General features: G+C 42.7%; 1 protein-coding gene across 1 annotated transcript; it reads left to right on the forward strand.

The window, feature by feature from the left end:
- Nucleotides 1–20,756: 20,756 nt before the first annotated feature.
- BAALC (BAALC binder of MAP3K1 and KLF4) lies at nt 20,757–42,610 on the forward strand. The gene is made up of 3 exons (XM_086465899.1): nt 20,757–20,922; nt 39,272–39,441; nt 42,506–42,610. The coding sequence occupies exons 1-3, from the start codon at nt 20,757–20,759 to the stop codon at nt 42,608–42,610; spliced, it is 441 nt and encodes a 146-aa protein (XP_086322025.1).
- The last annotated feature ends 25,500 nt before the right edge of the window (nt 42,611–68,110 follow it).

Genomic DNA, 68,110 nt, shown 5'->3' on the forward strand with positions numbered 1-68,110 from the left:
TCTTCGCCATAAACAGTTATTGAGAAGATGGGAGTAACCTGGGATGCTAACAAGCTAGGCTGATCTGGGATTTTCAGGTAATTCCTTGTCCTTTTCAGTCAGTTGAAGCTTGGGACTACTTTATGGCTTTGAATACTGTACTGTTAGATGCTCACTTTTTTTTTTGGCAGCATCCTTTCTACCATAGCAGGAATATGACAGTTTATCCTTTTAATATGTATGGAGAGAGGTTGTTTATTCCAGCTGAAATCAGGATAGAAGTCTATGAAAAAAATATTTGCTGTGTGAAATTATATTTTCTTATATTCTTTGTAGGTAAAAGGAGAAAGGGTGAGATCAAGTGGTTGGTTGTACTCATGCTCCCATGCTCTCTCTCACTTCTTACAGAAGATAACAGCTGCTCTCTGTGTTGACCAGGTGGTTAAAGTGTGTGAGCCAAGTGGAAAGGGTTTTCCCCTTCATCACCCAGTGCTGCCCCTTCCACTGGGCTTTCGTTATTACTACATACAAAGATATCTGTCTTGGTTCCAAGCCTGCTGTAACTGAGATAAACTGCTGAAGGGTAAAGAGGGTTTTGTTTGGTCCACTGGAAGCATTTAATCCTGCTTCTGTGATCACAGAAGCAATCAGGCTAAACTGTTGTCTCTGTTCATCTTAGTTCTCCTTTGATTTTGTTTTTCAAAGCCTTCCTACAAACAAGTGCAGCATGAAGGCTCAGGATTCCAGTAAGTACTGTACACACTGCTTTGCTGTATACTTGTCCCTGTTCAAGGTACCTAGTGCCTGCTAAATCAGCACTAGGCTCTTCTCAAATGGAAGCAAGAGGCAGCTGAACAGTAGAATGACACCATCACCCAAGGTGAGGGAAGCAGTCAATACGCTGAAGGACAGGTTTGCCGCTCGGAGGGATGCAGGTGTGCTGGAGGAAGGGGCTGACAGGCACCTCAAGAACTTCAGCAAAGGGAATTGCAAAGTCCAGTGCTTGGGGAGGGATAACCCTTATGCACCAGTACAGGCTGGGGGCTGACTAGCCAGGAAGCAGCTTTGCAGAAGAGGACCTGGGACTGCTTGTGGAAAACAAGTTGCACTTGTGGCAAAGGCCAACTGTCTCCTGGGGCGGTGTTAGTAAGAGGGTAGTCATCTTCCCCACTATTTGGCACTTGTGAGGTCATGTCTGGGCTCTGTAGTACACGAAATGGAGTACCACAGTGGGAGGAGTCCAGTGGGGGCTACGGAAGCTTGTCAGGGGCCTGGAGCATGTGACACCATGACATACAGGGAGAATCGTGTCCCTTCGTATGAGGGAAGGGGTGGAGAGAAAGATGTTACTGGTATTTACAACTACCAGCGCAGAGGATACAGAGAAGATGGAGCCTTCTGATGTGCCTGAGCCCATTTCAGAGGTACGTGGTAATAAGATAAGAGTCAGATGACCCAAGTTTGAATATGGGAAATTCTCGTTAGAGGCTGTAGTGGGCTGACCTTGCCTGGCTGACAGAAACCTGCTCAGTGAGATGGGGGAGAAAACAAGGTGAAAAAGATCATGAGTTGAGATAAAGTCAGGGAGATTGCTTGCCAATTACTGTCACGGGCAATACAGACTTAACTTGGGAAGATTTTGTTTATTGCCAATTAAAACAGAATTGGATGGTGAGAAGCAGACAAAAAATAAAACGCCTTATCCCCCTTCTTTTTTTCTGAGGCTCAACTTCACTCCTTTATTCCCAACCTCCTTCATTCTGCCCAGTAGCACAGAGGGATTGGGAATATGGGGGGTTACAGTCAGTTCACAACCGCTCATCTCTGCTTCACCTTCCTCCTCACGCTTTTTGCCTGCTCCAGCATGGCTCCTTCTACAGGCTGCAGTCCTTTCAGGATAAACCTAGTCTAGCGTGGGTCCTCTATGGGCTGCATTTCTTTCAGGATGTGTCTACTGGATCTGATTTGGGTCATCCTGAAGCTACAGTGTGGATATCTGCTCCAGCATGGGCTTCTCCATGGGCTGCAGGGCTGTACCTGCTCCACTGTGGCCCACTGTATGGGCTGCAGGGAAATATCTGTGGTGCATTTCTGTTGTGATGCAACTAGACTGGGGTTGTCTGTGGCTGAGCAGACTCAGAATTGCTGCTCACAAGGAAGAGAAGATTATTGAGTATTAAATGTTAGTGACCAGCTTGGAATAGCTGATGTCTGATACCATTGGGCTTTCCTAGTGGTGAAGAGAGATACAAGGAGTGGTAGTTAGTCTGTGTTAAATTTGATTTATAGGGAAAGGCTAGAACCAAAGCCTTATCTTTCTACAGTTTATGATATTCCTGTGGTTCTTAAAAGATTTCTGGCAGATGGAGCAGGGTTTCTGAACTGTGTAGAAATGGAAAATTTTCATTCTGTTCCTGAGAATCATGCCAGGTGATTAAGATAGAAAGCTATTTGTGGAAGAAATGAAGAACGTAGTCTACTCACTCTGGAACGTAAGGAGTATGGGAATTTTATTTTTATTATAATAAGTAATAACAGATGATTTATGTCCTAGTAGGAAAAGCAAGCATAACTGGATTGTCACAATTTATGTGTCTGTAGGCAAAATCAGAGAAGGGGAGATAGCTGCTGCACAGCAGAAGTATCTAAAATAGCAGTGTACTAATGTTATGGTAATCTAACATAGATCTTGAAATGCTGATGGATACCATTTGAAAACTGACAAATGAAACTTAGTAATGAAATGGTGTGAGAAAGTAATACCTGCTGTGAGTTCCAGGATCACCAGGACTGGGGAGAAGGAGAGGAGAACTAGGCAGAAGAAGAGGAAAGGTGGTAGCGAGGAGCTTGTAGAAAGGTCAGTTAAGTAGATGCAGAAAAGAGCTAGTAGCTCTCACTAATGAGCAGGGAAGGGGTATGGGGGAGTGTCCCCACAGCTGAGGACAAAGGGGGAGAGGATTTCAGTGAACTTAAGGAAACTGAACGACAAACAAACTTGTTGGAAGAAAACAAACATCACTATCTTGAAGAAGGGCAAGATGAGGACCTGGAAAGGTACTGTCTGGTCAGCCTCACTTTGATCCCCTGGAAGATGATGGAGCAAACTTCAAAGTATGAAGGACAGGAAGGTGATTAAGGGTAGTCAGTGTGGATTTGTGCCTTACCAACCTGATAGCCTTCTACAATGGGATGAGAGGATAGCAGTGGATGTTGTTTATCTTGACTTCAGCGAGGCCCTTGACGCTGTCTCCTATAGCACCACCACTGACAAGCTGATGGAGTACAGACTAGGTAAGTGGACAGTGAGATGGACTGAAAACCAGGTGAACCTACGGGCTCAAAAGCTTGTAATCAGTGGCATGAAGTCCACCCAGAGGCCAGTCACTAGTGGTGTAGCCCAGGGGTCAATACTGGGGCTGACTGCCTGGGAAGCAGTTTTGCAGCACAAGGACCTGGAGCTCCTTTTGGAAAAGAAGTTGAGCACGAGGCAGCGATGTGCCCTTGCAGGAGAGAAGGCCAACAGTGTGCCTTAGGAAAAGCATTGCCAATGGGTTGAGGAGGGTGATTAGTCCCCTCAACTCAGCGCTGGTGAGACCGCATCACAGAATGACAGTAGTTGAGGCTGGCAGGCACCGCTGAAGATCATCTAGGCCACCCCTGCCCTGTTTAAGCAAGGTCAGCTAGAACAGATTGTACAGGACTGTGTCCAGTATGGTGTTGAAAACCTCCAGGACTGGAGACCACAACCTCTCTGGGCAATCTTCTCCAGTGTTCAAACACCTGTGCAGTAAAACTGCTTTCTTATGTTTGGACAGAATATGCTGTGCCTCAGTTTGTGTCCATTGGACACTACTGAGAAGAGTCAGGCTCCCTCTTCTGTACACCCTCCCCTCAGTTATTCATAAACATTGATAAGATGATCTGGAGACTTATTTTCTTGGGCAGAGGGTGGTGAGTGCTCCTGCAGTATTCAAACATGTGCTTCTGGGCATTCTTTTAAACCTCTGTATGAGTTTAATTTTCATAAAGATATTGATGATTTTGAAAGCTTTCTGGAAGATAAAGGCATCTATGTTCTGCTGAACTATTAGATATAGAAAAACATTGCATGCAGTGGCTGATTCCTGAGCAGAAGCCTTTAAAAAGGTAACTTCTTCCCAGATACCCTTGTACATGAGTGTGGGGTTTTTGGCAAAATTCCTACCACAGAAGGGATTGTTTGAATTCTGCTCCATCGCTTACGTCAACAAATGTAGTGTTTGTCTTCTGCTCAGCTGGGACTGGATTCTTAGGGTGAAAGACTCTAATGTTTGCCAGCAGCTTAGTATTTGTCTCCAGGCAGAGAGTGTATAGTTTATCTTGTACTGACTTAAATATCTTTAAGAGCACAATACATGAGATGAGTCATAAGCAACTGTCATCACCCTTCACTTTGTGGGGATGGGACCCCACCTGGGATCTTTCAATGTTGCTTGGGTATAAACAAATTAACTCCATCACTTTCTGTACTATGGCATTAACTGCAAGAATCATGGATAGAGTAAATCGTAAATACTTCATTTTACAATGGTCTGGGGGTTTGTGTATCACCAAGAAGCTCGCATTTTGTAGCATCAGGGGAAATACAAATGAAATATTTTAATTCCTGCAACTTCATTGAATTGGATGTGATTTTCCTGAGGTTCATGTGATCCCGTAAGTTATTGCAATGTTATATTGCCCTGAGACCTTGGGGCTAGATGGTGGTGCTGGTGGGACCCGGGAAACTGCAGCTGTGTGGGCACTTTCGGAGAGCCCTGCATTGGGCAGAGCCAACGGGAAGACTAGGGGAAGTGAAGTTAAGCAAGAGGAGATGCTGGGGAGCCAGCTTTGAATAGACAACTGCACTTTTACCTTAAAGAGTTACAAAAAGAAGCATGAGCGTGCACAATGTCGTAGGGCTATTCGCTATTTATTTCGCTCAGTATTGCTCTTTGAAAAATGTGGTGGTTTCAGCTTTTGTCCTATGTAGGCTCATTAAGAACCTCTCCTGTCTTACAGTAAGTGCGTGTGTGCTCTAACGAATTGTTTCAATTGAACAGACTTCAGCAATGAAATCTTTATTTTTCACCTCTAGAGAGCGATCCCGAGCTACTTTCAAAAAGCTGCCAGCGTAAACCTCTCACAAAGCCTTTGCTGAACGACTTGGGTTTGAACTGAAATGGTTGATCTTTTAATGATTTCATCTGTGATTGCATAGCACCAAGGAAATTTTTATTATTGTTCATAATTATTATGCTTTGCTTCCCCATACTCCCTAGAGATCCATATGGTGCCGCACCCCAATTCAACTGCTCACTGAAGAGAAAAGATTGACATGTGCTAACAGCAGAACAGAATTCTGGTGGACTCAGAATTGCTGCTTAAAATTGTATATGTCTAATTTCAGGTACGTTATGGGATTTCAATATTTTAAAAGTGGATTCTTTGACTACACTGTTTGCTATTTCTGTTGATTTTACCAAATCAAGGTAAAATGAAGGGATTATTAGGGATCACGTGCTTTTTCAAAGCAAAAGTCTTCAACTTCAAACCTTCTGTACTATCTCCTTTTGCAATATACAACCCTGCTTCATGCCCATGGCAACACAGGGGAAAGATAGTGATCCTGCAGCTGAAGGCTGTAAAACATTGTCACAGGCCTCTTAATCTTTTTCTTTTTTTGAGGTAGAGATCTGAATTTTTTGATGTGTGAAAATATTCCTGTGGTTTGTGAGCTTATCAAGTTTTCCTTCCACAACAAACTTAAAATCTAAGTTAAATATTCAGAATGTAAAGTCTTGATAACTTCTAATACAGCCTGGCAGAGGCTTGCCTTTTGTTTCCATACCCTTCAGGAGAAATCCATGGTCTCTGGGGGCAGAGGCACTGCGGACATCATTACACAATTACTTTCTTCTTTCATACATCTGTTTTGCAGTTCTCTACCTTATGTCAGTAGCAGTGTCAGTGCAAGGCAGATCTGCCGACTGGTCCAGCTGAAACCCACCTGTTTTCCCATGTACTGCTTGCCTGCTTCGGCTAACAGAAAACAGAAAAAACGTTTTCAACTTAACTTCACCTGTAAACATGATGGAGAAAGCAACCATAAGAACAAACGTTGATCTGGGATACACAGAACAATCTCACTCAGGAAGGACCCGCTTTCCACACCAGAGCAGCCAAGGGCAATGGCTTAGCCTTGCTTGCTCCCCCGTCTTGTCCTGCTCTGTCATGTTACGTTGGTTCTGTCACTCTGTTGTGGGTCATTGCGTGCTCCCTACTGAATCTCTTAGTTCTTTGTCCTTCTGCTACTCTGACTTTCCCATCTTCCTCTTGCTCTTTTATACTCTTCCACTTCTCCCTTCCCTTTTTCCTCTTGGTTTTATAAACTGCCACTGTACCAGAGGCTGCAGGTTTGAATGGTTTTGTGTTGCTAAGCAATATTCTTCCTCTCTTCTCAGCAGCCTGGTTTTCGCAAAAGTATTCAGTATCTGCAATCCCCACTTGGTTGCCCTAAATTCAGATGCATCCTTGTCTTTATATCCCATGCCTAAACAACAGCCTAACTTGCCAAATTCACCCATGTTTATAGACATCAGTAAAAATACTTCTTGGACAATAATACTGCTTTGGAATTCGTTATATTTTACAATGTACTTGGTGACTTTGTCATTACAAGAGACTTGTAATCTTCTCATAAGGGTTTATCCAACCCAGACCAGGTGCTGGAGCACATGACTTGTGGCCCATCATGCTGCAGCAGTCATCAATGCTCCAAAGCGTTGTAAGACAAAGAGTATGCTGACCAATTATTTGATCAATCTACTCATTATGCTCCACTGATAAGTGTCTGGAAAAATTAAATTATATATGTATTTTTCAGCTACCAGTAGTACAGCAAATGTTTGAAGAGGCAAGATGAAAAGACAAAGTTTTCATCAGCTACTGAAGCCAATCTGTCCCCAAAATCCCAGTTGTCCCTTCTAAAACTGTGGATCAGAGCTACCTCTATCAGTGTTTTCACAGCTCAGTTCAAGGTTAAGGTTCAGTAAACAGGTGCCAGAAAAGAACATGAAAACACGCATGATGAGCTTAGATGAATGCAATAGGAAACACACAGCAAATGCAACCACCAAGAGGTTCATCACAAAGTGACGGGGCTGTGCTGCTGCTGGGGGAGAGATGTTAGTACCAATATGGCACCACAGACTTTACCAGCCTGTCATTTATATACTGGGCATCGAGACTACTTAGAAGTTCTCAGCACGCTAGAGACACTGTCAGGCTTAAATTTAAATTTACCTTTTCAGACCATGACAAGTAATCTTTGCGGAGAGAAATGTCGGTGATGCAGAGCCCTGCCCTGTAGGAACTCCTTACTGTCATTTGCTCTAAACTAACAAATATTTTTGGCTGCTTTCTAGCCCCCAGCAGATAGTTTCCCATTAAAAATGAATGAATGTTGAACCAGTGGGATGTGGTTACTCTGTTACTGCTCTTACTTGCATACAGACTGCACTGTGCTGACTGGTGTGAAATGGTGGGGTCTGCCTTAATATGCCATCATAATACTTGCAGAGTTTAGTTCCACATGTGAAAAGGATTAGTTCTGACACCGTCCCTATACAGTACATGGCTGTACTAGTATTCCCAACAACAAAACTATTATTTCAGCAGAATATTGTACAGCTGATCCATGTATTTGTACTTACAGAGAAACTGTAAAATTAGATTTTAATTCTTGATGGCAACAAAATCTGAAATTAACAGTGATGAACAATTTTGTGCTAAATAGTAAATCACTCACATTTTTACCCATGGTACATAACTGTGAAGAATATTACTTAACAAAATTTTACTTCAGCAGAATGAAATAGAAATAGGAATTTCTTCTGTATTGGTGTAAGAGGAATTCTGCATTTAAACTGTCCAAAATTATTAGTTGCTAAAAATGTGTGATGCACTTGTAGTGGCAAATGTTTAACAAGAATTTAGAAAAGTGCTTGTAAGTGTGTATCTATGAGCATCTCTGTTACCAGGTGCAGGTGCTTTTGATCTAATTTTCACTCTAGTTTGGACCTGGACTTCTCAGCTTGTGGAAACACTGGGACTTAGACAAGCTTCTTTCCTCAGCTTTAGCAGAGGAAGTTCTGACTGACTCTTTTTGCAAAGTGGATACATCGGCAATTCCTTGTCTGAAGATATGAGGTGGTCCAAAGGCAATATAAATGATGCCTTATCTTTTCAGATGAACAAAAGAAGAACCAAACCTTTCAGAATCTGTCTCTGAGATGACAGCAGTAAAGCCATATTGAAACACCTGCACAGCTAGTCTGCTTGGGTGTATTTTTTATACAGGCTGAGCAGCCAGTTACCGCCATCGTGCTCAACAGTATGACTGCTGTAGTAGTCACTATTTCAACAATTTCAAACCCATTACTCTGTTTTTGAGTGGGACCAAACTCTGTGGAAAATTTACAATTAAAGTATTTAGGAAGATCTAGCCCAGCTGATACTGGAATGGATTATGGTACATGTCATACAGTTTAGAATAATTTTATAATTTTTTCTAGTGGAAAAATATTAAGACAATTGTTTAGGTAAAAATAACCACATTCCTGAAAAAAAAAAGCTTTAAATTCCTAAAAACAGCTTTAGATTAATACTTCAGCTGAGCTTTAAGTAATACCTTTTCGTAAGACAGTTAGAAAACGATTCTCTTGTGTTTAGGTGAAAAAAGCTGTTGTAATTAAAAGTACTTTTCTCATATAAATATACAAGCACCTCAACCCTTAGAGCTTCAAAAGTGAAAAAGCTAAAATGAATGGGTTAAATACCATCTCCATTTAAGTCAATGACAGTCTTGCCACCTGTTTCTGTCAGGCTAGGCTCAAAATGCTGAATCAAACCTAAAATTTTCCTGCTGCTCTGCTGGAGCACAATTCAGGTTCCTCATTCAGGCCTTTGTGTCTCTCATTGGCTCTCATGCAACCGACCCCAAGGAATTAAATAGTTGACCCTGAACAATAATAAAAAATCCGTTTATATTTAAAGTAACGATATAGGAACGTTGTTCCTTCAGTTAGTTCATTTGTTTTGTTTGTTGGGTTTTTTTTTTTTAATTAGGAAATAGTTCAGAAAACCACAACAAGAAAACCCCCACAACTCTGAAATTTGAGTTTTAGAAGAAGATAATTGTGAATTTCACAACAACCTTTAGAAGCAGGTCAGCTACTTTACAGTACTAACTATATGCTTTTTTCCATGTAATTACTAACACCTTGCCATATCTTATGTAAATTTTTGCAAATGATAATATCTCAAAAAATAAATTTTGAAGTATCCAACCTTTTTGCACAACGCAGCAAAGGATTTGGGATGCTTTAGCATCTCCTGCAAAAGAATGGAAGGAGCAGAGTGCAGACAGAAGCTTAACTAAGCAAGATGAGGTGTGAGGTTCAGCTCTGGACAGCAAAAATGATGTTGTCTGCATGTAAGCTGGATGTCTAAGCTCTCACTATAGACAACTTGAGATATAGCTTGTTACAGCTGTGTAAACAGAGATGTCCAGTGCCATTTCGCACACAATAAGGCAGCTCAGACTCCCTGCTAGAATTATAGAATCATAGAATTGTTTAGGTTGGAAAAGACCTTTAAGATCATTGAGTCCAGCCATAGGACAGGTGAGACAATGGGAGTCCCGTACCATTCTGGATCCTACCTGGATCCCTGGGTGCTTTGCTTATCTATTGGACTTGACCCCCCTCTGGCTGGGCAGCTGAAATGCTCTCCAAGCTATTTCTTAGATCCCTGTGGACTGTAATGGGCCATAGATCGGGTTAGATGTCTTCATCTCTAACTGAATCCCAAGGGCTTCGTTTCCATACTACGAAGTCTTCAGCCCCCCGTCTCAAGCTGCAGTTCTTACACAGAGCTCTCTGCGAGTCACCGTTCTGCAGTGCTACACTGGGCTGCTTCAAGATTTCTCTTTTTGCTGTTGCTTTTTAACTGTTCTTGAAGGTATTTAAATTTGTGGGTTTTCTCCATATTCTGATAATGAATCACACGCACAGCGTGAAACAAAGGTGCTACCGTCCTGTTGCGTGTGAACCCAGCCGAATGCCGAATGCACTGGTATCATATCAGCGACACAGCCGTGGTCAGCGACAGCAGATTCGGGCTCATGACTTTGTCTCAACCATTAGGAATGCAAAGAACAAGCAACAACCACCGCCCCCCTAACTGTTGGTCTACCGCCCTCTGAGGCCAGTTGACTCGGGCTGCTCTGCTTGCAGAGATGTAGTACGATGAACCCGCGGCGCCCAGTAAGGGCTCCCAGGTGCAGAGTGAAACTGTGCATAAATAATCTGTGAGCTGAAGTGATGTCGTGGATAGACTTAATGGCCAAGCCAGGCAATGCCCTCCAGCAGTGCTTTGGTCTGCAGCACAGCTCCTTCTGGAAACAGCAGCTGAGTAAATCAAAAATTCAGCGAATGTTCTTGGTGTGAATGAGTGGACTTTCCCTGCATTAGGTGATATCTGGAGAAGACCAATTTTTCGCTAAAATAACCGTTTGATCTCTGTCTCCTTGCTGCACTCAGAGTAACCTCATGATTATAGCCGAGGTACATTTCCTGTAAGTATACTGAGATGATAGCTCTTGTTCTCTGGCCTCTCTTCTTTACCCCATCTTTCTCTTTCCTCAAGACAGGTGAAGAATCATACTGATTTTATCTGAAATTAGGCTTCTCCCATTCTCTGATTTGCAGTGGCATTAGTGATAACAGGGTTGTAGCCAGGCCACGGTTACAGAAGGCTATGTGGCTGACCAACACGAAGTGCTCATACCATCGTGTTTAAAAATAGGTCTTGAAGCCTTTACAATTGTGACTAATGCTGTGGTCATGCATGAATTCCTCCTTCCTTTCCTGGATCATTTCTCACAAGTGAACACAGTATTTACACACAGTGATATCAGCACACATCTTGCACAAACCTCTGACTCTTCCTGAAAAATGGGAAAAGAAAAATGTTCCTTTAGCAGGGACAGAATTGACTTTACTAACCTCCTCTCACAGCTGTATTGATTTATTTTGAGCAGGACTCCTCATGTACTTGCATGAGGTTCTTCACTGTCACCAGAGCTCAATTTCCCCTCTCCCTCACCTTGAGGTCTGGGTCTGATCAGACTCTACAAATCTCTTATGTTTCTCCTCACGCACTAGGCTAGGACTAGAGAAGATCATAATTATTTTATCTTAATCTACAGTCCTTGATGCCCTCTCAAGGGAAGACTCTAGTGTGGTGAGTTTGTCTCATGAACCAAGACAGACGACTAGCAGGAGACACAAAGTGGAAGGCAGCTAGCAAATTCTTGTGTCATGGCGGGACAATTTCTTCCCAGGCAGCTATCTGACGGTTTTGTACATAGATGATACAAACTGCTTACCTTTTAAAACCAAGTAGCAACAGGAGATAGGGATAATTCTTAGGAGAAGGTGATTTTCAGAGCTGTCCAGCTTTCATATAACACTTATGTTGTATTCAATCACAACTATAAATTTCTTTTGAAGGCTGCAGAATGAATGTGTTTAAGCCCAACAGGACAGTTATGTGTAGCAAAACTCACAGAATTTCAACAAGTAACTTCCGCAGCTGCCTTGACATGGCTTGCTGAGCTAGCATTTATTTGCTGCAAAACCATGTAATCTTCAACAGCTAAATATCATACATAAATGATTGCAGTGCTATCCTCTCTGTTTAAAAATGAAAATAAAAGTTTGTCTCCTTTTTGGGTCTTCCATGTTAGCATCAGTTTTCAGCCATTTGAGATCAGCTGTATTCTGGCGAACTGACTTCTTCCCGTGTTGATATCAGATGGGATTTGCCAGGTTAAAATACCAAAAAGTTGATAGGAAGAAAACCTAAAAGTAAAACCATAGTGTTTAAAAATAGCAGATTTTTATTCGGTGTGTAGCTCCTCTGCTTTGTGCTTTTGAAGGAGAACAGCAGTATCACAGTACTCTAAGCTGCACTTATCAAAAATGTCTTACAGTGAAATCTGGTAACTGTTTAAGTTGAAATTTTGGTGCTGTGTGTAAAAAAGCAGAAACTTCAGCTCAGCATTCAACATCACCACAACAATCATTGTTTTCAAACTCAGGGCAATTCATCACTCTAATGAATAAAGCTAGTTATATTGAAATGGGTTTTCATAACCTAACCAATACCTAATGATGAAGCTCTTGAACTAAGGACAATAAAATGGAATAAAAATAATAATAATATGGTCAAGAAAAAAATGATCTGTTGAATGGAATTCAGCTGGGGCTGGCACACAGCCTTCCAGCTGATGAGAAGCTCCTGCGCAGTCTTATTTTTTTGGTTAGTTGTAATTTCAAACTGTTGTTTAAAGAGGAAATGAAGTAAGGCATGCAGTCAGAGTGAGAACTATCTTTCACCTGCAAACAATTCCTAGGGAAAGGTAAATCCTTGAGATTTCTAAAAAGATGTGTTGTTCTATGTGGAACTGGAAGCCTGAAAAGTTACTGAAGAAGATAAAGAAAAACTTTCTGGCACGAACTTAGATACATGCAAAGGAAAATGATGCATGGAGATTGTCTAATAAAGAGCTGCGGAAGATACTGGAGGAACCAGATATTTATCAGCTATCACATTTCAGTATGCATGGCCTGGATTATAGAGCAGGCGAGTGAAGCTTCTTCCAGAGGGGTTTTGTTTAGGTTCGGGCCTTCAGACTGAGCCAGACCCGAGAGCTCCATCAGTGATGGTGAAAACTGATGAAGGCAAATTTAAACACAGCTGGGGATCCCTGGGGTCCCTGGAGCAGGACAGACGGCTCCAGTTCAGCAGTCGCTGTGGAGGGCAATGCTCCCTCGGCTCCACGTGCTCGTGCCTCCTCGAGGGCAGCTGGGCTCCTTTGCAGGATAGGTCTTCCTCTGGACAGACCATTTTGTTTCCATACACTATGTCCTAGTTTGTGTACCAGCACAGCATCCCATACAACGTGTGTATATCCTCTTTGGCAGCAACCCAAGGCTGGAATATTCTCTTTTTGCAGGTTTGAGAAATGAGGAACAGAGCTAAACCTCCAAATTTCCAGACGTGTTCAGATTTGTAAATCCACCCAATCTCGATTTAATTTAAGCCCAAATATTCAAATACACTTAAATGTCATCTACTGACATTTAGACAAAAAGTACGGCAGAGCACAGAATTGTTGAATTAACGACTTAATAGAATTCCTCGAATAAATAAGAATGCAATTAATTATTTAATATCATTAACAGGTCATAGTGCTTCCACAATACTGAGACAGCACATTACCACTGGAGAATAACTAGCTATTCTAAAAGAGATTATCTTCATTTTCCTCTCTCGAATTGACTGACTTCCCACTGCAGTTTGTTTGACTAAGGTGTTAAGAGCAGTAGCAAATTTAAACTGATGCAAATTAATCTGTCTTAAGTTAAGCAGCCCTTGAGTCATCATCGTTTACAGACTGGCACATCATGGCAAGCAGAGATCAGTGCTACCTTATGTTAATTCACAGATGAGTCAACTCTTTAAGATACAAATGAATGGACCTGCTCTTCATAGAGGCAAAAAATCTTTCTTCTGAAGAAGAAAACCTCAATCACAGGAAAAGGGCTCGCTCACTCAATGGAGAGGGAAGGTGCAGCCCTTGCAACACCGCATTTCTGCCCCGTCCGTAAGTGAGAGACTATCGCTTCTGGCAAACAGCTGAACCGGCCAGGTGCAGCCGCCAGCCCTGCTCTGCGTCCGAGCGGAGAGCGTGTAGCCGTGTTGTCGTCATCCAGAGAAGGAGTGGAAGGAAGAAATAAATAATCTGCTGAGCTGGGAATGGATAACGGAGATATGTTTTGAAACTGATGTAAATCCTGTTCCGTGACGTGCTGGTGAGTCACTAGGGTGGGTGGAAGTGATTTTGCATAATAACGGTATCATCTGCTTTCTCCTCTTGCACTGACACACAACAGCAAACACAGGCACTGTGCAGCAGCCGGTGAGTCAGATGCTGTGTACCAACCTGAAAGGGTTGAAACCTCAAAATATTTACAGTTACACTTCACATCTCAGTGTAAAAAGGCATTGGGAGTGGGCATTGGGGTGGTGTACTGCTATTTCAGTTTCCCCTGGGACTGACCACATCAAACCGAGGAGTTAAACTTTGGAGGAGTTTCAGGAAGAAGCTGCTCTGGACTCCACAGTGTTTAGACAGAATAAAAGAGGGCATAAGCAGGAGGACAGGCTCTTTCAAAATTAACGTTTATAAAGAGTGAGGTTGAATTCAGAACAATTGTACTGAGGTAAGTTTTCAATTTCATTTTTCAAAAAGCTTGGCAGAAGCACTGGAGCTCAAAGGAAGACTCATGCATCAGGAAAGGGTTGTGCTGAAGCTTAGAAATAGCCAAAAGTGCTTATTGAATGGAGATGATATTTATTTCTCATTTTAAAACATTTTAATTATTAAATGACAAAACATGATTTAGTAATTCAGCATGATTGCTCCTAATTGAACTCTTACCTAACACATCGGTAACACAAAAGTACTCAAACCCTGACAGTTTCCCTCTCCTTATTTTCTGTCCTTTTGGCACCATAGGGAATGGAAACAAAGCCTAAGAAGAGAAGAGAGCAAAATACTGTATTTTGTCAGCTTTATAGTTGTTGAACGGACCCTGTATGTATAGAATTAGCAATTCCTCAACATACAGAGCTTTCCTAATGCAGCACATGACCAATGGAGTGCCTGTCTGCTTCCTTTTTAATTGTATTTAGATTTCCCTGCGTTGTTGCTTTAGGCTGGTAGAGCATCTAGACTATAACAAAACAAATTAATTACCTATAAACAATTAAAACATAGCCGTACCTAGTAATACCCGCAGAGAGAAGAATGCATCTGAAGGAAAAAGTCAAAGCTAGTTTAATTAAGATTTAGCTGTTAGGGCCATAAAATTTCAGACTCACTCTGCCAGGAACATCTTAAGTGACAAATGTTTACCCAGTACAATACTTAGTTACATGAAATACCGATTTTATAACTAGGTTTTAAGATTTACCTTCTTAATTAGGGACAAAGTGTAGTCTTGGAACAGAGTACAAGGTAAGCAGATTTTATGTGGAGGAGCTCTACAGAGACTCAGGTAAATGAGAATAAATCCATCACTGCACTGTGCTGCTACTCAGTTTGCAGTTTGAGGTTTCCAGCAACTTTATGGCTGGTGCCAATGCCAGCTTCTGCAAGGCAGCAGCGGCTGATCTGCACCTTTTCAGTGATAAACTCAATAGCTCTTTCCGCTGGGGAGTGCCACCCACAAATTCCCCGTGTGAACAATTTTGAGCCTCTCTCTGTATCCTTGCAGCACTTACACTTAATATCCTTGCTGGATGTTACAGTTGCTCTGCTCTACTCAGGCTCCTTAGCCAATAGATATTTAACGACTCTCAAATAATGCCTGTCACACAGTTGACTTTTTTTTTTTTCCCCAGAAAAGAATTTTATTTCACCAGCTGCCAGTTTATTTGGACAGGTCTGGGACACACAAAAGAACTGGAGGGTGACCTTTTACCTTCTTTAAGAAGGAGGAGATCTCAGCTTGGCTGACACAGCCTAGCACCGCTTTGCAGGACGTGTTCCAGCGGGTGGTTATTGCACCCTTCAAACACTCCGGAGAAGGGAAGGGTTATTTGGAACAACCAGCAGCTCTCAATGTTACAAAGTAATATGGCTGAACCTCCTTTATTGCCCCGATTTTCATACCTCCTCCTCTCTTGATCCCTTCAAACTATCCAAATTCACAGGAAAGTATTTGAGAAGATATTTTCCCCGAGGGCAAATATGCCTAACCATTAGCAAGCATGCTGTACCTGTAGCATCCCACCTTCCTGAAAAACCCAGTATCCACCATCACCCAACGCCACATCTCTGCCTTTGTTGAGTGGCTGCAATCCACTTTCCATCCTTGACTGCGAATAGCATGACACTGTATTCTGAGTGCAGCAAAAGTACCGACCCTCACTTTGCAAATGAAGCAAATATTCTGGTGTAACTTTAAAATGTTCGAACTCCCAACGTTTTAGAAGTGAGGTGGAGGCAAACCTAAGATTTTGTCTTTCCATGTACCGATATCGAAGATTTCTTTGCACACAGCACACTGAAAAAGCACGATGGACCCTGCACAAACATGCACATCTGGCCCAGTTTTCAGTCATAAAGCATCAGTAAGACGCCACGCAGAGAGGACGCTTTGATGCCTGCTATGTAATAGTTTTCCATTACTTGCTGGGAAAACAAATACGACTGTTCTGATCCTAAACCTCCTCTTTATGCAAAACTTACGGTGGGTTCACTAGGAAACATTCACTTGAGATGCAGGGAAGGAGACTGGACATTGAGAAGGACAGGTCAGAATCAAAGTCCAGCTGTGGTTCAAAGGCAAGGCTGAGAAATCTGAGTGTAACAGGTTTGTGTGTGCGTGGCAAGGTTTTGGTAGCAGGGGAGGGGAGGGTTACAAGGGTGGCTTCTGTACGAAGTTGCTAGAAGTTTCCCCTATGTCGGATATAGCCAATGCCAGCCGGTTTTAAGACGGACCCGCCGCTGGCCAAGGCCGAGCCCATCAGCGACAGCGTTTTTCACCTCTGTGATAACGTGTTTAAGAGAGTGAAAAAGTTGTTGGGCAGCAGTAATTGCAGCGAGTGAGAGGAGTGAGAATATGTGAGAGAAACATCCCGCAGACACCAAGGTCAGTGAAGAAGGAGGGGGAGGAGATGCTCCAGGCGCCGGAGCAGCGATTCCCCTGCGGCCTGTGGTGAAGACCATGGTGAGGCAGGCTGTCCCCCTGCAGCCCATGGGCGGTGGAGCAGATGACTGCCTACACCCCGTGGAGGGCCCCCACGCCGGAGTAGGTGGATACCTGAAGGAAGCTGTGACCCCGTGGGAAGCCTGCACCGGAGCAGGCTCCTGGCAGGACCTGTGGCCCGTGGAGAGAGAGAAGCCCATGCTGGAGCAGGTTTGCTGCCAGAGACCCCGTGAGGGGGGTTCACGTTGGAGCAGTTGGTTCCTGAAGGATGCACCCCATGAAGGAGACCCACATTGGAGCAGTTCGTGAAGAAATCAACCTGTGGGAAGACTCACGCTGGAGAAGTCATGGAGGACTTTCTCCCGTGAAGGGGACACCCCATTGGAGCAGGGGAAGAGTGTGAGTCCTCCCCCTGAGGAGGAAGGAGCGGCAGGAACAACAGAGTGATGAATTGACCACAATCCCCATTCCCTGTTCCCACCCTGCGCCATTCGGGTGGGGAGGAGGGAGAGAAACCGGGAACAAAGTTAAGCCCAGAAAATAAGGGAGGGGTGGGGGGAAGGTGTTTTAAGGTTTGGTTTTATTTCTCATTACTCCTCTCTGAGTTAATTGGCAATAAATTACATTTTTCTGAAGTCGAGTCTGTTTTGCCTGTGACAGCAAACGCTGAGTGATCTCCCTGTCGTTATCTCAATCCCTCAAGCCTGTTATATTTTTTTTTCCTCTCCCCTGTCCAGTTGAGGAGGGTGAGTGACAGAGTGGCTTTGGTGGGCACCTGGCATCTAACCAGGGTCAACTCACCTCACTGGGAAGCTTAACTGATCGCAAAATTTTCATGATAGTACCTCAATATGGGAAATTTCTGTGCTGCCAGGGCGCAATTATTCACAATTAGGAATCTGGGAAACTATTCTTTTGGGGGGTTTAATCCAGTTTAAAACTAAATTGGCAGACTCAGATGGGGGAATTCAAAGCCTCGCTCTCTGACTATGTGGGTGTTGGGATTTGAGGTTCTGTTTCAGAGCCAACTTCAAACATGAAAAAGATGTGGTGGAAGAGTTAATCAAGTTCTTCCTATTTATGAGCTGTTTGGAGACATCCTACCAAACCATCAGCTTAGCTAATATTGAATATCACCTATACATTTTCAGGAAGTTGTGAATACTAAATTGGAAACTTTCTTGTTTGAATGGCCATGTAAGATAAATGAATGCTATTGTTTCCTTGTTGAAAGAAATCCATTATTAATGCAGAGCAATGTGGAAATTGTACGGTATAGAGCTGAAAATTGTTTGAGAGAAATATATGAGCAATCAAGCCAAGAAAATTATATTTTTCAAGTACTCGCAACAGTAAAGATGAATGCTTTATCATTCATTTGATGTAAATACCTGCTGTCAGGATGAAAGCTGACTCAAACATACAGTGTGAAAGCTTCAGAGACAACTTTGCTTCCAGGCATATTGCAAGCCTGGAGTGATGATGTCAAATGTATATAACACAGCTAATTAATTTTATTTCTCCTCAGCTACAGAAAATACCTGACTAGAAAGAACAAGTTTTAAATAGAAACTCCTCTCTTCCTCCAGCGATGCCCTTGAACCACAAGGGCCCTAGCTAAAAGTGAGTAAACTGACCTCCTGTCTGCTTCCTGGTGTGAAGCGAACAGGTTTATGAGAAAAGCTGGGGCCTAAAACCAGATTTAACTGGTGTACTTGCCAAATACCATCTAATAGAATGAGCGGAGACACCACCCAAAAAGCTGAAGACATCTTTTGCTTAAAACTCCTATTGCTGCTTCTGCACTTAACGCTGAAAGCAAATATGAAAGCTAACACACAGCTAGTGATGGTCATTGGGGTGCAAAACAATTATTGTGACCCAGTAATTTGGAGGGGAAAATTAATAATAGGTTCGACAATTCCCTATGGATTTTATGGGGAAAAGTATAAAACCAAATTATGTCAATCCCATTTCAGAAAAATTACAAATGTAAAATCCCCACGAGTCCCTTCCCTTGCTCATCCCCTGCCCACCCTGTCCTTTTACCTCCTACTCCTGTTTCTGGAGCATGGAAGAGCCATAGAAACCAGCATGCACAGAGCAGACGTTACTGACTGCGTGAGGAGGAAAAGCATCGCTGCATCACGTGCACCAGGCAGCACAAAACCAGAACAGCTAAAATACAGTCCAAGCTCCACTGATAGGATCTCTGGGAGACCATCCTTTTGCTGATGCGTTATGGAGAGAGATCACATTTTATTGTCTTGATCATCTCCTGGCATGAGGGTAACAGCACGACGAACTAAATGAGACCCAAAGAATTGCATTCTTGATCTTATTCCTGCTAGGCTACACCACCTCAGGTGACGAAGTAAAGGAAGAAAAACAGTTAAGTTTCTCCCCCCAAGATTTCTGCAGATTTCAGTTCTCCATTCACACTTGACATCAGTGTCTTCCTGCTCTACATCGATCGCTCCACGTGGCTTCACCAGGATTAGCTCCCATCTGATCACACCGCCAATGGAGATGGACTCAGGCCAAGGATTCATCTGCTTCTGAGTATTTTTGGTGTTTCTGAGGGGAGATCTCAGTAGGAAAATAAGGTTGTTCTGAGTCAGTGTTTGTCCGGGAAGCTGCTTAGAAATAACCCAACAGTCTTCAGGAAGGTTAATGGGTAAAGTAACCCAGGCAGCACTCTCTGACCTGAACCACTTCAGAAACACAAGTGTGGGACCTACCGGCTGGGATGCAAAGCTGAGGCCTGTTGGATCCTCTTAAAGGTCTTCTACCAGTCTTTAGGAACAAGAGCTTTTAGCTCCAGAGAGTTTGTGCTTCTACTTGCAACTCTAATAACACAGGACAGTGTGAGCTTCTCCAGATTTCACTGGATGCATCCTCTTTTAGCCAACAGCCGTGCTGTGTAATGGCAGAAGCGCAGTAGACATGACTACTGTATTGCTCTGTAAGTTGTCTTAGAGGAAGGAGTCACACCTGCAGCTCTACTACAAAATGATTACAGGAGAGAAACATTTATTTGAGATAAGGTCTTCCTCTCGTGATGTGATCCCACGGTGTTCATGGGGCTTGCTCCAACTGTGACAGGGGCCTCAAGAAGCAGCTATTGCAATACAAACCACAATCACCACCAACATGACTCAAAGCAGTGTCAAATCTCTGTATCTGTCATAAATTATAGCATAAATTGTGGTCTGTTTTGCAGTAATCTCATGTTCTTGATTGCTTCCCAAAACGCGTATCCAGGAGGGAAGAGTGAGTTTCCCTGGAGTCGGGCCCTCAGTGTTGCATCTCCAGTTCCCAGTTACACAGCAGCAGGTCAGCGAACGCCGAAGGTGGGAGCGAGGCTCTCCCGGATAAACCAAGGAAGGGGCAATGGCTTTACGGCACGGAGCGCAAGGTCCAGTCAGGGTACACAAACGGGGTGCAAAACCAGGCCAGGAGGACTGCTGTGCGATGCCAGCCATGGCAGGCTGGCCTGTATGGCTGTCTGTATAAATCCTGCAGGGATAAATCCCTACGGGAGGGAAGAGGGGAAAGCCTGCCCGCCCCAGGCGGCTGCCTGCCCCCGGGCTCTGCCCCCGCCCCCGGGCAGCGGGGATGGGGAGAGACCGGGGAGGGGCTGGGAGGCGGTGGGGTGCGGGAGAGGGAAGAAGCGGGGCGGGGGGTGTGTGTGTGTGTGTGTGTGTGTAACGGGAGGAGAAGGGGAGGGGACAGCCGGGAGGGGGGGCTAGAGGAGATCATAAATTCGGGGAACGGGGGGAGACGGGCGAGCGGAGCCGGGGAGAGCCGGGAGAGCGGGGATGGGGCTGCGGCTGCGGGCGGGAGCGGGAGCCGTGCCCGGCGGCGCGGTGCTGCCCGGGCGGCGGCGGCGGCGGTGAGCGGGACGCCGCCATGGGCTGCGGGGGCAGCAGGGCCGACGCGATCGAGCCCCGCTACTACGAGAGCTGGACGCGGGAGACCGAGTCCACCTGGCTGACCAACACCGACTCCGAGAGCCCGCCGCAGGAGGGCGGCAGCGCCGAGGCCGCGGGCCGGGAGCAGGGACCCCCGCGCCCCGGTGAGTGCGGGCGGGCGGCCGGGCGGGGGCAGGCTGTGGCACGCGCGCGCGCGCGTCTGTATGTAGTGCGTATATAGCGCGTATATAGCGCGTATATAGCGCGTATATAGTGCGTGTGGGTGTGCGCGTGGGTGTGCGTGTGGGTGTGCGTAGCCCCCTGTCTGTCCGCTTTACCAGCTTTTCGGAGAGCGTCTCTCTCTCTGCCCCCGCCACGAAGTGCCGCCGCCGAAGCGCGGTGGGTCCGGCCGGGCATCGCCGGCCGCGCTCCGGGCTCCTCTCTGGAGGAGCGCGTTCGGTCTCCGGAGGTGCTCGGTTCTGAGAGACAGCATTTGTAGCCGTCGACTGTGATGTAACCTCGCCAAAAGGGAAGAGAACTTGGTCTGTGAGGCTCTTGCTGTGGAATGCACGGGTTTTTTTTTTTTGTGAAACAAGTCATTTAGGTCATAGGTTTAAAATAAGGAACAGGTAATGATGATATGCCAGCCTCCTTCCACACTACTTCAAATTAGGATGATCAGAAGGCGGGGCTGCACAGGAGCTGACCTACAGGTTTGGATTTCCCAGTTCTTGTCGGTGTGGTACAGGACAGAGCTGGGAAAAGGAATGAGGAGTTCTGATCTGATGTGGGGTTTAAAATGTTTTCAGAATTATTATGTATTGCAGCGGTATCTAGAAATCTCAGTCTAGGTCCAGAAATTCAGCGTGCTAGATGTACAAACACAGCATGAAAATGCTCGCTGAGCCAGGTAGATTGTAATTTGCATACAAAGCAGTAAATGCCTGTATGCAGCTTCAGAGAAAAAGAAGTAGCTTTGCAGACTTTCATAGTGAGCTACAAAGCACCAGGAAGAAATCATGAAAGTGCGGGAGTGAAAATTCACAAAGGTGGGCATCGCAGGCCAACTAGAGTAGGGACATGATGACTCTGTGCTCACCGAAATACAATGGGGAGGGAGAAGTCTTAAAGGGTCTATGTTGTACTCCTGAAGGCTAAGAAGAGACTTCGTAGTAATCACATGTGAAATCATGAGAACTTGAAGGTGAGTTGGTGTATGAAATGCTGTATTAAATAAGATTATATAAGGAATTTAAAGAGGTCCAAGATGATACTAGCTGGTAAGCTTGAAGGACAGGTGACAGTCTTGTCTCCAGTAATAAAGGCTAAATACAGCAAGTGTTACCTCTGTACCCACACTTAGCATTACCTTAGCTGTGTTTGCTTTGAGTTGATGCCTAAACGTCATAAACAGAAGCCAGTCCAAGATTTGATATTGAATAGGAGGTGATAAAGAATATTTCTTCCTACAAGCACACGATAATATGTGTTTACAGATGAGAATATTAGAGATAAGAAGAGGACAAGCACTGAAATCCCATAGAGACTGGTTAGTGTAGGAGAAATGCTTTACAAGAAAACCTTGCAGATGAGATTAGAGAGGACAGACTAGTAGGAACAAAGGAAGGACTAGTAGGTCTTCAGGAAGAGTGTGATTCACCCTTCAGCACAACCGTGGTGGCGGCAGCTTAAGAAGCCTGGGGAACATGCACTGGTCCTGACGACTGCCTTGAAAGTCATCAAGTGCTTAATTGAGAGCTATGTAGGGTAAGGCTTGAGATAGGAAACGAAAGGAATAAGGAGGGGTACTCCAGGGACTAGAAACAGCACGTTCAGTGAATTTACAGCTGAATGGGAGAGGAAGCAGCAATTGGAGGGGCAGATGAGGTCAAGTATGGGTTTAAGACATGAGGAGAAAAACATGCCTTTATTGTGAGAACTGAAAACTGCCTAAGAGTGTGGGACAAAAGGGAAGAGTAAGATGGGGTAAGAGCAGGATGGGGGAGATGAGACATGACATTGGTGTAAGTGGAGGTAGGAAATTTCTGTAACAGACATAGAAAGGGAGGAGGCAGCCGGGGAAGTGGGGTACAAGCCAAAGGTAGCTTGGGGAAAAGAAGATGAAGTTGTTCTTTGTAATTTTTGCTTGGAATAAATTGGTGAAATGCTGTGAAGAGAGAGAAGTGGAGGCAGGATGAAGGAAGGATTTCAGGAAAAAGCTAAAAGCAGTAAAAGGTGGCTGTGATTGTCAACATGTTTTGATGAAGTGGAAAAATTACCACCAGACACTGGACATGAAAATGAAAAGAGGGGTAATTCATTCAAGGATGAAAGAATGTATGGTATACAGGGTCAGCAAGCATATCAATGGGGAAAGGGTTAGTAACTACCATATATTTTTTCTTACTAATCTCATCCCACCCTAAAATTTCATTATATCCTTCTCTTTTTGTCAGGCAGCATATTTAGCTCTCTGTGTCTGCTCTCATAGGAACTATATGTATTTGTGTCACCAAATGTTTGTATCTTTACTAAAGCATTTTGAAAGCTAAAATATTAAGTTAAAAAGGAAGTTCATGGTTTGTTTTTTTATTTTAATTTTCCCTTTTCCTTTCTTCCTCTTTCAGCTGGTCCTTTCTTACAATATTTGTTCACTTCCCTACTTGATTTTTCACGTCCATTTTAGTAAAGTGACTTGCAGTCTCCCTGTTTTTTACAGGAAGACATATAAGACAATATCCATTGTTATAATATAGCTAAAACAAGACAGACAACTTTTCCTAGGTTCACAACAAGTCACTAACAGCTGTGAATACAGGTGGTAGCAACTTGTTGTGGTACACTGCTGAGGCTTTGACAATGATGAACAGTGTAAATTGATAGGGATGAAGAGGGGTAGAAAAGTAATAAATAAATTAATGAAGTGCTGCAGGTGGTGAAATTGAAAGACATCTTTTAGAAGATAAGCGTACGTACTGTTCATAGGGTGAATGGCTTCCATGAGTGAGCAGAAAAGGAAAGACTCCCGGTGAGCCCATACAACAGAGCAGTTTCTCTTAAGAACGTCCCTTGCTATGTGAGCGAAGAACCTCTCACAGGATTCTGCTACTGCATAGGCTATAGCTGGGGAAAATAATAGACTACACTTCTGCTTAGTAACCATTCCTTAATCCTTGCAACCCTTTGCACAAATTGCCTTCTCTTTAGAGGGTCTGATTCAGCCAAGTGGAAGTGTTAGCACAAGTAATTACTTTCTTGGGAAGTAAAAATCTGCAGGAGCAGGCGAGTCCCCAGGGCAGTCACCATAGCATACAAGCAAACTGTGGAGAAAAGCTTGAATTAACAAAAAACGCACAAAAACCGTCAAGTATTTTGGAACACATTTGTATAGCCTGCTGTGTTACATTGGGATAACTTGCTGATATATATATATATGTGTAGGCTAGCAACTTAAGATGCACAGTTTCCTACCAGAAACCAGTAATGGAAAAGTGCTTTATGAACCTGTTCAATACCAACTATAACAAAAATTATTTTTTTGTTGTTTTGAAGCAGGCTTTAAGTCATCTTACTTCTATTTCTTTCCGTTTTTCCAAGTTAGTTATTTATATTTTTTTCCACATTTGACCAAGTTAGCCTCTGTATTCAGCTATTTTTTCTTTATTATACTTGAAAGTGCCTCAGAGGGGATAAAGCAGCATGTTGCCTCGTGGTCAGAGAGACCTTAAAATCATGATTTACCTCATGGGCTGTGAACGGCTTAGGACAGGATCTCTCCTTACTGTTTTCCAACAGCGACCAGCATAGTAAGACCCCAGTCTTGTCTGGAGATTGTTACTGAAATGCAAATAAAAATAATTATTTTTTAAATGATGTAGCAACCAAGTGAAAAATAATTCTCTTGTATCAGAACCTAAAAGCTGCATATGAATTGCCGCAGCACTCATTTGTTCAGTTCCTCAACTAATAAAACATGTTTATTTTTTATCATTACCTGACTCACAGTATCAGCTAAGGCTTTAAAAACAGACAGTTGTTTTTTATTCTTTGTATTTTGCACTATTTCCTGAAGTATATTAAAGAAAAGCCTTATCCACGTTTCACATGGACTCACCTGATGCACTTGGGAGAAAAACTTGCTCGTGGCATCAGCAAAGGTGCCTGCGGTCAGTGGTCTGCCAGGAGTGAAATCTGCAATTTAGGATCGATTCATTCCCTAGTGAAGCCATTTGCAAAATAGCTATGAAATGGGAGCAGAATCAAGTCCTTTCTTAAATAACAAAAAATATAATAAAGAAAATCGGAGGAACACAGGAGAAATTTTATCACTATCTAGCAATCTGGCTGGCTAACAGTTTATCTTGCATAGTTGCCTTTTATGTATGCATTTATGAATAATTCTTGCTCTTTTCTCTGGGGTTAAATGAGCAGCTTATGCTGCTCCTCTAATATTTTCTGATCGCTGACAACTGTGGGAAGTTTTATAGACCAGGTTCATCTTTGCAGCGAGGCTCTGGTCGAGGCTCAGTGTGTAGAATACAGGGTTTCAGAGGTGACCTTTCATAGGGAAGTTTTTAAAAATTGCCTTTCCACCCTTAACAGTGGGAGGACTGGTGGTGGCGGCGGCAGCGGGAGAGCAGGGCTGTGCGAACCCCAGTTGCCATAACAACAGGGACTGGTGCTGGCTTGGACCGGAGCTGCAGGCGTCCGTGCCTTTGCTTACCAGGTGTACCGAAAGTTACCAGCTTAGCAGAAATGAGTAAGCAAACATCGGGTTGTAAATGAAGAACTTGGTGCAGCAGATGGTTTCTCATAAATCAGACTTCAGAGAAATGTTTAATAAAAATCTGGTTTAGGTTAAGAGCCAGAGAGGGATCACTTTTGCTAGTGCATAGTGTGGGTATATCAGGATCTCTTTGTGCTCTTCTGCCCATTTACTGCTGTTCTTTTATTAAATCTGGTATGCCGAAGAAACAATTATAGTGGTGATTCCGACATGATCTTTTCGGGAGATAACCTTACTACAGTTCAGGATAACTTTTCTCAGCACATCTGTGGGAGAGGGGTGGGAAGTGCTGCAGGATGGAAGGGAAATAACGCTGGTGCACCACCCAGCTGTATGCCTCCCTCGGAAATGGAGAAATAACCATTTTTGCCAGTAAAAAATGACGTTTCTGCATCAGTCTAAGGATCAGGGAATTAAAAAGCACCTTAGGTAGCATTAGAGGAAAATAATAGAATTAAATGGATAATCTCTGTAACAAATGATGGTTGTGAACCCACTGACCTGAAAATGCTCAACATTGCCGTTCTTCATTCAGCACATATACTTGGGTTTTGCTGAGCATAGAACCCAGTCAAAGATTACAGTATTAACCTAAACCAGTATTTACTCCACCACAAGACAGAAGATAGCATTGAAATTATTGGAAAAATTAGACTCATCTGATAAATACAGCTTTTTGTAATAACCATATTTTCCAGCTCAACCATAGCTGTTAATTCTTCCAATCCATACATTTTCATCTTTGCTGTCATCTGATAGTTTAATACTGTCTTAATTTCACATAGGAACAGATGTCATTTAAGAACAAAAGCTGAAATACAGATTGGAAGCAACAAAATATTTCAACAAACTGTCAGAGAACTTTGGCGTTTTCATTTTATGCCGCCGAGTCATACCATCCCTCCTCATCCCACCTCCCAAAACTAAACATCTCCTTATTTTTAAGCATCGAAAAAGCCCTATTGATCTTGAATCCACCTGTGCTTAAGCTTTCTGCTAAATTACAGAAGTAGGACTATTACAAATGCAAATGTTGTTTAGGATGATGTGTAGGGAATGTAAGTAATTTGGATGTGACTGTTGCTGCTGTTTTGCACTATGGCCATCTGTGTAATTATATCTCTTGTGGATGTTGTATTTATTTTGTTTTGTTGATTCAGGTAAAAAAAGTCACTGATACCTATTTGGCCCATCAGAACATATTAAGCAACCTCCCTCCACCACCTCTAGAAGTATTTTTAAATTAATTCTTTATTAATAATTATCAACTGCCATATAAAAAAGAAGAGTCCATAGCAAGCAAAATTTTATTAAGAGTATCAAAGATACTTGATGGATGAGAAATTTTCATCTATTATGAGCCTTCAGCTTGCTATTTTGTGAGACATATTAGACTCAATTGCTGGAAAAAGTTCGATCTTGTTTAGTGGTAGCTGGTTAGTGACATTCAGGTACTGCACGAAGCCTCCTGAAAGGTCCTGGTGTCAGGCAGGAGCAGCCGCCCCGTGCCCCTGTGGCAGGAGGGAGGGCAGGGGCTGGGTAGGGCTCTCCACCTGCCTGCTCCTTCAGCAGCCTCTTCTTGCACTTTCTGCCTCTAGGATTCTCTCAAAACACTGCAAAAGCTGTAAAAAAAAAAAATTAAAAAAAAATTAAAATATATTGTGGTAACTTTTCCACAAAGCCGTGTAGCTTGTGATTAATTCCCATTTAGCTAATGGGCAACAGTCTTGCTAAACCCCTCCTGCAGTCTAAAGCAGCCCTACTAGGCTTGATCGCCCATGGTTTACCCCAGTATGATCGTTTGCCCACTGATACAATAAATTCCCTCAAAATGCAGTGTGCATGAACACTTGAATTACACGACCAACTTCCCTAGCTGTCACAGTACCAGAAAGGAGAAAGGTTGTTGAGCATCAATAGAGATGATTTGCAAGAGAGATGATTTGGAACCTTCTCTCCAGATGATTTTCCAGTGGAAAAAACTCTTGCAGCATTGAAGTCTTTCATGAGAAAAATTTTGTCAGTTACTGAGAGCCAAAGGTCTGTTGTTAACTACAGGAAGAGCTGTTGCCGTCTGCCTCAGCAGTGGACAGTGGGGAGGAGGGACGGTGAGAGGGAGAGTGTCTGAAAGGGTCTGAGCAGGAAACCTGAGCGGTGTTTTTTGCCAATGAGAGGTCCTGCCTGCAGGATTCTCAGAAGGAAATTGCTCTGCAAAATCCTTCTTCTTGTGGAAGAAGCTCTGGCGTCGTGTGTGTGTCAGACCTCACCCCCCAACACACCCCGATTTATATCCTGATTCAGGACATTTAAAAATTCTTTTTTCTTTTCCTCACGAATGAATTTACACTTTCTGGCCAGTTCTAATCCTGTATTTTCCAGTTTAGGAATTTGTAGTTCAAACAAACACTTAAAAATGGAATTAGCTTTAAATGAAGGCTCCTCCCAATCTCGGAGCTGTAATGTATTTCATATGGGAAACACAGTTCAGAGTGCAGTTTACCTCATTGCTCAGTGATTAAAATTTCCAAAATTTACACATTGAGCACATATTTCAGTAATCCAGTATTTAAGTGGCAGAAATCTGTCTTTTCTGTACTTATAGTCACATATAGAAATATATTTCTTATTAGAAACAGAACTGATATTGCTAGTCCCACTTTTCTTTTTCTCAGGTGTTCCTGCAGTTTAAAAATGAAATAAACTGTTTGCAGTTAAAAAAACACATTTGAAATTCAAATTTGGGTTTTATCTTAAATTGAAATACAGTAATAGTTAAGACTCCAAACTGAATGATCAAAACTATGAGTTTATTGTAAGGCTTTTTGTTTGACTCGTGTAAAGCAGCACTCTTCTAGATTATGTGGACAATATTTTGAAAGCTGTGTGATTGCATGCATTTCTCAGCAGTGGCCTTGCATGAAAAAAGTGGCTTGGTCTTTTACTGTATGCAAATAAATAATGCGTTCCTATCCCAATTTTGTTATCTGATGAGTACATGCATAATTACTTGCCTAGACTGTCACACTGTCTTTTCTCTTCTGTTTAAGAAAAATACAGGTTAAATGTAAAACAAACAGATAGGTGGTGGAGCGATGTTTTACTGATTAGCTTGGGCAGCTGTAGGCTGTGAGGCAGGATTTTCCATTTTAAGGTTTTTCTGAATCCACCAAGCCCCTCCAGATTGTTTCAGCATTGCTGTTTGCTTGACTGAGCCTTAAATTTTAAGCAGCTGATGAAAAAGAAGTAATATTGAGGCTCTCATTGCTCCTGGGAGATCATGGATTCAGGCTAGCCTGTCCAGGTGGATGCTAGCTACTGAAGAGCAAAATAATCAGCCAATCCTCTACTGATTAACTGAAATACTTTGTTTGGTTTGTTTTTTTACCAGTTTCCTAGCAATGCATATGGTTGTATTTCTGTCTCTCTACATTTCATCTGGATATTGTCCTCACGTTGCAATTGCCGTTCTTGTAAACTGCTAGTTTCCCAGGTGCGCCACCAGAAGTGTTTCAAGCGCTTGCAGTGCTAAAAGTATGAATTTCTGTCACTTGCATAAAGCTGGTGCCTGTGTGCTTTCTGCGTTACATTGTCTGTGGAAACAAAAAAAATGTCATGCATTTATCTAGTAGACTGTTGATGGCTGATGACCTCAGTTTTCAACACAGCTACTGCCCTTATTTTAGTATGAATACCAAATGTGAGTGATAACTTTTTCACATGCATACAGATACCTTAAGCCAAAGCATTTTATGATCACAGTCATATCGTGAACCAGTTAAGTCATCGGTATCCTTTCATACATTGATAGATTATAAGGCTGGAAATGTCACCTGGCCATACAGCCTGCTGGTCTTTCCTGAATTAATTCCCATATGGAGCATACCTTTGGGACATTCAGACTTAATTTACGGCTTTCCAGTGGCTGAAATTTTGCCTAAGCCCATCACTTGTTAAAATACATGTCTAATGTCTTACCTGGAACCTTTAGCTTCAATTTCTAGCCCCTGAACCTTGGTGACCAAACCCAAAGAGTCATTCCAGCTCAAGTTTCGTATACATTTAGATGGTTTTCATACAGATTTCTGTTTAGCCTGTCTAAATATTTTTGCTGCTCTTCAGTATGATTAACTGAAATGATACTATCTACTCATCTTAAAATTGCATGCATGATTAGCTAGGTAATGAGAATGATAATAATACTTCTCATTCCTGTGTAGGAAATTATTTTAAAACATAATGAGTGATGTTTCATTACTACATCCCAAGGAGAAGGAGAGACCATGTGAAGGAGAACGAAAGACCACGTGAATCTACGAATCTAAGCCACTGTTCAGAAGCTGTCTTCAAACAGGGTGGGCACAGTTGTGGGAAGGATGGTTGAGAGACGGCCAGCAGTCTGCTGCTTGTTTTCTGTCTTGCACAGTGCTTTCCTGTAATGGGAATGTCTTTCTTTGTATTTTAAGGAAAGGGTCAGGCAGCAACAGAGCCAAAAGCAAGCACCTTTGGAAAACAGGCGGACTTGGCTTAGTTTGGACACCCATGATGTAAGGTATTGTGCATGGAGGGTATCGTTTTTAAGGTGAATTTTTCACGGGCAGTAGTGAAACATAGCCTGTATCTTTGCATGTGGAGAATATGTGGAGAAGCAGATCCCTGCTCTGCCTGTCTTCTAAAATGCAGTATTAGAAAAGCACTTTAGAGGTTTGCTATTTGTATGTTAGTTTTTCACTTTAGAGGAATAAGTGATTTGTTTCTGGCACATCATATGGCACTGGTATGGTATGCTGCTTAATCTGTTCTGTCTCATGATTTTTCCAGGCATAAAATGTGCTCAGCCTTCAGTGTCTTCCAAAATGTTGCCGATTCTTACTCCACAATATAGTGAAAATTCAGTTCTTTCCTGTTCCAGTTGTTTAAATTTGTATCTTCATCTGTCAAACTCTGTGGTCTTTCTGCCATCAAGTCCTTCCCTAGTACCCTGATTACAATTGTTTCAAGTTTACCTTTCCTATCTTCCCTTTGTAGTCAGACCAATTTCCACTTATTCTGCTTCTGGAGTCTATCTTCCATGTAGTACCCTTCGTTTTGACTTTGAAATGATCATACGTTGTTAAAGAGTGTTGCAGTGTGCTTTTTCTATTTGGAATAAATACAAATTTTATATTCACCGTTCATTTCATAGATGTGGTTGCAACATTGTTAAGTTTGTTTACAAGACAGTTGTACCATGATTCTGTATCATAGTTTGAAATCGCAATGTAGCAATATGCAAAGGCTTAGCATCTGCCTATACCTGGGAAATGAGGCTGTGTCAGGAATAACAAGGTTTGCAACTTCAGTGCTGCCCATTTTTGTATTGTACTTGATGGCTAGAATCCTTTAATACTCTCTAGTAGAAATCTTCATATTATAGTAATAAATCTGTTCAGACTTTCAGAGCTATTTATCATATGCTTATTTACGGATGTGCGTGTTAAATTCCAGTTTTAAAATCTTTTAGGAATTCCTTTTGTCTGACAAAGAGGAGCCTCTTGCCTCATTGCCATTTTGAAATGGTAAAAGAAGTTTTGAAATACAAAGATCTTTAGGACTCTTGTTTGTTTTATGCTCACAAATGAACTGGCAGGAAATAGGAAAATAAGCAAACCCGCCAGCCAAAACTGTCGTAAGGTCTAGTGCTTGGTCTTCCAGTTTTGCCAGGACTCCAATGTGCATATAGTAGTTTAAAAGCATGAAATATATTCATTGTGAGCCAGTTCTTTCAGTACTGAATTAGACATTTAATACCATAATATTACAGAGGAACATAACTCCATAAGGCTCCTGAATGTGACAAAACCATGGCCAGATCAGGATCTCGGGGTCTGATTTGCCTTCCGCTGTTGGCTATTATCTGAGCCCCGCTGCCTTGCATAAATAGAGCATTTCCTCTTATTTGTCACATACTTCCCTTAGCGCTGAAAATAAAGCACATACCTTAAACAGAGAATGAAGAATCTGTTTGTGCTCTAGAGCAAGCTGAGTTTGAATAAGCATCCCATGGAAGTAGGGGGAAGGCACGCAGCTCCCCCCTGCTTCCCCGTGCCTGCTGTGTGCCAGGGCACCGCTCAGCCCTGCCCGGCTGGAGGCAGCTTTGCGGGGACCTGCTGCGTGTGGAGGGCTTCGTGTAAGGAGGACAGATCTCCTCCTCCTGCCTTTTCCCCAGCCTGTGGGGGAACCATTTCTGTGGCACCTCTAAAGAGATTCACAGCACTTCGATGGCCAATGCAGAACGTGTAGAAGGTGCAAATACGTTTGTTTTGTTTTGCTTCGCTGTCAAAAATTCATATGGCATTAGAGTTCGGATAAATCATTCGGGATTCTCTGAGTCTCTGGGCAGCAAATCTATTGTGTTATTGTGTTTGCTGATTCAGTAAATACAAAACATTGTTTCTGATGACATTTTCCTGCTGCAGCAGGTCTTCCCTCTGCAGATCTTTTGGATCCTCTGTCCTGGCTTACAAACCCACTCTCTGCTATCTCTGAAAGTTTCTACCTTTTTTTCTTATTAGGGAAAAAAGCTATTGCAGATTTCCTGAGCATCTGGCCTCATCCCTGAGGCTACTGCTTTGGAGAAAATGACTTAAACTTGACTTTTGTCACAACCTCCACTCCATTGATTTTTGATAGGATCCTATGTGTTATTTCTGCAGCAGAAGTACATACCAGCACTCCGGCCTGCAGATGCATGGCTTTCCCAAACATTAATAGTTTCAAATCAGGAAAACGGGTATGGAAAACAAGTATTTCAGGGCTCTCTATACTTACTGTCACTCTGTAGCATTAAAAGCAAGAAACTCGGTGATGGTAACAAATATGTATTTCCTCTGGAAGCAACTGCATGTTGTGATAACATGTGGGAGCGTAGCTTGCTGAAAACAGGCATGGAATGCTAGAGGGCCTGCACAAGGAAAACTCTGTTGAACAGTTTGTCTAAGCTAACATAGTAGGCCTCAAGGACGCTTCGACCTTGAGGGTCAGAATAGAAGAATTAGAAGCTAACATCCGTATGAGGCGGAACGCATTAGTATTAATAGTAAAGTGATAGGTAGAAGCAGATGACTTGTGTATGTATAGCACAATTGGAGTTTATGAAAAACTGCAAGTCATGATGACTTTGGAAAATTATGCTATATAAGAAAGTGCATCTGCACAATAAAAGGAGTTTCCTGATATAACTCATATTGAGTCTTTTGTGGATTCTCCAACTCCTGTCTCCGCAATAACATTGTTCATTCATCTTTACTGTGATTTTTCTCTGAGTCCATTTTTACAGTGCAGTATCTTATTATGCAGGTATTTTCTAAAACAGCATCTTATGCATTATTCATGAGATAAAAGCCACAATAAATAAAAAAAGGGTGTTGCTGAACAAGAAAATTTTGTTCGCAGTCAATTCCAAAGATATTGAATTTAGCATCTTAATCCACAGCTACCCACTTTAAACAAATATGTGCCTGTTATTCAATAGCAGAGCATGTGACAGCACAGGGTCCACAGCACCGGGTCAGATCTATAGCGTATTTGGGTCAGAATTCCTGTCGAACTTTGGCCACTACCTGCTGCTTTAAAATCAGGTCAGAGAATATTGTGGCAAGCACAAGTGGAATAACTTTCTGCACAAAGGTCTGATCTTTTTAGCTAAGATTAACTTCACCTCTGTACTATGAGGCTTCATACTCCTTCTGGATTTCTTGACAGCATTAGCTATTGCAGCACTGCTGATTTTTGTTAGTCACAGAAATTTTCAGTTCATCTTGGATCTTATAAGATAATGCTCTTTTGATGAGGTCTGCGCAAAGATATCCAGGCAGACCTACCTTTATGCTATCTGTGGTTTGAGATATTTCCTGTAGTCCTGATAATTAAGGGCTATCCGTAAATGTTGCTATCTGGTTCCTTCTCCTATTCTTGATCATTAGCAAATATGTATTAGCTTTCTAATACATAGGTAAGGGCTATCAAAAAGCCTTGAAGAAGTCATACCTTTAACTTTTGTCATACACAAAACTGCCCGCCCCAGATCTCTTTTTTTCCCCTGTCTGTCTGTGCCAGCTGTTAATCCATGACACTATTTTGCTTTTTATTCCCATTTTATTTTCACAGTCTGAATTAATTATAACATTTCCCCCCCTTTTCGCATCATCTTTATTTCCATAGTAAAATCTGGCTAGAAAGAGTTAGATATTAAGAGTAAAAATTTCCTCTCCTCTTCATAAGATACTCTCCTAAAGGATCATTTGAATTCTCAGGTGTAACCAGGCTTTATGAAGAACTACAGCAGTGTCTATGCATTGTTTATCCTTGGTTTTGTTATCACTAGTGTTGTCATTATAATAGAAAAAAATCGTAAATACAGGTCTAATGTCTTAAAATTTCCATGTTTTACATTTTCTTTGGCTTCTCTGTGATGAACATTCTGTTTACTAAAATGGTTCTTCTAAAAGCTTTCTTAGACTGCTTCTTCCCCATTTAAGAGTTATAAAGTATGATTTGAGCATGCTTCATTTTGAATGGCATAGGCTTGCAAATCTTTTCAGACTACAATTTTAAGTACATATCTCCTAAATTACAAAATACCTGAGGGATGCTGCTGTCTGGGAATTTCTGAAAACTCAATCAGAATTTAAAAATTATTAGGATTGTAGACAAAAGGAACACATGCTAGCACATACTAAGAGATCTCGTAGAATATGGTGGGAAATGGTGACTTACTCTCTGCAGCCTGCTGGGAAGGTAAGTGAAACAGAAAGGGAGATGTTGAGAGAGAGAAGCTAGGGCATAAGTATGTTACACCCAGCAGAAAAAAAAGTGCATCACGGATGGATTTCTCGGAATGCACTGGTGAATTTGCATTAGATTTCCAAGTGGCATTTAGGAATGGAAAGATGCCTTTGAACAGTATGGAACAGTTTACTGCCTACAATTCTGCTGTGAAGAAAACTGTTCTTTACAAAGTGGTCATGTCCTACGTGGATTTAATACATGACTTAATAGCCTGAAACACAAAGAATCATGATGACAATAACTATGGTTAATAAAGGCAATTTCAGAGAATTAAGGTAACAGAAGCATTAATGTGTTCAAAGTTTTCCTTCTAAAAACTAATTTTGATGTTTGCTTGGACACTGAATTTTTCATTATGTTTACAGTGGAGAGAGTAGGAGGTTATCCCAGAAAGACTGGAAAAACTTGGTGTCTTACTGGCAGGCTGAGTATTCAACGTTACGCTAAGCTATTAATTATGAGTAGCAGCAGTTCTTGGAGAGTTAGTTTTATTTATACTATTTATATGCATTACATACAAATACCAGTGCCTTTGGTTTTTGTGTTAGTAGTGACAGTTGTCATGTTCTAGTCTCTTTGTCCTCTTCTAGGAGTTTGTATTACCTTTAATATTCCTGTTGTTCTCCACATAGAATACATATTTCAGGCAGATTTGTCCTGTCGTGCTGGTCTTCACACTTAAGAGATGCTTCTGATTTTAGGTCATTTTCTGTTCATTACATATTGATATAATTGTAAAACTGTTCTAAACTGCTGTTCTTTTAAATTGTGGAACAGCTAAAACATACCCAGATATCCTAGGGACCAATTTTTAGTTTTGATTTGTAAAATTCAGTAACTGGAGTTGATTTTTGTTCATACCTGAATTTTTGCAAACTTTAATATTTTGGGAAGTTTTAATAAAAGGCAATACTTTAATGCCAGCATTTTAGTGGGGAAAAAAACCAAAAGACTTCAGCAGGTTTGTTTTTTCAAAATCTATTAAAATTGTGCATGTGAAAATATACAAAACAAAAGATTATTTGAACTGCCATTTTGTGATGTAAATCATCAGACTTTTTAGTGAAAGAGGTTTTAGGAAAAAAGCTCCTTCATATCAGTCAGTCATATCACATCCTACTCTGCATCAGCAACTCAGATGCTGGTTTTCCTGTAACACAATGGGAATCTGGTGAATCCGGGCTAGAAGGAGGAAACAAATGTATGTCCCCTGATGTAGGGGTAGTTGGAAGCAATGTGAATATACCTGCGAAGGATTTAAATAGCTCAGCAAAGCAGCTCAATGAGAAGAACGAGTGTAGCTGGACGAGTGGCGTTTGGTTTGGTTTTACTGGGTAGCACACAAGCTGAAGCTGCTTTTCGCGGCTTGCTTCAGTTCCTGTGCTACCTCCCAAGTTGTTCCAGTCCAACCACTCATGTCACTGAGTGATGAATAAAGTCTAGGGATTGATTTAATTTTGAAATAACCCTTTTTGTTTCCTGATGCTGCTGAACAAAGCATTTGTCAAACTGCAGCATAAAGGATTTCCATTGGCGAGTTAGCTCGCCAGTGCAGCCTAGCAAGCCAGGGAGAAGGGAGATGACAGTAAGCATTGCCATGGGCAGACAAGTTCTTCTAAGCATATTTCATGATGGAAAGATAGACTTGGAACTGTGAGCAATGGGGCTGCTGCTTGGGTATTCTCCCTGCATTCATGGAGAGAGAACTCATGTTTGCTCTTTATAAATAAACCTGATTACATGCAATGAAATACCTGCCCCTTGTCATCCATTCCTCCCCATAATGGGAACAGCCTGGCAGTCCCCCAAACTCTGATGAACTGTTCCTGAGGGAAAGGTCATCATCACATTGGTGGGGCTTTGATAATCACCCAGAAACTCAGGTTTTGGGAATGGAGCCATAAGAATATTCTAGGCTTGCCAGTTCATTTGAAAATAAAATATGTGTATTTGACAGAGCATTGTGATGGGATCTGCTGTTTTCCCTGGCCTCAGGAGGCCCACAGACTTTTGGCAGGGGTTGTCCTGGCAGAGAACATGAGAATGAAAACAACATTACTGAACCCATTTGTTTGAATTTGTGCTGAAGCTGTACAGTGAAAGACTGAGGAGGTTATTTATTGAACCCATGCTGTGAGGATGATACAAGTATCTCAACAGTTAGTTAGCTTGGTTTAAATGACACTGAGACAAGACCCAGAGTACTGCCATCCTGATAGCTTGCAAATTCCAGACTGTACAGAAGAAGAAATTTAACTCTTCCATTTTTGTGTACTGTGGCAAACCCTAAATAGCAAAGCAAAAGTATTTGCTATTTTAAAAGCAACCATGTGTTCCTAATCTTTTTTTTTGACATCATCTGTTTTGCAATCAGCATTTTGTCTTACATGTGTAGTCTATAAAATAGGTGTCGCTTTATGAATTGCCAGCAAATGTCATGCTCTTACTTCCACTGCTCGTGGATTCTCATTGTAGTTTCTGCTCAGTGCTAATACATAAGGAGCAAGTCACTGAAGTCTTTAGACTGTTGTCCACTCTATAATTCATCTATTTGCCAATGAAAAAGATTGCTAAAACAGTGTCTTAACTTCAGAACAGCAAACATATTTCAAAATTAAATAAAAAAAGCATTTTTGCAGTGATCTTTGCACTAGTATTGGTGACCACTAAGTCACCCATATAAAAATATAGTAGAGTGATAATGGAAGGCTCAGATACTGATACCTCATTCATTTCTGACAAGTATTGCAAAAAAAAAGTCTGACCCCTGCAATGCAGGATGCAACAAGGTATCTTGGGCTGCAAATTAACAGAGAACAAAAAATGAACCAGAAATACCATTTTCACTTTGAGATTTTCCATCAGCCTCCAGAAATGGATTGATGTAAGAAATTTTTCTCTGTGTGAGAACAAATGATGCAACACAATCTGATAAGTGAACAATTGTGCTTAATAACAAAGTGGCTTTTCAGCTGCCAGCTGTTTCACCAGACAATTTAGTTAAAGGCCAGATGACCAAAAGGACACACAGTGGAAAGTAATTTACTAGGATGACTCCACAGAAGGAAAAACTCATAATTCATATATGTTTGAAACACCCAAGATTCAATTAATGGAATTAGTATGCAATGCCTAGAGCATTTTGGCTGTTCAAAGCTGTATTCAAGCTTGTTCTCACAGCTGCACTGCAAGGTGAAGTAGTAGATCATGGCATGACTCCTGGCTTAGAGCTCTGACTCACACGTGGCTAATTACCTCTCCATCTCCCTTCCCGACAGCTGATTTTGTCTATGATATCAGTCTGTGCCACTTACTGTTCTGTACCAAGTCATTTTTCTGCCTCTCGCCTGGCACTGTGAAGTGGTAGAAAGAGATAAGACCTAAAATACAAGTCGGTGTGGACTTTTGAGAGATGCAGGAGAGGGGAGGTTTACTCTTGTCTTATGGGAAGTTGCCTGTAGATTTAGGTGGGAGAACATTAGTTTTTATATCTAGCAGAAAAGGCAGCTTCCAGAGATTGAAGTGGTTTGGCTTTGGTTTGGTTTTTGGTTTGGTTTTTAGGGGTTTTTTTGGTTTGTTTTTTTTTTTTTTTTTTAAATAAACTATAATGTAATATTTTCAAGTTTCAACCCAAAATTTTTTCTATCAAGAAGTAGATGACAGCATTATTAGTTACAAGTTAAACTGTCTTTGGAAAACTCTAACACCATCTTCTGACTGCTCAAGGAAATGCAGTGACTAGTTTGTATTTAGACAAATCTTACACAACTTTAGATATTTTCAGTATCAAGACTTTGAATATTTGCTTGAAGCTTTATTGATTTCAGTCATTGCCTTTGCTAGCTGCTATTGATGTTGCTTTCTACTGATAAAGCAGCTTTTCCTACAGTTTTCTGGGAAAGAATTCAGGACTTTTCTTCCTTTTTAATACCCTTAATACTGTGTTTGAATTCTCACCTCATTCATGGCAGAAGGTTTTGATGACACAATGCACACTTCAAGGAGCAATGAATTGTCATTGGTTTTCCTCATACTTATTTTTCACTTAGTATCTGTGACTCCTTGCTTCTTCCAGTTTTGATACCTGCATTGCCAGTTAGTATTTTTTTTTCTATTTGAACATAAAGTTCGTCATGAATGAGCTTTGCCAAAAATAAAATTGAGAGCTGCAGTCATGCATCCCTCTTGTTCTTCGTGTTTGGATTTCAGACCCAGTATTGCAACCAAATGCTCTGCACTCACCATAAATGACAACTGATCTTTGTTAATGCAACAAGATGAGAAAATACTTTTAGGCTGTCAAATGTCATGTTATACAATGCGTGAGTTATCCACACAGCTAGAGCAGAAAGCAAATTAATAATTTATTTGATTACTGATAGTCGAAACAGCATGAAATATATTTTCCCTGAATTTATTTCCTCGACTTCTGATGAAAGAAAATGTTCAAGGGCATGAATAGAGCAATCTGTTGATCCGTATCAGTCTCATCTGTCAGGCTCACATCTAACCCCTTCATTTCCCAGAACTGAAACGGAATTAAGGGGAGCCTCTCCGGGTCCTTAGTTAAACCCTTGGTCTTGCAGGTAGCTGTGTGTGTGGAGAAGCCAATGGAGATGTGTAGGTGACCAAAAGGCTACTGATGTGTTGCACTCATTAACCAGTTTTCCATGTTTTCTGAGCCAGTGTTTCACAGGGCAGTGGACTATAGGAGAAAGACCAAATAATGGAAAGAGTGAGGATAAAGGTGGCAAAAGGAGATAGACTGCTCTCACTGTAGTACTGGACCGCACCTTCTATGACCTGTGCTATCACAAAAACGTGGTGAAATGGAGGGAACCCAGAGCCAGTTATAAACTGCTCCTCAGAATTGATTGCACAATTTCATGTGTCCCTACTAGGCCTTCTGGAGGATGGGAAATCAGCTCAGACAGGTGTAACCACAGCATCAGCCACAGCTGGAACACTGAATGCTGAGAAGAAGAACAACTGTGGTGCTCAGTGTGCGAACCCCATGGTCCACAGCACGGGAGCTACAACGCAGAGACAGAACGGCTTCAGGGCAGCAGAGGTATGTTCCCTGATGCTCAGCACTAGCTTCAGCCAGGTTGAACCTATTTTTGTGACAGTCTTCCTCACTGCAGTCAAATTGTATTTAATGCCTTGAGAAATGAAAAAATGGCTGCACCACAGCCACGGCAGGATTGAGCCTAGCACCTCTGACCACGCCTCAGTGGCCACAAAATTGATGTTTTATTCGTCAATCAGAGTAAAACACACACTTGTTACAGCAAAAAACCCCCGCATGCTTATTTTTCTCCAGCTATAGCATGTATTGTGCAAACTGTTTAGATTAATTATCTGAAAGGGAATGGGTTTTTCCTTAGCTGCTGTTTTGCTTAAATTGTGTGCACTGCATGAATCCTGGTTCATTCAAGGCTGGATGAGAAGCCTGAAAAAAGTTAGTGAGAGTCTTTTCAATAACAGTAGGCTTTGGATCAGATCCTCACCCCTCCTCCCCTTCACCTGTATGTTGTGTATGTTGTAGAAGGATCATCCAGTGTAACAATGATGTATGAACACCCAAGGCTTTGGGGCATCTCCAGTCCTAGCTGCCTACCTGCCTGTCTCTCATAGGTTTCCACCAGCTGCCCTGTTTGGGTAGCAGCTGCTGAGCTGCTGCAGATTAAAATAATCCAAAAACTACACTTGATTACTGCTTCCTCGGTTTCTCAGACAGGAAGACCTCTCAGCACGGCATGTGGTGGAACTGCTGCACCCACCCCATAAGAAGTTGTTCCCTCTTGGGAATCACATCCTTGAGGGTGGCAAATTTAAACCCACGGGAGCTGAATAAATGAAAAAGGGAATTTGGGTTGAACTCTACCTTTGCTAGCAAACAACTCATTGGTACACGTGTGTTTAATTTATACCTTCACTGTATTATCTTCTGTACTGCTGTAATACAGAATATCCCCTGGAGATGTGGATCCTGCGGTACCTTTCCACAAGGTACTGCAGCTCCAGATGTATAGGGACACATTGTACAGCAGCATGACATCTAGAGCCATGGGCTTGCTGTAAATGAAAAACATAAATGCCTGTCAGCCACTAGCCCGCAGAGAAAAATTAATTGGTCACGTTGGATATGGTTGAACAGAACTAATTATTAAGCCAAATTGAAAAAGACTTGGCTACACTTGAGAGTTATAGTGTATACCTGTCATACTGTTGGAGAAAATTGTCTAATTTTGTAAGTGATTGAAAAATTACTTCTGTATTAGACTTCCTAGGAAGTATGGGCAGATTCCCACAACATATTAATAATGTGTTGACTGTAATGGGACTACTTCGTGAAGTGTGGATTCCTGACCTGGGGCCCTATGACTTCGAATGTGTCCTCCTGCCTTTTACTAGCTAAGATATGTTCAGTAATGTATATCTGTACTGTTGCCACCCAGTGCAAAGAAAGTTTCCAATGATAGGTACGGCATTTACATTATTCTACCTGTCCAATGCAAGTGTCTAAGAAAGGAAGGTAAGTTGTCTAAACTTATAGCCAAAAAAGAAATGTATTTTCCTACAGTGAAAGTGTACTATCTAAGTTAGGCTCCAGCTCTGGTTTGCCATTCTGAATCTCTCTTTCTCCACTGACTGTTTAGGGAAGCTTAAGATGGGCAGGTTTCCAGTTTGGACACCGAAAGTTTATGTGCCTAGAGTTGAGAATGTGACTACCCCCCCAACTCAAAATGTGCCCATTTTATTAATCTGAATATTCACATTGACTATAGTTTTTCTTTTATCTCTACATGCTGTAGAATACAACACGATGCAGCACACGGTGTTTTCAGGAGACTGGGGTTCTGCCATCGGCCTCTGGGGTAGTAGGGGATAAACTGCTTTACCTCTCTTGTTCTTATTTTCTCAAGCATCAAGCTGTAACAACGCATCCTATTACCTTACGCCTACCATTGGTTATGTGACAGGGTACAATTTGTGGTGTCGAAAGGGAAAGGGTTTGACATGGGCTGCATCTGGGAAACGTTAGTGTCTTTTCATGAGGGTAATGTCAAAACAACTTGGAAGTAAAAGATGCTGCTGCTGAAAGGAATCCTGATACCAGTGAAGGCAACAGCACGGTCAGGCACCCCAAAAGCAAAGGTGGTATCCAGATTATGTTACTGACTGACAATAACCTGGTTTGATGTTCATGGTATGTGTAGTCTTTGGAGAGTCCTTGTGTGAATATGAGCGCTGGGGGAGTAGACAGAAAAGGAGCAGGAGTATTCAGGCTGCAGAACTGTGAAGTAATACACAGTGGCAAATAAACACCAGGTTTTGCTCTCAGATAAAGTACCTTCCATCATGTCAGTGTAAGCTTACCAGACATTATTCCACCTGGCATTGTTACCATGTAAATGATGCCTCATTTACCTGGCATTCTTTACAATTACAAATTGTCATGAAACACTGGAAATGCAATAATCAAACCCACCTAACTCAGCTCTGTGTCTCCATCAGCCTGGTTCTAAGTGTCCTTTGCTAGACTTACCCAGTTTACTACGCAGTACAGTGTGTTGCTTATGGCAACAAGCAGACAGACTAGGAGATGGAGAAGGATAAATTTAAATTAGGGATGTACTTGCATGCCTCAGACAGACTGACTTTTTTGAATATTTGGAAATAATCTGATGAAGCTCTGAAATGTATATATTGTACTCGCATCTTATATGCAGGCAGAACTGTGTTATTTTGAAACTGCATTTTCACTTAAGAAACATAAAATAGAGAAAATTCTGTCTCAGGCTAGTCACACTCAATTCCCAGTGACATCAAAAGGAACCTCTAATTTCCACTCCTGCTCTGAAACCAGATTTTAGAATACACACGTGCAGAGATGATAATTGTAGCCAAGAGGATTGATCCAAAGTCTACTGACATCCACAGCCTTTATAGCAGGGATAAAAGCTTGTGTCCATAACGAATGAGAAAGCTGCTCCACACTACAGTACTGTGTGAAAAACACTGGTCCCTTTCTGTTTATTTAGAACTGTTTTCATAAATTAGGAGGTAACTGTCAATGACTCTTTGTGCTGTTGATGTGGAACTCACTGTACTGTTTAAAACTTTCACAGAGTAAATGGGACACACAGAAAATGTCCACAAAAGAAGTCACCATTAATGTTACAAAAAGCATCAGACAAAGTGACAGAAGGAAAACAAAGAATTGTGTCAATTAACGAAGGAAAGTGCAGGTGACGATAGACCTAACAATGCTTCACTGGGACTTTAAATGTCATCAGTCGCTGAAGATATGAAGATCTCCAGATGTTCTGTGTTGCCTACAGCAGGCAGCTACTGTGGAGTGCCTTCAGAAACATGTCGTGTAGAAAACAGCTGCAGACACTGTAGGATGTTCAGATGTCATTTGTCTAAAGCAGTGGCACTGCACAGACACACGCCAAAATTCGTGCCATTTGGTTTTTACTGAGTCCTATGTTATCTCCTTGTGTGTGTCCTGTTCTGCATTGCTATTGGGATGAGCCTGGATGATGAGAGGTACAGTTCATCGCAATTTAAAACAGGAAATGAACACATGAATCTACATTTTTATTCGTAAGGGGTTTCGAGCATGTACATTCAAACCCACAGAGTTCATTTAAAGCGCTTACTTCCATAAAACTCAAGACAGAAAAAAGACATGGGTGGCTTCCACTGAATCTCTTTTAAACTATATATATAAGTTATATATATATTTAAGTCATATAGTAACCTTTTTATATATTAATCTTTTAATTACTTAGTTTTAATTTATTTTCTGGATTGACAAAATTTAGGTCTTAAAACCAGTAACTTTCATATTGATCAGCCTTACTTGAAATTCCTAGTCTTAGCTGGCAGGTAGAGTTCTGGCTACTTGGTTATTTTGTACATGCCCCTTTAATTATGTTGAGGATGAGACTGAGTTGGAAAAAAGTGATCATTAACATTACATGAAAATAACCATAATTCCAAATTCCAATGACAGCTCCAAAAAGTTAACTTTTAATTGCTCAGATATCATTGATTTGCTGTGCAGAACCTATTTAATTGCATTGTTAACATCCACTTATCATAGTAGTCCATGTTTGTTGTAACTATACAGCTAAAAGGAATGTAAATGTTCAATGTAGTTAAGACCAAGAATTAATTCAACATATTACTTCTTAATATAGAAGTAATAATATATATTCTCTGTGAGTTTGCAAGTTTATGAAGATAAGAGGTACATTTATTTGCCTTCCCAACAGATACATATGAGTATCCTTAGAGGGCCATTTAAAATAACTGTTCAAAAGTTGTTCATTACAGATGGTGTTGGGAAGAAAATCCATATACAAACTATAAGAAATCCTTTTTACACGTAGGCAAATAAGTATAAATAGAATTGTGGGACTGAATCCTAATTTATTCCTTATTAGGATCATTTTAATAACTTGCTGCTAGGTGTGTGAGTAGTTAATACTTTCCTTGGAGTACAAGTCTATGCAATAGGGAATTATTTATTAATTATTCCGACACAAAAGCAGACGGAAATCCAGAGTCAGTGCGAGATTTTTGCATACAATAGCATTTGTATAAGAAATACTTATTTTAAAATGTCCTAAAAACGGGCAAAGGACTTGTGCTAAGCTTTCTGCAGGTCAGTGTGTTATCTGATCTTGTGCTGCATATTTACATAGAAGAACTAAAAAATATTGAAAATAGTGTTGTACGGGGAGGACAACAGCAGTCTCTGTATGTCCTTACAACTTGTGGCTTTCTGCCAACTTGCTGGCAACATTATAGGACAGGAAGGGACTTGACTCATTCTAACAATAAACAGTGGCAGTAGCAGCTCAGCAGCATTAATTTAGAGATGCATAGCCATTGTTGGTGGCCATGTACTGACCTAATTGAAAGCACATGTTCAGGATTCTGCATTATTTGTGTAGAGGCAGAAGATGAACCATTTCAGATCTGTGCCAGACTGGTAACCCACTCCTGTTTCAAAGGATTTACTGGCAGAGGGTGCAGTATAAACCCATGTGATACAGGACAGCTACAGAAAGTGATTAATGATGCTGGTGTGTGAAAGGGTAGAGGGGATTTTGAAGAAAGGCAAAAGGCAAGGTTCACTGTGTGAGAAGCTGTTCCACAGATAGTTGCCTTGAGTGGATACCACGTTAGGGTGACTAGATGCAAGGACAAAGGAGTCCTGGCAGTGAGATTATTTACTAGCTAAGAAATTATTTTGTAACGATGTGCTGATCAGATGCATCTGATGGCTTGGGTCTCCCAACAGAAGCAAGCCTGCGATGCTGCGTAACACATCGGTCTGAGAAACAGCCCTAGCTGCACATCAGTAGTCAGCAGGGAGGCTGTTTCTGAGTCTCGTGTCCAGAGCATGAGATGTGCCAGGAGGGTTCACAGGAGATGGCCTTGGTACATAATTATCAGGGCAATGCTACAGACCTTGCGTATGTTAACCACATGCCCCATCAGGGTGGCAGCTGTGGAGTGGTGAAGGCTGACTGCCCTGGATGACCCCTCTGTCTGCTCACAATAACTTTCCTGAGCTACTTCAAGATCCCATAAATCTGTTTATATCCTGAAACTTAACTTTAGGGCATTCAAAGACTGGATCCAACTTCTGTGGTACAAACCATGTCTACTTTCAAGCAACTTTATGAACTCATGTAACACATTACTGTTCTTATTCATTAGCTGGTAACTGAGAAGAAATTACATTATGTCTTAGGTGGCTTCTTAGTTCTTGATGCGTAAGCTCCCAATGACCTTAATAAAACTAAAAGCATTGGGGAGATGTGGATCCTGCCTCTGTACATAGGTAGGGTTATATTTACATTTTATTTATTTCTACTAGAGACAATCACCAGTAGAAACAATCAATTTGTTTACAAAATACTATACCACTATGTATAATTAAGGGTGACAGAATCTAGTCTATATGGCTTAGGACAATTTAAAGTCCTAAAACCAGATTCCTGTGCTGGTTTTAGTGGAAGAAGCAAGCTCAAAGAATCATCTGCACATCTTAACTCCAAGTGGCCTTCCTAGGAGTGAAGAGTCTTACTTACAGGGTCTTTTCTTCGAGTAACATCTTTCAAATATAAACAGCTGAAATACAAGAAATAAAATAACCATGTTAGAAGACATAGACTTTTAGATAAAGGACCTGTGGACATCTCTGTCTTCTTATATGACAGGATTTCTGAAATGTAATTTTCCCCCAAAAGATATTATGCCACTCAATTTGTTTGATGTCCCTTGGCTGCGCACGAGGATTTCTACAGCTACACTGAAACAACACGCTTTCTGATGGGATGATTTGCCATCATCTGGTCAGTTTTTACGATTTGCCTGAGTTCAAGTTGTAAACAGAAAGAAACTTACTTTGTTTGGTTTCCATAATTCCAATACAATGTATGGATAGGATTTTATTCTGATGTGTATATACATGTAAAATAAATTTTCTTCCACTGTGTGAGAAATGGACTCACTCAAAAGAAAGCGGACATTGGATAAAGAAGAGAGAGAATTTACAGTTACCAATAGACATCATTAGGCACAGTCATCTTCTCAAAGACTCGGTGCAATTTTATCTTTCAGTGTTCCTTCATCCTGCCCCTTATGCTTCCTTAATGTGTTTCATCATTGAGCCCTACATTTTAGGGCAACAAAGCTGGTGAAGGGTCTGGAGAACAGGTCGTATGAGGAGCAGCTGAGGGATCTGGGGTTGTTTTGCCTGGAGAAGGGGAGGCTGAAGGGAGACCTTATGGCTCTCTACAGCTACCTGAGAGGAGGTTGTAGCGAGGTGGGGGTCAATCTCTTCTCCCAAGTAACAAGTGACAGGACAAGAGGAAATGGCCTCACATTGCGCCAGGGAAGGTTTAGATTGGACATTAGGAAAAACTTCCTCACCAAAAGAGTGGTCAAACATTGGAAGAGGCTGCCCAGGGAAGTGGTGGAGTCACCATCCCTGGAGGTGTTCAAAAAACGTGTAGATGTGGCACTTCAGGACATGGTTTAGTGGGCATGGTGGTGTTAGGTCAATGGTTGGACTTGATGATCTCAGAGGCCTATTCCAACCTAATGATTATATGATTATGTGATCATTTCACCATTCCTGTAGGACATTGACTGGAAGACACACAATTTTACTGTGTAACAGAAATGATCTTGTACTAAAAAAAAGGAAATATAATTATTGTGTAAGCAATATATGAGTACTGGGTTAAACATGCATTCTTGTTAGCTACATGGCTGAGATCGCATACAAACAGAAAACAGATATTTTTGATCTTCCTAGTATGTTCATATACATATGTATTCATACATGCATGTCTCTGTGTGTGGACATTGTGATGTCTTCAGTGTGTACGCCTGCAGTTCAGGCATGGGTTTTTGCAAACCTTTTACTTGTATTTTTAATTATGACACCCAAGTGTAAAATATCTTAATGTTTGAAATGAAATTTGTTTTGCTTTCTTTATGAAAAGAATGAGCTATATAATTTGTGCACAGAAATGGTGTTTGAAAAGGCAGGCTTAGTTTTATTTGGAAATAATGAGTAATTATCTGAATCCTAATTCTAAAGACTAATAGGAGCATTTTTGTACTCTCATTTTATCTGCAAATTATTGAAGATTGATCTTGAACTTGAAAATGAAAATAAAGACAATTTTTAAATTGTCCGTTTATTACTTCATTTTAAAATCCTGTGTTTGTGGTTGATTTATCTTTTAAGAGCTAAGACCAAAGACTGTGAAGGTATAATGAATGGTTCCCACCTCCTTTCTTCATGGAATCAGAATATTTCTGTATCTGATGTCCTCAGGCTGTGGCTTATGGACTGTGTGGTCACATCAAAGAAGCTAAGATACATATATTCCCCATAAGAAATTGTTGTATTTGCCAAAGAGGGCTTATGAGGTCAAAATGAGAGGAATCTGTAATTATAAATAGGAGAGTTTGTGGTTGCTGTCATGGCTAAAGTGGAAGACACTGGGAATTCGAGACATTTTCTGTAGTAAGATATGATATTGTTGGCGGGAGAGAGGAAACCAAGAACTAAGAGTTACAGAGCCAGCTCAGAGTTGCCTCTATAAATACAAGTTTGGTAAATGCTGCAGTAATCCTTCCCCATTATTCAGCCTTGGGAAGGTCCCTGCTGAAGCACTCAGCTATTTCTGGTACTTCACTTCAGGAAAAGTTGCGAAGAGACAAGAAAAACAATCGGCAGCCTCCAGTTGTGGACATTTGGCAAATGAGTGGACATTTTAAAGGCATTTTATAGGGGTGGTCCATAGGCTAAAGGAATGATAACCGTGTATTACAGCAAAGGATGGGAAGGGTGGTGGTGGTTAATGAGGAGGTATTGGATAGTGTGGGACCTGAGCATGATGTAAATGGTATGGAATAAGGGGAGGAGAATGTGCTGGTTTTGGCTGGAGTAAAATTAGTTTTCTTCACAGTAGCTGGTATGGGGCTTGTGCTGAGAACAGTGTTGATAGTAACATTCTTGTTACTGCCGAGCAGTGCTTACACAGAGCCAAGGCCTTTTCTTCCTCTCACACCACCCCACCAGCGAGTGGGCTGGAGGTGCACAAGAAATTGGGAGGGGACACAGCCGGGACAGCTGACCTCAACTGACCAAAGGGATATTCCATACCATATGACATCATGCTCAGCATATAAAGCTGGGGGAAGAAGAAGGAAGAGGGGACATGTCTGGAATGATGGCATTTGTCTTCCCGAGTAACCATTACGTGTGATGGAGCCCAGCTGTCCTGGAGATGGCTGAACTCCTGCCTGCTGATGGGAAGTGGTGAATAAATTCCTTGTTTGGCTTTGCTTGTGTGCATGGCTTTTGCTTTACCTATTAAACTGTCTTTATCTCAACTGACAAGTTTTCTCACTTTTAGTCTTCCAATTCTCTCCCCCATCCCACGAGGGAGGGATGAGCGAGCAGCTGTGTGGGGCTGAGCTGCCGGCTGGGATTAAACCATGACTGTGGCACAGTCCCCCAGGAGAAGCCGAGGAAGCCTGCCTGCTCAGTGCAAGAGCACTGACGGAAGCATGCTTGTGGTCTTCCTTTACATTGACTAGGAAGAAGACAAGAAAGAATGGACTTAAGGGGAAGTTGGAAAGATTAATGCTAGAAAATATAAAAAAAATTGAGGATCAATAAGTATTTGACAGATTGTCTAGGAAAGTTTATTAAGATCACAGTAGATAGATGCTTGTGTGGTGCAGGGACAACTGATTCTTCACTTCATGTGTTGTTCTGTCACAATCCACAGAAATCCCAGTTCTACTCAATTTTTTAGAACCTCTTTTTCTCCAATTAGTTCTTCCCTGAAGTAACCTGTGAATAAAAAAAGGCATTTGACAATACAATATTAGTCTTGTACTACTCAGGGCTCATTCAAATATAATGACTACAGGGAAAAGGGATGACATGCTGATATTACCACTTCTCCTTGGGTGGTAATGATAGCTCTTTGTCCTTCTTCCTCTCTTGTCGTTTTTACCAGTTGCACATGGAAGATCATTACTGAGATTACTGTGTAAGAGCCCAGGATGAGACAGCCCTTGTCCCAAGGGACAGAGTGTTCTCTGAAACAAGACGTGGAAGCTGAGTGTGGTGAACAGCAGAAAAAAAAAAAATGGCTAAGGAGAAGGATGATTCTGTATGTTAGCCATGTAGGAGTATTCTGCTGGTGAGGAATGTTTTGAGATCTTTCAGAAAATCTGTACGGCACAGCAATAGATAAAGAAGGTGTATATTCAAACATGCAAAAAAGACAACATTTACTTCTGAATCATGGGAAACTGTTCAGTGCTCATGGTTCCTCATCCAGAGGAATGGCTACAGGACATGCTATATTCGTCAGAAAGGCATTATCAAAAATGCTACTTTCAAAAACCAAGTGGGACAATGTATGAAGTCAGTCCCAGTTCAGGCTTCAGAATATAGTTACATCTTCTTCTTCCTGCAGAGAATATTAGGCATTTCTGATGTTTAATATAGCCATATCATCTTCTTCCAGCACAAGATATTAATCATTGCTGATGTTTTTTGAGGCCCTCCTGTAATGTGGTAAAATGAGTGTGCAATGAGTGACTGCTACAAAGGCAGGCAAATGCGAAAGGAGGATTAAAAAGTACCACAAGAGACAGCAAGAAGAGAATCCTGCTTAGGGCCCTGCCACTATACACAGCAGGTACAAAAAGCTCTTTTTTCATACATACCCCAGTGACCTACCAACATAGACATCACTTCAGTGAGGGCTGTGCATTTGGATCCCCATTAAAGGCAATATATCTATGGTGTTTAGCGTTTTCGGTGACAGTGAAAAAAAATCAATGAAATAATGACAAATTATAGTCAGTACCTGTGCGAAGATTAAAAAAAAAAAAAAAGTATTCAGTAATGTGGAAAGAATGGCAGCCAAGTACAGTGCTGAAGAAAACAGCACAAGGCCACTGCTAGAGACATTGTATTGCCCATGCTAGAAGCAACGCCGTTAACGGCCTGTTGAAAAGACCCATGGTTTCCAGTACTCCAGCAGCAATGGATCAGCAGCCAGCAGCCTGGTTCACATCCAGCAGGAGAATCAGTGAGGTGGGGAGAGTGAAGGGGGCATGGTTTCTTCTCCCTGTTTATTCAGTGCAGGTTGTAAATGCATGAGGCAACTAGAATACATAGCTAATAAAGTACCCTTGCTCCTGTGGAAAACACAGGGTGGAGAAAGTAGCTGCTGCATTGTTTAACCTGTGCCAGAGAAATAAACTCATAAATTCTACAGATAGCACTTTCTTTTCCCCAAAATTACACTAAATTTTTAAGATATTTTTCCTTAGTGCCAGAAAGGGTTACTCTTGCTGAAATACCATCCCCATCCTCATTGCCTATGCCTTGGGTGCTGTCTGACAAGTAGCTTGTTCTCTTTGATTCCTGGCCAAGATGCTGACACAGCAACGGGTTTGTTTCCTGCGGAAAAGGAAGAATAGTACAAAGGAATGGCTTTTAGATGTGCCAAAAAGCAAAAGGATTTGGGGACACATGGAAGCTGTAGTCCAGCAGTCAGGCATGTTGAGAGCCCACGGGGACCCTGCAAACAGGACACTTCGAATTTGGGGGTCAGACTATGCCTTGAGAGCAGAGCCCTTGTTGCTGCAGGGAGTGACAGGGGTGGGGGGAGCTTGTAGCAAGTGAAGCCTCCAAAGCAGTTGGGGTTTAATGGACTCTGTTCCTCTCGTGCCTCTGGGGAATATGTGCTGAGGTGGCATTTCTAAAATTGAAGTTTAGGAGGTGTTACATGATCTACCACACCGTGTACACAGTGCATCCACAGTACCTTTTCACTCCACAGTGAGGCAAATTTGGCCTCATATTTTAAAGAACTCGATGCACTGGGATGTTTCAAAATTAAACATTCAGTGTCCTCAGCCCAAGCAGCCGCCATTGCACTAGTGCCTTCCCAGGTGCCTCCTTTCCAGATTTTCTCAGTGAAAGATGTGGAATAGGTACCAGAAAGAAATAAGATGTGGTGGTCTAGGGTGGTGTTATCATCCTGGGGTTTTGAAGTCCTCCAGTCTGATTTTCAGATTATTTTTTTTCAGGTAGCCTGTGCATATTATGCACAGTTAATAGCCATTCTCCTGCCCATAATGGCAAACTAATGGCAAAGTTGGATCATTAATATAGGATAAAAAGTGAGCTGATTCACCAGAAAAGACAATTGTTGACATATGCCACTTTAAGAAGATAAAATCCAAGTTCATTTGCAACAGCTCCTTGCACAGAAAAACTCAGCAAACACTAAACCGTAGGAAATACTCTAATCTTAATGGTAGAACTAGGATGGTCAAAAGCAAGAAAGAAGAAGGGAGCATGTAATACCTTTTCTTTTCTTTCTGGAGGATTGAGCATCATTTAAGTCCTGAGTGAGAGAAGTAGGATACCTCTGTAAATCTGTCTTTGCTAGACTGTTTGAAACAAGCAGGTTTTGATTGCTGTGGGTCCCTGCTGAGGAAAAAAAAAAAGAGGGTTGAGGGAGAAAGAAAGAGTGGTGTCACAGGTCAGGACTGAGCTGTGCTGCCAGTTGTATTAATTAGCCTTGCTTGCACACTCTTGCATTATAATCAGTATTATTCAGCTTTAATTTAATTTCCATTAACCTTTGAAAAACACCCACACGTTTGGACATAGGGAAATATGTCTGGGGCATTACTGCATGGGTAGAAAGAAAAATTTGCTCACAGTCAAAAAGCAGCTTAAGAAAAGGCACCATAGCTAATCAGCAGCTACAATCAAATGCAAAAGGCATGGAAATATTTATGGTCGTTTGTATCTGCTCTTACCAGGAAATAAAACTATTGGGCTTGTGCCTGCAAGGCAGATAGAACTTTCCAGGTCACACTTAGTAAGCGGCTTAATGTTCAGTTTGCCTGACTCAAGGGCCGAAGGGCTGATTTGAACCTAAAACGTCAGGTGCTGAGTCTTGCCCATGTCCCTAAACCAGCCCTCCTGCAGTGCTGTGGCATCTACCTGACCCTCAAATGTGTTCCCCCTCGCCCAACATTTTTTTCACTTCATTCAGAGTATTAATGTGACATAATTTTTGCAGCACGTTATTAGACACATTATTATATTACAGAGAGCATAATTTTACCAGATGTGGACCTGGGGAAGCTAAAGCTCGTGATCAAAACTGCCAAGCACGGGAGCAAAGTTACTTGGCATTGATTCACTGTCCACCCACAACCCCACCCAAGTAGTATCATTACCTCTGGGAACTGTTGGGATGTAGGAAGTTCAATATTAATGGCCAGGTATAGCACTCTATGCAAATGGTATTCATTATTCATGTTTCTGATTCAAAACCATCTTTCAGATGAACTAACATGTTTAAAGTCATTGCCAAGGCAAGTATTTTACACCCACACCTGGAATGAAGTACTTGACTGCTGTAGCTGGGGTTTCACACCTAGCAAAGAAGGATTTTCTGTCCCTTGTCTGTAGTTAATACCATGGCAATCTTTTGACAACTGGATGACAGGAAATTGCTGTCATCGCTGCTTATCTATCTGCATGCTGTGTTTTCTTACAACGCATTAATTACTTGCATCCATGGTAAGAAAGCAGCTTCTGAAGCCTGCACTACATAGGTATTTTTCAATTCACCCTAATAAGCATTCACTGGCATTTCAGGTTACAACTGCATTTTTGTCATGGGTTGAATCTATGCTGCCAAATCACTTAGCCCCAGTACTTGCTCCCAGATTCTAGTCCCAGACCATCTGCACTGCACATACGCTCATGTGCGTGTTCACTCCCAGTGAACACGAGAACAAAGCAACCAGTTCCCTCTGTGACAAAACCGGGCTGGCCCAGGAGCTGCTCCTTGCAGGCAGCACGGGTTACACTGTGCCTCTCTCTCCCTCTGCCTTACAGAGACCTCTACCACCCCACGGGCATCCCAGCCTGGCACACCCATGGATGCCCTTGCGTTATGCCCCAGGGCATGTCTCACAGAGCATCAGCAGCGTGTTATAAACAGCTTCCGTGATCTGCAGAGCAATCCTTTAATTACTCTGAGAAAGGTGTTTTCACACATCGTGGAAGCCGGTTCCTATCAGCTCCTCCTTTCCAGCTCCTGGGACGCCACCTGGGCAGCCCAGCTGCAGTCCAAGCCCTTAGCGTTTGTCTTCATCTTTCTTCTCCAGGCAGAATGACCCCACACACACATTCCTTGTTTCTTCCCTAGCTCAGCCCTCCTGGGATCTTGCATTTGTTCACACACATTTCACTGCAATACACCGCTCTCTCCACTTTCATTCATCACACATTTCTGCCCACCTTGTACATGGATGCCCTCCACTCAGCTACACAGACGCTGTGCTCAAGTTACAAGTACTACCCCACTGCATCAGAAATTATGGTCTGGGTAAAATCACTTGTTATCTTGTGTCATTACTGCAGGCTTGGGTCTACAAGGGGCTGTTCACAAAAATGCCACAGGGCTCTCAGAAGGGATCTCCATGTCCTCTGTCGCTGGCTGTACTGAATTTTAACTGCTAGTCCTACAGGCCAGGGTACCAGACTAAATGGTCAGTACAATTTCCAGGAGCTAAAGAAACACAGCTTATATGCACAGCCATGAATTTATTATTAGTCTAATAAAAATATTAACAATACAATAAAAGAATTACTATCAGTCTAGCTATACAAAGATACACTAACAGTGATAGTCCAAACTGTTCAGTTATTACAGCCCACTCCCAGGAAGGACACCCACTGCTCAGCACCCACCCTGCCGTCCACGGCTGTCCTCCTCCTGTCTGGCCCCTCTGCGTCCTAGGGCCAATGGCACCACTCTGCTCCAAGAAGGAAGAGGAGAGCCTGGGAGGAATATAATACAAATGTTCATGGTTTTCCACCTCATATTCTCCAGGAAGAGTATGACTGATGCTGGAGGGCTTCTTCCTCCTCACTCTGGGTCTGTCTGGAGTAATTTTTATATGATTCATAACCGAGTCTGCTTACTTGCTCTTTCTTCATTGGTTTGCAATTCCATGTTTTGTCTGAATTTCCTATATATAGCATATTTTACTCATGTTTGAGGCTCATTGTTTCTTCTCTTTGTTATCCCTAAGACAGGTTTAACCCAGTGCATAGGGTTGTTATCCTCTAGTGACTAACAACTGACCATGTGTGATTTGTGCTTAGAGTCCTGGCACCTTTAGTATCAGTCTGCACTCGCACCCTGAAGGCCTCTACTGTCACCCTGTGCTTGTACTTTCAGGGACTGCTATTACAACCCCCTGTTTTCCTTCACTCACCATAAAGCTGTAGCTTTCTGATAACCTAATTAATGTTTTATTAGCACAACCTAGTCACACCCACAGAATCACAGAATCACAGAATCAAGGAAGGGACCTTGAAAGATCATCTAGTCCAACCCCCCTGCCAGAGCAGGACCACCTAGAGTAGGTCACCCAGGAACGCATCCAGGTGGGTTTTGAATGTCTCCAGAGAAGGAGACTCCACAACCTCTCTGGGCAGCCTGTTCCAGTGCTCTGTCACCCTCACAGTGAAAAAGTTTTTCCTTATGTTAATGTGAAACCTCCTGTGCTCCAGCTTGCACCCGCTGCCCCTCCCCTTGTCCCATCCTTGGCCAACACTGAGAAGAGCCTGGCTCCATCCTCCTGACACTCGCCCTTTACATATTTATAAATATTGATGGGGTCACCCCTCAGTCTCCTCTTCTCCAAGCTCAAGAGACCCAGCTCCCTCAGCCTTTCATCATAAGGGAGGTGTTCCACCCTCTTCATCATCTTTCTGGCTCTGTGCTGGACTCTTTCCAGCAGTTCCTTGTCCTTCTTGAACTGAGGAGCCCAGAACTGGACACAATATTCCAGATGTGGTCTCACCAGGGCAGAGCAGAGGGGGAGGAGAACCTCTCTCGACCTACTGACCACACCCCTTCTAATACACCCCAGGAGGCCATTGGCCTTCTTGGCCACGAGGGCACATTGCTGGCTCATGGTCACCCTGCTGTTCACCAGGACCCCCAGGTCCCTTTCCCCCACGCTACTCTCTAACAGCTCAGTCCCCAGCCTATACTGGTACAAGGGGTTGTTCTTTCCCAGATGCAAGACTCTACACTTGCCCTTGTTGTATTTCATTAAATTTCTCCCCGCCTGACTCTCCAGCCTGTCTAAGTCTCACTGAATGGCAGCACAGCCTTCTGGTGTGTCAGCCACTCCTCCCAGTTTTGTGTCATCAGCAAACTTGCTGACAGTGCACTCTGTTCCATCGTCCGGGTCATTGCTGAATGTATTGAATAGTACTGGTCCCAGTACTGACCCCTGAGGGTCTCCACTAGATACAGGCCTCCAACTAGACTCTGTCCCATTGAGCACAACTCTCTGACTTCTTTCCTTCAACCAATTCACAATCCACCTCACTACCTGATCATCCAGACGACACTTCCTCAGTTTAGCTGCGAGGATGCTGTGGAAGATGGTGTCAAATGCTTTACTGAAATCAAGATAAATCACTTCCACTGCACTACCATCGTCTATCCACCTGGTTATGTCTTCATAAAAGGCTATCAGGTTGGTCAAACACGCAGTTTGACCAACATGGTCACACATCCTTGCTTTAAAGCCAACTCTGTCACTTTACAAGAACAACCCGCCAGAAGACACACATTCAGACACATACAGACATAGACACAATTCTATGTATCTACTAGTTGTGGTGATACCACCAGTTAGCTGTCAATTTATAAACACACCCAGTGCACTTAGGGGTAAATGATCTGGATGATGGCTTCAAAAACTTCCACCGTGATCATACTTACATAGACATAAATCAGTGGTCTTAAGGGTGGTGAGGCTTCAGAGCACCGTTCTGTGCCAGGGCCTTCTGCCAGCTGCCTCCATTAACTGTTGGAGATGCCTTCTGTATACAAGAATTTGGTATCCAGCCCTGGTCATCCCAGGTAGTCCTGGCACATCCTAATCCCACCAGGGACACTGCTATCCCGGGTCACGAATCTTTTCTGAACTATAGAGATACCAGCAAGAATATAGTCCTGGTGACTCCTGGCAGCTCATGTCTCTGGCAACAGCCTGGCCGCAGCTGGCTTCCCTAGGATGGATGGCTGCTCTGCTTGTCAGGACTGACATCTCCAGCTCCTTTGGGGAGACTTTGTTCAGGAGTAGGAGTCAGGTTTTGGACAGACCATAGATAACAGCACAGTTTATTTGACATGAATGTGAGCACTAAGTACAGCAGTGGCAGAAGTACCAAAAAGCAGTTGCAATGGCGAGTGCAACAGCAGCAGTAGTGGGCAGCATGTTTTTGCAGAAAGGGGATGTCAGTGTGGGGAGTGCACAGACACTTTTTGAGGAGTCTGCTGAAGCTTTCACTCCCATACATGAGATAGGAAAGTGCTGTACATGGCACACCAGAAAAGGCCAAGGGGTGAGCTGGTGGAAAGCCTGCTGGGTACAGACCAAGTCAAGCTCCATGATCATGCAGTGTGGATGCAGCTAGCCTGCTCTAGGAGGGACTAACCGTGACATTTTGAAGATAAGCTACAGGGCTGATGCCTTCAGAAGTATAGCTTCCAGTTGCCCATAGCTGAATTTGGATCTGGACAGAATTTGGACTAAGGAGAGTTCATATGATATTCCTCACATGAAAGGCAAATTTTTTAATTTATCTCCACTAGTATAAATGTATAAAGTCTGGCTTACTTTTAATTATATACCTGGGAAAATTAATAAATTAATCCTTCCAGAACTGACCATGTGTTACCCCTTTTTGATCAAAGTGACTAGCACAATTCACATAATTTGACGACAGATCCAGATATCTCTGATGTCGTCCTGTTTATTTTTAGAGAGTATACAAAGTCAGGTTGCCCTGGCCACAGCAGGATGCAAGTGATGGGAGATAATTTCTCTAATGTCTCCAAGTACTTCTGTGACCAACATTTGCTGAAAGTTTTTTCTCAGCTCTTATGCCTGGCCATGTCAGCACTGCTTCTCTTACTTACTTACCTTTTGAGTTAAGCATGTCTCATAACAGAAGCAAGTGATCCATGCTCACAGTCTCTGTGTCCTCCTTGGAAGATCCTGCAGTGATTCAAAATTTGCCTTTTTCATACATCAGAGAACCTCCCACTGGTGGTTTAAGCACATGAATTACGTTCCAAAGCAATGAGAAGTTACCCCAGGGATGGTCAGTCACCCTGTCTCAGGTGTGAGATCAGTCTTTCACAACCAAGGAGCGGTAACTTCTCAAATGCACTTGATTATTTGTGGTTGCCCACTTAGAAGTCTTTCCTACTGTCTCAAGCACATTGTGTCCTCGAAGTCCACTGTCATAGGTATTAACAACTGAGGGCTTTTCTTTTGGATGCTTTTGAGGCAGCTGGAAGGCTGTTCTCTATGAGGAGGTACTGCTAGTTCTTATTCGTCTATCATCACCTTATGGACCTCTCCAGTGGTAAATTAATGATCTTTTCATATTAGCTCAGGATATCCTGATTTCTCTCTGCTCTGTTCTTTGAATTGTTTCTCTTCAAATCCAAATTGTGTTTATCCCATATACTTGACCAGTCAGTGCTACTGAATTCTTAGATATTTTTTTGTCCTCTCAAAAACCTATTGAAGATTTGCTTGAGCAAACCCAGGTGACCACTTTTTGGACATGAGTAGTACAATAAATACATACATCTTGTCACTGCTCTTAGACTACCTGTCAGACTCTTAGAAAAGTAATAGCACCTTCAACTTCTGCTGGTTATTTGGAATGTCTTTGAGGTCAAAAGAAATAATGATTTCCTTCTTCACATGACAGACAAGTTCAAGTTTTGATTAGCCACACCAGTGCAATTTAGTATAAGTTGTTTCTACTCTATAATTTTCTTCCATATATCTAAAATAGCAGTTTAAAACTCAGTGGGGATAGGTCTTTGTGACATCTTTCTTCCTCCATTGACTGACTATTTCAGTTGCACCTACCAAAGCTAAGTTTTGATTCAAGTGACACTGATTTTTCACTTCTATTAAGACCGTTGCATACCGTGCTGTCTTAGCATAAAGGATTTAAAATAAGTGTATGTTGCATATTCTTATGAGTCCCCTTACATTGCCAATGTGGTAAAAGGTGACTTAACTGTGGGCGAAAATCAGCAGGTTTTTATTTTTTCCAAGGTTTTTGTTTATATAATTTTATATAAAAAAAATTACTGCAGTGCACATTCACAAGTGAAAACAGCCTCTTTCTTTATTCATTCAACATGTATTATGCTGCTGCTGTTCTCCCACAACAGCCCATAATCCAGAAGAAACGATGTTGCTTTACCACGAATTAGTATGAAAGTAGAAAGCTCTAGCAATGCAGGTTTGATTTCTTCCCTTTTCATTGCTTTCTTATTCAGAAACAGGTTAAAACCAGCACTTGAACTGACAGCTAGAGCTCCTGAATATAAAGCAGCTTTAGCTTCTTCCAAATTAGTAGAAATTTGAGAATTCTTTCCTAGCATTTGACAGTTTCACTCACACAGTTCACGTAGAGCTTGAACAAAAGCTTAGCTGAATTATTCTCTTTACTCCCAGGAGTGTAGAAACCTTGTATTTGCTAGTTGCTGAAGAAAAGACACAATGCAATTGGCAGAGATGCAGAAACACATCTTGCCAAGACAGGCCCAGAGAGGAGAATGGAATGAGGGAAACATATAAATTATGGAATTATGGAAATGTCAGTCCATTGGATTAAATCCTGGTGCTAGTTATATCAGTGTAAATCAATGAATACATTAAAATTTTTGGTATGATAACAGAATTTATTTTGTCTTCTATTAAAAATGTTAGTATTTGGTTTTAGTATAAATTACTTCACAACACTTGCTTAAACACTTTCACTAGAGTTTTGCAAAGGAAGTTGAATTAATTTGGTGCAAAATAAAATGAGGCACATGTTAGTATAATGCAAGTGCAAAGCTGAGAATAAAAACAAACCACTATCTTTGTGTGTTATTACCGATTTGAATTTATTTTCAGCCCCTTTGCGCAGGAGCAGTAACTGCTCTTGAGTGGTAATGAATGAAGTTCTTAGATACTTATCTTCAATTCTTACTCTATGCTAGTTGTTATGACATTTGATGCACAAAGAAGAGACAGTAAAATTGGACTTATGAATCCAAGGGCCAGACTGAAAAATCCTAGCTACATTACTCCAATTGCATTTCCAAGAGAAATTGAGTTGGGTGAGTTAAGCTTGTTTTGGTCTTATCTATCTATTTTGCTCTACTGACATTTTGAAAATGTACTTTGGGTATGGAATATCCGTTCTCTTTCTGACCTCTGTAAACAGTGCTGCCATCCCTGGATGTCCCTGCTCCCCTTTTTAGAGACTTGGACTGCTCAGCTGGCCTAGTCCCTAAGTGCTGTCAGTATCTTTAGGCCTGTATCAGCTACCAGCCATGATCAGCCTCTCCATCTAGATGCTCAGCAGACCTATGGCATCTAGTGCTATGCTGGGATTGTTTTGCTTATCTACACTTTTCACCATGAAAGTCATCGATCCTACAGCATGCGAAGTTGGACTAGACATAGAACCTCATCTCAAACTTATCCCTAATTCAACCACTAAAACCAATGTTCCAGGAGAATGTGTACTTCTAGCAGACTGTCCTTAAACTGCCTGAAAGTTTGAGTAAAGGATCATCAGTGCACGGAGTGACCACTGGTGGCACGGGGTGACTCACCATGGTCATTTGTGCACAGCACAGGTATAAATTCAACTTGTAGCAGTGCAGGACTAAAACTAAGGCCCTAAGGCAAACTTGCAAGACAGTTAAAACCAATAATGAACACTTAGCCAGTGCTAAGTCATTGTCCTCTGCTACTGTGAGAATCTGGACTGTGTTCTGTTGTGAGACAGGGACATCGCAGCAACGTACATGAGTGACTCGGTGGAAGGAGACATGGGCATCCCTATCATTCAAGGGCAGTTTGGGTCCTCTGAGAACAAAGACAACCATGATGATTAGGCTGCTGTTGGTAAGGAAGGCCAGAGAAGTCTCCCACGAACCCTAAGTGTCTCTTTGCCTCACAGAAGCTCTCTGGGATCCAGGAGATGACTGTATGAGCACCTTCCTCTTTCCCTTTGTAAGAAAGAATGATTTATGGATACTTCTCATCCATGTTCCCATTTTGGAAACCAAGACCACAGGCCCTCATGCACCAGTGCTCTGAGAAGGGCAGGTTAGAATACCTGTGTCAGAGACACACATAAATCCTGCCTTGCATCTCAGGGTTCTCTTTTCTTGTTGCTTATATGCCACATTTTTGCTTTCCTTTGTGATTCTGGATGCTTCCTAAGATCCTTAGCAATTGCCCACAGTTGAGCTTTATATGTTTCATCCCCATCCAGCAAGTAAACTCTTGCCCAGCCTCCTGTCTGCCCTGCTTAGAGAGGCAAAGAGCCTCCTGGCCTTTCTCCTCTGCTTCTCATCCCACTGCCTTGAAGAAGCCCATCCCTCTGTCCCTTCCTCCTTACCTCCTGGCCTTCCTTCTCTATTTGAAGCTTTACTCCTTGGGTTTTGGCCTCCTCTTTCCCCGTCAAGTTGAACACATCCCATTACATGGCAGAAAGTCCAAGAAAGAATATGAAGGGACACACGTGGAACCAGTAGACTTTGTTACAAAAGTCACGTAAAAAACCCATAATGGAGTAGTGGTTAGCTCCTTCTCCGACTCCCCTTCTCTCAAATAGTCTGTCAGTCATAGCTGATGCTTTCGTTGGTGGGAAGACAAATTTGAATGTTAAGATACAGTCAAGAAAATGTATTTTCGTGCTTAGAATGAATTCCTTGCTAATGAAGCATTTTTCTCCTGTTTATGACATACTGAGATTACTGCTGACACATCCTAAAGCCTTTCCTTTCTCATTCATTATTGGCTTTGTCTATTTTTATTTTTTTTGTCTAACAATATTTCACATTTCCTTTTTCTGTCATAATTCATATTTGAGATGCTTTCATACTCACAAAGTTGGCTCCATAATCTTTCTGACTACAAATTCTTGGATGGGAAGGCTTCATTTCCAGATGTTGGTGATATAATGGTTGATCCTAAACAGCAAAGATGAAAAGACATGGAAGGAGACTGAGAAAATGGGGTTTATATAATTTGTAAGTGTTAACAGTGGTCTGCACTATTTCCCAGGACATGGTATAACTGGTTCCATAAGCATATTTTGCAAATCCTAGTTTAAAACAGTAATGCTGACACAAGTCCTGGAGTGCAGCAGATTTTATTAACCCAAGAGATGTGTTGTTATGTGGTTACAGTTACCCTAAGATCTAAAGTGTGACTCATTTTCATATTCTGCATGGATCTCAGGCAGAACTGTATGTCTCAGCCGAAAACACCTTTAGTATTCTCCATGATGTTTCCATCTTGTAATAGCTCAGGAGCACCCGCGAAGAAGCTTAGGAAAAGCAGGTCCATTCATTATTTCTGAGTATTAAAACTGCAAAATTCAACTAATTTTACTGTTGTCGTAAACAGATCAAAACAGCGGCAAAAAGTTTGACAGAAACCAACTTGCAGTTCTATTTGTAAAGACAATGGATACAGTGATCATAATACTTTCTGCTTAATTCTCATACATTAACAACTTTACTCCATAGAATTTCAAAGAAATGCTATTAAAGATAAATATGAGATTGTGAAACAATGAAAACGAAAAATTTGTACTTCCTGTCTGAACTTCTTCCTTCACAGTTCAGCAGATCATGAATCTGGCATTCCAGAAATCCCCCTGGGAGGAGGTGTTGGGAGGATGTACTTACAGACAGATCTGGTTTTTTGTACAAGGTACTCTGTTCTCCAGAACTTGGGAAGTCCCTGCAGCACAGGACTGTTATGACGGGAAGGCAGTATGCATTAGCCGGGTATGGGATGGTGTAATTACCAATACCCTGGAACAGCGCTGTGGATGCGCGTTGGTCCACCTTTAACATGTTGATCACTGCCCTTGTGGTAGTTAGTGCCTGAGTTCCAAAACTATTGTTCTTTTGTATCCCTGGCATGCTCACGTTTCAATAAATGTCTTGAACTACCAACTTAAAAAGCAGCATTTGAAACATATGTGAAGTCAATCCTGCTTTGCTAATTGCACATCATATTGATAGGGACAGTTCAACTCAAGTTAATGCATCAGTGTTTTGGAGGGAGCGAAGAACAAAGCTATTCCATACCCCATTAAGTCAGGACTTTCTGTTTTGCTGACAGCTCACCTGTACCTCGCCTGTCTACTCTGTTAGAGTGCTTGGTTTGTGTCAGTCTTTTCCAGTGGAAGTGACTCATGCCCTGTAGCACAGATTTCCTTTCCCCAGCCTTTGTGACATTATCCAAAGTAAGTACCACCCCAGGCGCAGAAACAAGATAAGAGGGGCTCTGTCTGGAAAAACACCGTCGCTGCTACTGTTACTGTCACCCAAGAGGATAGGCTGCAGATTCATCTGGAGTGAAGGTAGCTGCTAAAAGTCCAAAAGGAATGAAATATCCTTGATCATTCTTCGGAAAGTTTTGTCTTTGCAAGCATATTTCCTGTTTAGTTCACATTGTTCCTAATATCCAAGGCTAGGTGAGGAAACCGGTTGGGAAAGGAATACCATTAGCATAATCACTGTTTTATTAAAGCAACGCTGTGAAGGCACAGTGTGGTCATTTACAGACAAATGAAAGATGAGATCCTTCTAGCATAAAGGAAATCAACATCTTATGTGGGGGTGCTGCAACCCACACAGCCATAATATTTTGAAGGACTAAAGTCTGAACGGGTCATACTGTGTTTGGGGAAGAAGATGGCATCGGTTCCAAGTACCCGGTAATGCAGTTAGCACACGGCAGTGCACAAACCTTCTGGCTACCTCAGTATGCTTCCTTCTCTAGTTTTCATTGCTGTTGTGCGTTGGGGGAGGTGTTACAGTTTAAAGGCTTTAATGGCAAAAAATATGTTATAAAGGTTTAGGCTGACACAGTTGCATGAGATTGGAGAAGTGCTCAGAAGGCATTAACTCATCAAAGACTGGATTTTCTAAATAACCAGGAAATTACTGTAACACATCTATGTGTTCTTAGTAAGTCTTTCTCAAAAATTTCTGTGTTCCATTAAATGGTAGAATTTTGACTTAGGAAATACATTCTGTTTACAAACTGAAATGTTTTCCTGACTATTACAGTAAACTAGTACAAATAAATTACATCAATAATGCTCTTTTGTCTGGGTTTTTTTTTTTAATTCCAAAATCCATTTGAGAAAAAGACAAGAATTACACTTTTCAATTTTAACTCTCACAACAGGATTTATTGGTGCCATCTACCGGCTATTTAGTCCTTTTAAATTTCACCAAATTATGAATAATGTGTTTTAACTGCAGAATAATAGGAACATTATGAACCTTGTAACTGAATCAGCCAACATCAAGCTATGTAATTGGCAAATCTGTAATATTTAAATTACATTATGTCAAAATTTGGTACAATGTTCCAACAGTGTAATTCAGTTATGAAGCTTTTAGATGTGCCAACAGGAGAAAGCTCGAGCCAGCATACAGCTGCTCGTGTCCAGACTCCAAGCACTAAAGCCACACACACACATACCCCTTGTGTCTCGGAGGTAGGCTTCTTCCTGACAACTGCCAACCATTTTAGATCCTTCCTCCCTAGTGCATGAGCACATGGGGCACTAACGTGTTTCCACAGCAGGTAAACGCGGTCACGTTGCTGTTTGCCTTTCCTGGAGGGATGTCCCCGCGAAAATTTGTAGCAGAAAAGGCTGCTTCAGTTCATAGGCCAGGCAAGCTGTCAACGTTTCTGCCGAGGATGGATTTAAGCCAGTCGGATGGAGCACGGGCAGACGATCTGTTCCACCACATCCGTTGCAAAGGTGGTAGGAGCCAGGAGAGCTTGGGAGGGAGCTGCCATCGCCACTGCTGAAACGCCCTCCGCTACATTTGTCGAAAGGCGTCCGAAGATGACCCAGGATCTAAACAAGGCTCTAAATCGCTTAAACTCTTTGTTGTAAAAATCACTAAACTATAATAATTTGAAGCGGTGCCAAAGAAAGGTCAGCAAATGAATACTACATTAACTGAGATGTTAACAGTGTCTTCAGTGCCAGGTGAGCAAAGTACTTACACATCTGAGTAGCTGCATCCCTAATCAGCAATATTTGAGCACATGCTTAAAATACTTAATGATACTTAAAGGTGCTTTGCTAGATACCAGTGAGAGTGCTCACATTCTTCACTTTGGTTAGTCAAGACCTTTATAGAGCCAGAAACAAATATATTTAGATCACAGCTCTGAGAACCAACCTCTGGAATAACTTGCTTAGCAACTAGGTTGTGAGCAAAGAAAGTATATTAACAAGGTGATTAAAGAAAAGGCTTATCCTTCCTTTTCTCTGCCTTTTCCCATCATCTAACAAAAACATGAGAGTCTTTAAGGAAGGAAAACAATGTTATTTAGCCATATGTATTTTTCAGAGATTTAATTTATGTATGAAAATGCATTTTGATGGAAGGAACTAAGCCATCGTTTCATATAATGCCATACATATGATAGTAGCAGAGCTTACAGCTAAGGCTGCTAAAATCCTCACAAAATTTCAGCTGCTTATTACATCAACAAATTTCTGTGGTTTGGTTGAAATTTTCACACCTTGGATTTTTGTCTGGTTGTTTCAGTAAAATTTCTTATTACGCTTTCATGACAATCATGTAAGACATGTTGGTTTTCCCATATTAAAATTGAAACAGAATCTTGTCTGAGCATTTGTCAACACTACACACTGAGAAGCAGAGAATTTCTCTTGGTATGGATGTCCTAGATAGTTGTGCTGCTGTTTCCATCAAAATGCCTATGGGCTTAGTCAATGAAACCAGGAAGGAAACAGAATTCACCAGAAATCTGCTAGAGTGTGAATCTGCACTGAACATGTCCTGTCCCTGCAAGGTTTCAGCATATCCGAGGAACTGATGATGTTCCTGGAACGAAGAGCAACTCAGCAACTTCATCAAGGGCTGATTAAGAACTTCCCTAGACTGGCTTCTGCAGATGCAGAGTGGGGAGAGTCTATCTTACATGCTCCTGGTGCTCTCACTGCCAGACCATGTGGTTACTAGGTCAAAAGAGGTTCTCCTCCCCCTCTACTCTGCCCTGGTGAGACTGCATCTGGAATATTGTGTCCAGTTCCGGGCTCCTCAGTTCAAGAAGGACAGGGATCTGCTTGAAAGAGTGCACAGAGCCGCAAAGATGATGAAGGGGGTGGAACACCTCCTTTATGACGAAAGCCTGAGGGAGCTGGGTCTCTTGAGCTTGGAGAAGAGGAGACTGAGGGGTAACCTCATCAATGTTTATAAATATGTAAAGGGCGAGTGTCAGGAGGATGGAGCCAGGCTCTTCTCGGTGATGACCAAGGATGGGACAAGGGGCAACAGGTGCAAGCTGGAGCACAGGAGGTTCCACATTAACGTAAGGAAAACCTTTTTCACTGTGAGGGTGACAGAGCACTGGAATAGGCTGCCCAGAGAGGTTGTGGAGTCTCATTCTCTAGAGACATTCAAAACCTGCCTGGACGCATTACTGTGTGACCTAGTGGTTGGACTCAAAGGTTGGACTCGATGATCTTGAAGGTCTCTACCAACTGAAACTGTTCTATGATTCTATGACCTACTCTAGGTGGTCCTGCTCTGGCAGGGGGGTTGGACTACATGATCTTTCGAGGTCCCTTCCGAACCCTAACATTCTGTAATTTGGTGATTCTGTCAGAGCTCATGAAAAGAAAAATGTAATATTTCTAGGATGGAAAGGAGCTACTGAGAGAGATTAGGGCAGAAGCCAGCCGGACGATGAGAATGATAACAAAGGATAATGTAGGCAACTGTTTTCATATAGTAGAGCACATTAACTTCCACAACCTGCAAACAACATTTAATTTAACATCACCTGTGAAACCTGCTGGGAAAATGTTAATCACCTCCCAATTCAGTTGCTGGTTCGTACAGCAAATTTAATTCCAGCTATCAAGTTACTCCAATTGCTCAAACAGCAGAGCTGTGTCGATCTGTGGCAGGTAGGTATAATCCTCCTCGTGACTCATACAGGTGCTAAAGTGGTTTCACGCAAGGGAATCTGGAGGGGTTTTGTGTTTCTGTGGGGTAACACAGGAAGATACACAAAAGATCTGCATGAAGAGAGAGTTTTTAGATGCTTGTGGTCCTCTGAACAACCATGGGCAGCTTCACACTCTCCAACATCCACAGACAGATTCTCTGGGTAAATGTGCCTGACTGCACGCACTACCTTGGGGCACACTAGCAGAAAGGCAGCACTGCCTGAATGTTGCCAAACCATTTCTAAACCTGGTTTGCATGTCTCGGCAGCTGGTGTTTCCTGTTCCAGTCCTGGAGTGCAGAGCGAGTTGCATGGCTGAAGAGCAGGCTGATGAGACCGTGGGTGGATCCATGCAGAGAAATTTGGTCATCTCTGCCTAGTAACCTCCAGCATTTCTGTAGTTGGGTCTCATTAGCCCATGTTTGCAAACACAGCTAAGCGCTACTGGACATGTACTTGTCTGGCGTGTGTGGTCTCAGCCAGCAGCAGACGAGGGTGCAGCAGCAGGACTGTTCACACATCCGTGAGACAGGTCTCCAGAAGACAGTGGTAGCCTGAGCACCAGAGTCACCCAGCACTCCTCCTTTGCCTGAACACTCATTTCCTTTTGTTCTCACCTCAGCATCCCTTTTCTTTGCAAATACCTCAAATCACTTCCCTTTCCTTCACTAAATTCAGTCATTCCACATCAACTTAATACTATCAGTCCTCCTCAGCCTTAGCTGCATCTAATGAGCATCCGCACATCTCATCTCACAAGGATTCGGGCATTTTGCAGGACCAGGGCACAGCAGGGCCCGGCCACTCGCAGAGCCCTCGCACCTCCGGCAGCAGCATGGCTGGCTGCCACCAAGGCCCTTGTTTGGCAACAAGCCTCAGAATCGCTTCCACAGGCGGGACGAGATCACTTCCCGACGCTCGACAGCCTGTAAATCGCCTTAGTATCTATCCAGGGTGTTGCTGAGTTGGGTATTTTTACGGAAACTCCGGTGCCAGGCACTACCGCAGGAATTTCTCATGCCGTTCGTGCCTGTGCGGTCAGCGCCGGGACTGCCTCACGTGAGGCCGAACTCGCACCCGAGGGGCCCTGGGGCACGGATAGGCCGGCGTGGCCGGAGAGGGTACCGCTCCCCGCGGCGCCCGTAGCCCCGCGCTCCCCGAGGGGCGGCCCCGCCGGGAGGGGACCCCGGCCCGCACCCAGGGGCGGGGCGCCCCGCACCTTCCCGCCCCGCCCCCGCCCGCCAAGTATCGCGCGAGCGCCCCCGCGCCCCCCCCCGCCCCGCGCCTCCCGCCGCCAGACGCCACATCCTGTCGGTGGCGCGGGGCGGGCGCGGCCATCGCAGCCGCGGCGGGGGCCGCGGCGGGGCCGGCTGGGGTGAGTGCGGCGGGGGGGGGGCGGGCCCTCCTCGGAGCGGCTTGCGGCGCCCCGGGGCGGCCGCCGACGGGGAAGCGGCCGGCGGGAGGCGGGTCCCGGTGAGGGGGCGGCGGGGGCGCGGCCCGGGCGTGGCGGGGATGCGGCGCCGAGGCCGCGCCCGGCGAGCCCCGGCTCTTGGGCCGACTTCTCGTCCGGCTCCCCGCCTGGCCCCGCGGGCGCCGCTTCCCAGGGCGGGGCTGGGAACCGAGCGCCGACAACGGGGCGTTGGGAGCAGCGGTGGCTCCGGGGCCCGGGCGGGAGCGGTGGCCAAACGCACCGCTCCCCGTGGGCGAGGCGGCGCTCCCCGGGCCGGGGCGCAGCGGGAGTGCGGGCTGCGCCGTGCCGCGGCCCCTGCGCGGTATGTGGGGGCCGGGGGCGGCGGCGGGCGCTGCCGCGGCGGAGCTTGGGTGCGGGGAGTGCGGGGCGGGCCCGGCGGGAGCTGCCCTCTGTCCTGCAGGCTTGTGAGGAGGCCGGGTTCGGCCTTCGGACGGGTGGTCGCGGTCGGGTTGTTTGTGCTGTTAATTACTCTGTCCTGCCTTTCCCTGCTTCTGCAGCGTACGGG

Source organism: Leptosomus discolor, chromosome 5 (genome assembly GCF_034619465.1).
Source record: "Leptosomus discolor isolate bLepDis1 chromosome 5, bLepDis1.hap2, whole genome shotgun sequence".
NCBI classification, from domain to species: domain Eukaryota; kingdom Metazoa; phylum Chordata; class Aves; order Leptosomiformes; family Leptosomidae; genus Leptosomus; species Leptosomus discolor.

Coding starts and splice junctions, on each gene's coding strand:
- BAALC (XM_086465899.1), top strand. CDS start 20,757: ATGGGCTGCGGGGGCAGCAGGGCCGACGCGATCGAGCCCCGCTACTAC. Junction 20,923..39,271: donor GCAGGGACCCCCGCGCCCCG/GTGAGTGCGGGC, acceptor TGTCCCTACTAG/GCCTTCTGGAGGATGGGAAA. Junction 39,442..42,505: donor ACGGCTTCAGGGCAGCAGAG/GTATGTTCCCTG, acceptor AAACTTTCACAG/AGTAAATGGGACACACAGAA.